The sequence below is a fragment of the Leptosomus discolor genome, unplaced genomic scaffold (genome assembly GCF_034619465.1).
Source record: "Leptosomus discolor isolate bLepDis1 unplaced genomic scaffold, bLepDis1.hap2 HAP2_SCAFFOLD_27, whole genome shotgun sequence".
NCBI lineage: Eukaryota > Metazoa > Chordata > Aves > Leptosomiformes > Leptosomidae > Leptosomus > Leptosomus discolor.
Window position 1 is genome coordinate 4,056,211 of NW_028237782.1, and position 72,089 is coordinate 4,128,299.

Consider the following 72,089-nt stretch of genomic DNA (forward strand, 5'->3'; position numbering starts at 1 on the left):
CTTTTCCTCTAGAAGTTGGTCATTACCTCTGGACGTTGGGCTTTACCTCTAGATGTTGGTCTTTAAGTCTAGATATTGGACTTTACCTCTAGATGTAGGGGTTTACATCTAGATGTTTTGCTTTACATTTAGATGTTGGGCTTCACCTCTAGATGTTGGGATATACCTCTATATGTTTTGCTTCACCTCTAGATGTTGGGCTCTAACCTCTAGATGTTGGGCTTTTTATCTAGACTTCGGAATTTATCTCTAGAATTTGGGCTATACTTCTATATGTTGGGCTTTACCTCTCGATTTTGGGTTTTATATCTAGATGTTTGCCTTTACCTCTAGAAGTTGGGCTTTCCCTATAGACATTTCGCTTTACGACTAGATGTTCAGCTTTACATCCGAAGTTGGGCTTTACCTCTAGATGTTGGGCTTTAAACATAGATGTTAGGCTTTACCTCCAGATTTTGGGATTTACAAATAGATGTTGGGCTTTATATCTAGACTTTGGGCTTTAAATCTAGACGTAGGGCTTTAACTCTAGATGTTGGGCTTTACATTGCTTCGGCTTTACCTCTACATGTTCTTCTTTACCTCTAGATGTTTGTCATAACCTCACGATGTTGGGCTTTATATCTAGGCTTTGGTCTTTAAATCTAGACGTTAGGGTTTAACTCTAGATTTTGGGCATTGCACTGCTTCTTCTTTACCTCTAGATGTCCTGCTTTACCTCTTGATGTTTTTCTTTACCTCAAGATTTTGGGTTATACATCTAGATTTTTGGCTTTACCTCTAGATGTTGGGCTTTACATCTAGATGTTTGGCTTTCCCTCAATACATTCTACTTTACCTCTAGATGTTGGGCTTTAAATCTAGATTTTCTGCTTTAGCTCTAGACTTTGGGCCTTACATCGCTTGTTTTTTACCTCTAGATGTTGGGCTTTACCTCTAGACATTGGGCTTTACCTCTAGATGTTGGGTTTTACTTCTAGATGTTGTTTTTTCCTCTAGATGTGGGATTCATATCTAGAGGTTGGGCTTCTCCTCTAGATGTGGGGCTTTATTTTTAGATGTTGGGCTTTACCTCTAGATGTTGAGCTTTACTTCTAGATTTTGGGTTTTCCATCTGGATTTTTGGCTTCTCTCTAGAAGCTGGGCTTTACCTCCAGACCTTGGGCTTTACCTCTAGATGTTGGGTTTTACCTCTAGACGTTGGGTTTTACCTCTGGATGGTGGGTTTTACCTCTAGATGGTGGGATTTACATGTAGATTGTGGGCTTTAAATCTAGATTTTGGGCTTTACCTTTTGATTTTGGGTTTTAAATCTAGATTTTTGGCTTTTCCTCTAGAAGTTGGTCATTACCTCTGGACGTTGGGCTTTACCTCTAGATGTTGGTCTTTAAGTCTAGATATTGGACTTTACCTCTAGATGTAGGGGTTTACATCTAGATGTTTTGCTTTACATTTAGATGTTGGGCTTCACCTCTAGATGTTGGGATATACCTCTATATGTTTTGCTTCACCTCTAGATGTTGGGCTCTAACCTCTAGATGTTGGGCTTTTTATCTAGACTTCGGAATTTATCTCTAGAATTTGGGCTATACTTCTATATGTTGGGCTTTACCTCTCGATTTTGGGTTTTATATCTAGATGTTTGCCTTTACCTCTAGAAGTTGGGCTTTCCCTATAGACATTTCGCTTTACGACTAGATGTTCAGCTTTACATCCGAAGTTGGGCTTTACCTCTAGATGTTGGGCTTTAAACATAGATGTTAGGCTTTACCTCCAGATTTTGGGATTTACAAATAGATGTTGGGCTTTATATCTAGACTTTGGGCTTTAAATCTAGACGTAGGGCTTTAACTCTAGATGTTGGGCTTTACATTGCTTCGGCTTTACCTCTACATGTTCTTCTTTACCTCTAGATGTTTGTCATAACCTCACGATGTTGGGCTTTATATCTAGGCTTTGGTCTTTAAATCTAGACGTTAGGGTTTACCTCTAGATTTTGGGCATTGCACTGCTTCTTCTTTACCTCTAGATGTCCTGCTTTACCTCTTGATGTTTTTCTTTACCTCAAGATTTTGGGTTATACATCTAGATTTTTGGCTTTACCTCTAGATGTTGGGCTTTACATCTAAATGTTTGGCTTTCCCTCAATACATTCTACTTTACCTCTAGATGTTGGGCTTTAAATCTAGATTTTCTGCTTTAGCTCTAGACTTTGGGCCTTACATCGCTTGTTTTTTACCTCTAGATGTTGGGCTTTACCTCTAGACATTGGGCTTTACCTCTAGATGTTGGGTTTTACTTCTAGATGTTGTTTTTTCCTCTAGATGTGGGATTCATATCTAGAGGTTGGGCTTCTCCTCTAGATGTGGGGCTTTATTTTTAGATGTTGGGCTTTACCTCTAGATGTTGGGCTTTACCTCTAGATTTTGGGATTTACCTCTAGATGTTGGGTTTTTCCTCTAGATATTGGGCCTTACCTCTAGATTTTGGGATTTACCTCTAGATGTCTGTCTTATCTTTAGGTGTTGGGTCTTAACATTGGATTTGGAATTCACCTCTAGATGTTAGGCTTTACATCTAGATTCTGGGCTTTACCTCTAGATGTTGAGCTTTACTTCTAGATTTTGGGTTTTCCATCTGGATTTTTGGCTTCTCTCTAGAAGCTGGGCTTTACCTCCAGACGTTGGGCTTTACCTCTAGATGTTGGGTTTTACCTCTAGACGTTGGGTTTTACCTCTGGATGGTGGGTTTTACCTCTAGATGGTGGGATTTACATGTAGATTGTGGGCTTTAAATCTAGATTTTGGGCTTTACCTTTTGATTTTGGGTTTTAAATCTAGATTTTTGGCTTTTCCTCTAGAAGTTGGTCATTACCTCTGGACGTTGGGCTTTACCTCTAGATGTTGGTCTTTAAGTCTAGATATTGGACTTTACCTCTAGATGTAGGGGTTTACATCTAGATGTTTTGCTTTACATTTAGATTTTGGGCTTCACCTCTAGATGTTGGGCTTTACATCTAGACGTTGTACTTTACCTCTAGAAGTTGATATTTATATGTAGACATTGGGCTTTACGACTAGATGTTGGGCTTTACCTCTAGAAGTTGGGCTTTACGTCTAGATTTTGGGCTTTACCTCTAGATGTTGGGCTTTACCTCTAGACATTGTCTTTAACTCTAGATGTAGCCTTTTACATCTAGATGTTTGGTTTTAACTGTAGATCTCAGGGTTTAATTCCAGATTTTGCTATTCACCTCTAGATGTTAAGATTTACCTCTAGATATTGGGCTTTACCTCTAGATGTTAAGCTTTTATTCTAGACGTTGGGCTTTACCTCTAGACTTTGGGCTTTACCTCTAGATGATGTGCTTTAACTCTAGATATTGGGGTTTACCTCTAGAAGTTGGGTTTTACATCTAGGTGTTTGGCTTTAACTGTAGGTGTCGGGCTTTAACACTAGATTTTGGAATTCGTCTCTAGATGTTAGGCTTTACGTCTAGATGTTGGGCTATACCTCTAGATATTGGCTTTAGATCTAGAATTTGGGATTTACATGTAGATTGTGGGCTTTAGCTCTAGATGTTGGGCTTTACCTCTAGATTTTGGTTTTTAAATCTATATATTTGGCTTTTCCTCTAGATGTTGCGCTTTAACTCTAGATATCTGTCTTTACCTCTAGATGTTGGGCTTTACCTCTGTATTTTGGGCTCTAACTCTAGGTGTTGGGCTTTAAATCTAGATTTTGGGCTTTACCTTTAGATTTTGGGTTTTAAATATAAATCTTTGGCTTTTCCTCTAGAAGTTGGTCCTTACCTCTAGACGTTGAGCTTTACATCTAGATGTTTGAGCTTTACCTCTAGACTTTGGGCTTTAACTCTAAATGATGTGCTTTAACTTTAGATATTGGGCTTTACCTCTAGAAGTTTGGGTTTTACATCTAGGTGTTTGGCTTTAACTGTAGGTGTCGAGCTTTAACACTAGATTTTGGAATTCACCTCTAGTTGTTAGGCTTTACCTCTAGATGCTGGTCTTTACCTCGAGATGTTGGGCTTTAGATCTAGAAATTGGGCTTTACATCTAGATTTTGGTCTTTACCTCTAGATATTGGGCTTTACCTCTAGATGTTTGGCTTTAGATCTAGAAATTGGGATTACATCTAGATTTTCGGCTTTATCTCTATATGTTGGGCTTTACATCTAGATGTTTGGCTTCCCCTCAATACATTCTGCTTTACCTGTAGATGTTGGGCTTTAAATCTAGATTTTCTGCTTTAGCTCTAGACTTTGGGCCTTACATCACTTGGTTGTTACCTCTAGATGTTGGGCTTCATCTCTAGATATTGGGCTTTATCTCTAGATATTGGGCTTTACCTCTAGATGTTGGGTTTTACTTCTAGATGTTGTTTTTTCCTCTAGATGTGGGATTCATATCTAGATGTTGGGCTTTACCTCTAGATGTTGGGTTTTACATCTAGATGTCTGTCTTTAACTTTAGATGTTGGGTCTTAACATTGAATTTGGAATTCACCTCTAGATGTTAGGCTTTACATCAAGATTCTGGGCTTTACCTCTAGATGTTGGGATTTACCTCTAGATTTTGGGCTTTGCATTGCTTCGTCTTTACCTCTAGATGTCCTGCTTTACCTCTAGATGTTTGTCTTTACATCAAGAATTTGGGTTTTACATCTAGGTGTTTGGCTTTAACTGTAGGTGTCGGGCTTTAACACTAGATTTTGGAATTCACCTCTAGTTGTTAGGCTTTACCTCTAGATGCTGGTCTTTACCTCGAGATGTTGGGCTTTAGATCTAGAAGTTGGGCTTTACATCTAGATTTTGGTCTTTACCTCTAGATATTGGGCTTTACCTCTAGATGTTTGGCTTTAGATCTAGAAATTGGGATTACATCTAGATTTTCGGCTTTATCTCTAGATGTTGAGATTTACCTCTAGATTTTGGGCTTTGCATTGCTTCGTCTTTACCTCTAGATGTCCTGCTTTACGTCTAGATGTTTGTCTTTACCTCAAGATGTTGGGATTTAGATCTAGATTTTTGGCTTTACCTCTAGATGTTGGGCTTTACATCTAGATGTTTGGCTTGCCCTCAATACATTCTGCTTTACCTGTAGATGTTGGGCTTTAAATCTAGATTTTCTGCTTTAGCTCTAGACTTTGGGCCTTACATCACTTGGTTGTTACCTCTAGATGTTGGGCTTCATCTCTAGATGTTGGGCTTTATCTCTAGATATTGGGCTTTACCTCTAGATGTTGGGTTTTCCTTCTAGATGTTGGGTTTTTTCCTCTAGATGTGGGATTCATATCTAGAGGTTGGGCTTCTCCTCTAGATGTGGGGCTTTATATTTAGATGTTGGGCTTTACCTCTAGATTTTGGGATTTACCTCTAGATGTTGGGTTTTTCCTCTAGATATTGGGCCTTACCTCTAGATTTTGGGATTTACCGCTAGATGTCTGTCTTATCTTTAGATGTTGGGCCTTAAAGTTAGATTTTGGAATTCACCTCTAGATGTAAGGCTTTACGTCTAGATGTTGGGCTTTACCTCTAGATGTTGGGTTTTAGATCTAGATGTCTGTCTTTAACTTTAGATGTTGGGTCTTAACATTGGATTTGGAATTCACCTCTAGATGTTAGGCTTTACGTCTAGATTCTGGGCTTTACCTCTAGATGTTGAGCTTTACTTCTAGATTTTGGGTTTTCCATCTGGATTTTTGGCTTCTCTCTAGAAGCTGGGCTTTACCTCCAGACGTTGGGCTTTACCTCTAGATGTTGGGTTTTACCTCTAGACGTTGGGTTTTACCTCTGGATGGTGGGTTTTACCTCTAGATGGTGGGATTTACATGTAGATTGTGGGCTTTAAATCTAGATTTTGGGCTTTACCTTTTGATTTTGGGTTTTAAATCTAGATTTTTGGCTTTTCCTCTAGAAGTTGGTCATTACCTCTGGACGTTGGGCTTTACCTCTAGATGTTGGTCTTTAAGTCTAGATATTGGACTTTACCTCTAGATGTAGGGGTTTACATCTAGATGTTTTGCTTTACATTTAGATTTTGGGCTTCACCTCTAGATGTTGGGATATACCTCTATATGTTTTGCTTCACCTCTAGATGTTGGGCTCTAACCTCTAGATGTTGGGCTTTTTATCTAGACTTCGGAATTTATCTCTAGAATTTGGGCTATACTTCTATATGTTGGGCTTTACCTCTCGATTTTGGGTTTTATATCTAGATGTTTGCCTTTACCTCTAGAAGTTGGGCTTTCCCTATAGACATTTCGCTTTACGACTAGATGTTCAGCTTTACATCCGAAGTTGGGCTTTACCTCTAGATGTTGGGCTTTAAACATAGATGTTAGGCTTTACCTCCAGATTTTGGGATTTACAAATAGATGTTGGGCTTTATATCTAGACTTTGGGCTTTAAATCTAGACGTAGGGCTTTAACTCTAGATGTTGGGCTTTACATTGCTTCGGCTTTACCTCTACATGTTCTTCTTTACCTCTAGATGTTTGTCATAACCTCACGATGTTGGGCTTTATATCTAGGCTTTGGTCTTTAAATCTAGATGTTAGGGTTTAACTCTAGATTTTGGGCATTGCACTGCTTCTTCTTTACCTCTAGATGTCCTGCTTTACCTCTTGATGTTTTTCTTTACCTCAAGATTTTGGGTTATACATCTAGATTTTTGGCTTTACCTCTAGATGTTGGGCTTTACATCTAGATGTTTGGCTTTCCCTCAATACATTCTGCTTTACCTCTAGATGTTGGGCTTTAAATCTAGATTTTCTGCTTTAGCTCTAGACTTTGGGCCTTACATCGCTTGTTTTTTACCTCTAGATGTTGGGCTTCATCTCTAGATATTGGGCTTTATCTCTAGATATTGGGCTTTACCTCTAGATGTTGGGTTTTACTTCTAGATATTGTTTTTTCCTCTAGATGTGGGATTCATATCTAGATTTTGGGCTTTGCATTGCTTCGTCTTTACCTCTAGATGTCCTGCTTTACCTCTAGATGTTTGTCTTTACATCAAGAATTTGGGTTTTACATCTAGGTGTTTGGCTTTAACTGTAGGTGTCGGGCTTTAACACTAGATTTTGGAATTCACCTCTAGTTGTTAGGCTTTACCTCTAGATGCTGGCCTTTACCTCGAGATGTTGGGCTTTAGATCTAGAAGTTGGGCTTTACCTCTAGATGTTGGGCTTCATCTCTAGATATTGGGCTTTACCTCTAGATTTTGGGCTTTACCCCTAGATGTTGGGCTTTACCTCTAGATTTTGGGATTTACCTCTAGATATTGGGCTTTACCTCTAGATTTTGAGTTTTAAATCTAAATTTTTGGTTTTAGCTCTAGATGTTGGGCTTTACCTCTAGATGTTAGGCTTTACCTCCAGATTTTGGAATTTACAAATAGATGTTGGGCTTTATATCTAGACTTTGGCCTTTAAATCTAGACGTAGGGCTTTAACTCTAGATGTTGGGCTTTACATTGCTTCGGCTTTAGCTCTACATGTTCTTCTTTACCTCTAGATGTTTGTCATAACCTCCAGATGTTGGGATTTATATCTAGGCTTTGGGCTTTAAATCTAGACGTTGGGGTTTACCTCTAGATTTTGGGCATTGCACTGCTTCGTCTTTACCTCTAGATGTCCTGCTTTACCTCTTGATGTTTTTCTTTACCTCAAGATTTTGGGTTATACATCTAGATTTTTGGGTTTACCTCTAGATGTTGGGCTTTACATCTAGAAGTTTGGCTTTCCCTCAATACATTCTACTTTACCTCTAGATGTTGGGCTTTAAATCTAGATTTTCTGCTTTAGCTCTAGACTTTGGGCCTTACATCGCTTGTTTTTTACCTCTAGATGTTGGGCTTTATCTCTAGACATTGGGCATTACCTCTAGATGTTGGGTTTTACTTCTAGATGTTGTTTTTTCCTCTAGATGTGGGATTCATATCTAGAGGTTGGGCTTCTCCTCTAGATGTGGGGCTTTATTTTTAGATGTTGGGCTTTACCTCTAGATGTTGAGCTTTACTTCTAGATTTTGGGTTTTCCATCTGGATTTTTGGCTTCTCTCTAGAAGCTGGGCTTTACCTCCAGACCTTGGGCTTTACCTCTAGATGTTGGGTTTTACCTCTAGACGTTGGGTTTTACCTCTGGATGGTGGGTTTTACCTCTAGATGGTGGGATTTACATGTAGATTGTGGGCTTTAAATCTAGATTTTGGGCTTTACCTTTTGATTTTGGGTTTTAAATCTAGATTTTTGGCTTTTCCTCTAGAAGTTGGTCATTACCTCTGGACGTTGGGCTTTACCTCTAGATGTTGGTCTTTAAGTCTAGATATTGGACTTTACCTCTAGATGTAGGGGTTTACATCTAGATGTTTTGCTTTACATTTAGATGTTGGGCTTCACCTCTAGATGTTGGGATATACCTCTATATGTTTTGCTTCACCTCTAGATGTTTGCCTTTACCTCTAGAAGTTGGGCTTTCCCTATAGACATTTCGCTTTACGACTAGATGTTCAGCTTTACATCCGAAGTTGGGCTTTACCTCTAGATGTTGGGCTTTAAACATAGATGTTAGGCTTTACCTCCAGATTTTGGGATTTACAAATAGATGTTGGGCTTTATATCTAGACTTTGGGCTTTAAATCTAGACGTAGGGCTTTAACTCTAGATGTTGGGCTTTACATTGCTTCGGCTTTACCTCTACATGTTCTTCTTTACCTCTAGATGTTTGTCATAACCTCACGATGTTGGGCTTTATATCTAGGCTTTGGTCTTTAAATCTAGACGTTAGGGTTTACCTCTAGATTTTGGGCATTGCACTGCTTCTTCTTTACCTCTAGATGTCCTGCTTTACCTCTTGATGTTTTTCTTTACCTCAAGATTTTGGGTTATACATCTAGATTTTTGGCTTTACCTCTAGATGTTGGGCTTTACATCTAGATGTTTGGCTTTCCCTCAATACATTCTACTTTACCTCTAGATGTTGGGCTTTAAATCTAGATTTTCTGCTTTAGCTCTAGACTTTGGGCCTTACATCGCTTGTTTTTTACCTCTAGATGTTGGGCTTTATCTCTAGACATTGGGCTTTACCTCTAGATGTTGGGTTTTACTTCTAGATGTTGTTTTTTCCTCTAGATGTGGGATTCATATCTAGAGGTTGGGCTTCTCCTCTAGATGTGGGGCTTTATTTTTAGATGTTGGGCTTTACCTCTAGATGTTGAGCTTTACTTCTAGATTTTGGGTTTTCCATCTGGATTTTTGGCTTCTCTCTAGAAGCTGGGCTTTACCTCCAGACCTTGGGCTTTACCTCTAGATGTTGGGTTTTACCTCTAGACGTTGGGTTTTACCTCTGGATGGTGGGTTTTACCTCTAGATGGTGGGATTTACATGTAGATTGTGGGCTTTAAATCTAGATTTTGGGCTTTACCTTTTGATTTTGGGTTTTAAATCTAGATTTTTGGCTTTTCCTCTAGAAGTTGGTCATTACCTCTGGACGTTGGGCTTTACCTCTAGATGTTGGTCTTTAAGTCTAGATATTGGACTTTACCTCTAGATGTAGGGGTTTACATCTAGATGTTTTGCTTTACATTTAGATGTTGGGCTTCACCTCTAGATGTTGGGATATACCTCTATATGTTTTGCTTCACCTCTAGATGTTGGGCTCTAACCTCTAGATGTTGGGCTTTTTATCTAGACTTCGGAATTTATCTCTAGAATTTGGGCTATACTTCTATATGTTGGGCTTTACCTCTCGATTTTGGGTTTTATATCTAGATGTTTGCCTTTACCTCTAGAAGTTGGGCTTTCCCTATAGACATTTCGCTTTACGACTAGATGTTCAGCTTTACATCCGAAGTTGGGCTTTACCTCTAGATGTTGGGCTTTAAACATAGATGTTAGGCTTTACCTCCAGATTTTGGGATTTACAAATAGATGTTGGGCTTTATATCTAGACTTTGGGCTTTAAATCTAGACGTAGGGCTTTAACTCTAGATGTTGGGCTTTACATTGCTTCGGCTTTACCTCTACATGTTCTTCTTTACCTCTAGATGTTTGTCATAACCTCACGATGTTGGGCTTTATATCTAGGCTTTGGTCTTTAAATCTAGATGTTAGGGTTTAACTCTAGATTTTGGGCATTGCACTGCTTCTTCTTTACCTCTAGATGTCCTGCTTTACCTCTTGATGTTTTTCTTTACCTCAAGATTTTGGGTTATACATCTAGATTTTTGGCTTTACCTCTAGATGTTGGGCTTTACATCTAGATGTTTGGCTTTCCCTCAATACATTCTACTTTACCTCTAGATGTTGGGCTTTAAATCTAGATTTTCTGCTTTAGCTCTAGACTTTGGGCCTTACATCGCTTGTTTTTTACCTCTAGATGTTGGGGTTTACCTCTAGATATTGGGCTTTACCTCTAGATGTTGGGTTTTACTTCTAGAGGTTGTTTTTTCCTCTAGATGTGGGATTCATATCTAGAGGTTGGGCTTCTCCTCTAGATGTGGGGCTTTATATTTAGATGTTGGGCTTTACCTCTAGATTTTGGGATTTACCTCTAGATGTTGGGTTTTTCCTCTAGATATTGGGCCTTACCTCTAGATTTTGGGATTTACCTCTAGATGTCTGTCTTATCTTTAGGTGTTGGGTCTTAACATTGGATTTGGAATTCACCTCTAGATGTTAGGCTTTACATCTAGATTCTGGGCTTTACCTCTAGATGTTGAGCTTTACTTCTAGATTTTGGGTTTTCCATCTGGATTTTTGGCTTCTCTCTAGAAGCTGGGCTTTACCTCCAGACGTTGGGCTTTACCTCTAGATGTTGGGTTTTACCTCTAGACGTTGGGTTTTACCTCTGGATGGTGGGTTTTACCTCTAGATGGTGGGATTTACATGTAGATTGTGGGCTTTAAATCTAGATTTTGGGCTTTACCTTTTGATTTTGGGTTTTAAATCTAGATTTTTGGCTTTTCCTCTAGAAGTTGGTCATTACCTCTGGACGTTGGGCTTTACCTCTAGATGTTGGTCTTTAAGTCTAGATATTGGACTTTACCTCTAGATGTAGGGGTTTACATCTAGATGTTTTGCTTTACATTTAGATTTTGGGCTTCACCTCTAGATGTTGGGCTTTACATCTAGACGTTGTACTTTACCTCTAGAAGTTGATATTTATATGTAGACATTGGGCTTTACGACTAGATGTTGGGCTTTACCTCTAGAAGTTGGGCTTTACGTCTAGATTTTGGGCTTTACCTCTAGATGTTGGGCTTTACCTCTAGACATTGTCTTTAACTCTAGATGTAGCCTTTTACATCTAGATGTTTGGTTTTAACTGTAGATCTCAGGGTTTAATTCCAGATTTTGCTATTCACCTCTAGATGTTAAGATTTACCTCTAGATATTGGGCTTTACCTCTAGATGTTAAGCTTTTATTCTAGACGTTGGGCTTTACCTCTAGACTTTGGGCTTTACCTCTAGATGATGTGCTTTAACTCTAGATATTGGGGTTTACCTCTAGAAGTTGGGTTTTACATCTAGGTGTTTGGCTTTAACTGTAGGTGTCGGGCTTTAACACTAGATTTTGGAATTCGTCTCTAGATGTTAGGCTTTACGTCTAGATGTTGGGCTATACCTCTAGATATTGGCTTTAGATCTAGAATTTGGGATTTACATGTAGATTGTGGGCTTTAGCTCTAGATGTTGGGCTTTACCTCTAGATTTTGGTTTTTAAATCTATATATTTGGCTTTTCCTCTAGATGTTGCGCTTTAACTCTAGATATCTGTCTTTACCTCTAGATGTTGGGCTTTACCTCTGTATTTTGGGCTCTAACTCTAGGTGTTGGGCTTTAAATCTAGATTTTGGGCTTTACCTTTAGATTTTGGGTTTTAAATATAAATCTTTGGCTTTTCCTCTAGAAGTTGGTCCTTACCTCTAGACGTTGAGCTTTACATCTAGATGTTTGAGCTTTACCTCTAGACTTTGGGCTTTAACTCTAAATGATGTGCTTTAACTTTAGATATTGGGCTTTACCTCTAGAAGTTTGGGTTTTACATCTAGGTGTTTGGCTTTAACTGTAGGTGTCGAGCTTTAACACTAGATTTTGGAATTCACCTCTAGTTGTTAGGCTTTACCTCTAGATGCTGGTCTTTACCTCGAGATGTTGGGCTTTAGATCTAGAAATTGGGCTTTACATCTAGATTTTGGTCTTTACCTCTAGATATTGGGCTTTACCTCTAGATGTTTGGCTTTAGATCTAGAAATTGGGATTACATCTAGATTTTCGGCTTTATCTCTATATGTTGGGCTTTACATCTAGATGTTTGGCTTCCCCTCAATACATTCTGCTTTACCTGTAGATGTTGGGCTTTAAATCTAGATTTTCTGCTTTAGCTCTAGACTTTGGGCCTTACATCACTTGGTTGTTACCTCTAGATGTTGGGCTTCATCTCTAGATATTGGGCTTTATCTCTAGATATTGGGCTTTACCTCTAGATGTTGGGTTTTACTTCTAGATGTTGTTTTTTCCTCTAGATGTGGGATTCATATCTAGATGTTGGGCTTTACCTCTAGATGTTGGGTTTTACATCTAGATGTCTGTCTTTAACTTTAGATGTTGGGTCTTAACATTGAATTTGGAATTCACCTCTAGATGTTAGGCTTTACATCAAGATTCTGGGCTTTACCTCTAGATGTTGGGATTTACCTCTAGATTTTGGGCTTTGCATTGCTTCGTCTTTACCTCTAGATGTCCTGCTTTACCTCTAGATGTTTGTCTTTACATCAAGAATTTGGGTTTTACATCTAGGTGTTTGGCTTTAACTGTAGGTGTCGGGCTTTAACACTAGATTTTGGAATTCACCTCTAGTTGTTAGGCTTTACCTCTAGATGCTGGTCTTTACCTCGAGATGTTGGGCTTTAGATCTAGAAGTTGGGCTTTACATCTAGATTTTGGTCTTTACCTCTAGATATTGGGCTTTACCTCTAGATGTTTGGCTTTAGATCTAGAAATTGGGATTACATCTAGATTTTCGGCTTTATCTCTAGATGTTGAGATTTACCTCTAGATTTTGGGCTTTGCATTGCTTCGTCTTTACCTCTAGATGTCCTGCTTTACCTCTAGATGTTTGTCTTTACCTCAAGATGTTGGGATTTAGATCTAGATTTTTGGCTTTACCTCTAGATGTTGGGCTTTACATCTAGATGTTTGGCTTGCCCTCAATACATTCTGCTTTACCTCTAGATGTTGGGCTTTAAATCTAGATTTTCTGCTTTAGCTCTAGACTTTGGGCCTTACATCACTTGGTTGTTACCTCTAGATGTTGGGCTTCATCTCTAGATGTTGGGCTTTATCTCTAGATATTGGGCTTTACCTCTAGATGTTGGGTTTTACTTCTAGATGTTGGGTTTTTTCCTCTAGATGTGGGATTCATATCTAGAGGTTGGGCTTCTCCTCTAGATGTGGGGCTTTATATTTAGATGTTGGGCTTTACCTCTAGATTTTGGGATTTACCTCTAGATGTTGGGTTTTTCCTCTAGATATTGGGCCTTACCTCTAGATTTTGGGATTTACCGCTAGATGTCTGTCTTATCTTTAGATGTTGGGCCTTAACGTTAGATTTTGGAATTCACCTCTAGATGTAAGGCTTTACGTCTAGATGTTGGGCTTTACCTCTAGATGTTGGGTTTTAGATCTAGATGTCTGTCTTTAACTTTAGATGTTGGGTCTTAACATTGGATTTGGAATTCACCTCTAGATGTTAGGCTTTACGTCTAGATTCTGGGCTTTACCTCTAGATGTTGAGCTTTACTTCTAGATTTTGGGTTTTCCATCTGGATTTTTGGCTTCTCTCTAGAAGCTGGGCTTTACCTCCAGACGTTGGGCTTTACCTCTAGATGTTGGGTTTTACCTCTAGACGTTGGGTTTTACCTCTGGATGGTGGGTTTTACCTCTAGATGGTGGGATTTACATGTAGATTGTGGGCTTTAAATCTAGATTTTGGGCTTTACCTTTTGATTTTGGGTTTTAAATCTAGATTTTTGGCTTTTCCTCTAGAAGTTGGTCATTACCTCTGGACGTTGGGCTTTACCTCTAGATGTTGGTCTTTAAGTCTAGATATTGGACTTTACCTCTAGATGTAGGGGTTTACATCTAGATGTTTTGCTTTACATTTAGATTTTGGGCTTCACCTCTAGATGTTGGGATATACCTCTATATGTTTTGCTTCACCTCTAGATGTTGGGCTCTAACCTCTAGATGTTGGGCTTTTTATCTAGACTTCGGAATTTATCTCTAGAATTTGGGCTATACTTCTATATGTTGGGCTTTACCTCTCGATTTTGGGTTTTATATCTAGATGTTTGCCTTTACCTCTAGAAGTTGGGCTTTCCCTATAGACATTTCGCTTTACGACTAGATGTTCAGCTTTACATCCGAAGTTGGGCTTTACCTCTAGATGTTGGGCTTTAACCCTAGATGTTAGGCTTTACCTCCAGATTTTGGGATTTACAAATAGATGTTGGGCTTTATATCTAGACTTTGGGCTTTAAATCTAGACGTAGGGCTTTAACTCTAGATGTTGGGCTTTACATTGCTTCGGCTTTACCTCTACATGTTCTTCTTTACCTCTAGATGTTTGTCATAACCTCACGATGTTGGGCTTTATATCTAGGCTTTGGTCTTTAAATCTAGACGTTAGGGTTTACCTCTAGATTTTGGGCATTGCACTGCTTCTTCTTTACCTCTAGATGTCCTGCTTTACCTCTTGATGTTTTTCTTTACCTCAAGATTTTGGGTTATACATCTAGATTTTTGGCTTTACCTCTAGATGTTGGTCTTTAAGTCTAGATATTGGACTTTACTTCTAGATGTAGGGGTTTACATCTAGATGTTTTGCTTTACATTTAGATTTTGGGCTTCACCTCTAGATGTTGGGCTTTACATCTAGACGTTGGACTTTACCTCTAGAAGTTGATATTTATATGTAGACATTGGGCTTTACGTCTAGATGTTGGGCTATACCTCTAGATATTGGCTTTAGATCTAGAATTTGGGATTTACATGTAGATTGTGGGCTTTAGCTCTAGATGTTGGGCTTTACCTCTAGATTTTGGTTTTTAAATCTATATATTTGGCTTTTACTCTAGATGTTGCGTTTTAACTCTAGATATCTGTCTTTACCTCTAGATGTTGGGCTTTACCTCTGTATTTTGGGCTCTAACTCTAGGTGTTGGGCTTTAAATCTAGATTTTGGGCTTTACCTTTAGATTTTGGGTTTTAAATATAAATCTTTGGCTTTTCCTCTAGAAGTTGGTCCTTACCTCTAGACGTTGAGCTTTACATCTAGATGTTTGGGCTTTACCTCTAGATTTTAAGCTTTACCTCTAGACTTTGGGCTTTAACTCTAAATGATGCGCTTTAACTTTAGATATTGGGCTTTACCTCTAAACCCTAGTTTGGGTTTTACATCTAGGTGTTTGGCTTTAACTGTAGGTGTCGGGCTTTAACACTAGATTTTGGAATTCACCTCTAGTTGTTAGGCTTTACCTCTAGATGCTGGCCTTTACCTCGAGATGTTGGGCTTTAGATCTAGAAGTTGGGCTTTACATCTAGATTTTGGTCTTTACCTCTAGATGTTTGGCTTTAGATCTAGAAATTGGGATTACATCTAGATTTTCGGCTTTATCTCTAGATGTTGAGATTTACCTCTAGATTTTGGGCTTTGCATTGCTTAGTCTTTACCTCTAGATGTCCTGCTTTACCTCTAGATGTTTGTCTTTACCACAAGATGTTGGGTTTTACATCTAGATTTTTGGCTTTACCTCTAGATGTTGGGCTTTACATCTAGATGTTTGGCTTCCCCTCAATACATTCTGCTTTACCTCTAGATGTTGGGCTTTAAATCTAGATTTTCTGCTTTAGCTCTAGACTTTGGGCCTTACATCACTTAGTTGTTACCTCTAGGTGTTGGGCTTTATCTCTAGATATTGGGCTTTACCTCTAGATGTTGGGTTTTACTTCTAGATGTTGGGTTTTTTCCTCTAGATGTGGGATTCATATCTAGAGGTTGGGCTTCTCCTCTAGATGTGGGGCTTTATATTTAGATGTTGGGCTTTACCTCTAGATTTTGGGATTTACCTCTAGATGTTGGGTTTTTCCTCTAGATATTGGGCCTTACCTCTAGATTTTGGGATTTACCGCTAGATGTCTGTCTTATCTTTAGATGTTGGGCCTTAAAGTTAGATTTTGGAATTCACCTCTAGATGTAAGGCTTTACGTCTAGATGTTGGGCTTTACCTCTAGATGTTGGGTTTTACATCTAGATGTCTGTCTTTAACTTTAGATGTTGGGTCTTAACATTGGATTTGGAATTCACCTCTAGATGTTAGGCTTTACGTCTAGATTCTGGGCTTTACCTCTAGATGTTGGGTTTTACCTCTAGACGTTGGGTTTTACCTCTGGATGGTGGGTTTTACCTCTAGATGGTGGGATTTACATGTAGATTGTGGGCTTTAAATCTAGATTTTGGGCTTTACCTTTTGATTTTGGGTTTTAAATCTAGATTTTTGGCTTTTCCTCTAGAAGTTGGTCATTACCTCTGGACGTTGGGCTTTACCTCTAGATGTTGGTCTTTAAGTCTAGATATTGGACTTTATCTCTAGATGTAGGGGTTTACATCTAGATGTTTTGATTTACATTTAGATGTTGGGCTTTATCTCTAGATGTTGGGATATACCTCTATATGTTTTGCTTCACCTCTAGATGTTGGGCTCTAACCTCTAGATGTTGGGCTTTTTATCTAGACTTCGGAATTTATCTCTAGAATTTGGGCTATACTTCTAATTGTTAGGCTTTACCTCTCGATTTTGGGTTTTATATCTAGATGTTTGCCTTTACCTCTAGAAGTTGGGCTTTACCTATAGACATTTGGCTTTACGACTAGATGTTCAGCTTTACATCCGAAGTTGGGCTTTACCTCTAGATTTTGGGATTTACCTCTAGATATTGGGCTTTACCTCTAGATTTTGAGTTTTAAATCTAAATTTTTGGTTTTAGCTCTAGATGTTGGGCTTTACCTCTAGATGTTAGGCTTTACCTCCAGATGTTGGGATTTACAAATAGATGTTGGGCTTTATATCTAGACTTTGGGCTTTAAATCTAGACGTAGGGCTTTAACTCTAGATGTTGGGCTTTACATTGCTTCGGCTTTAGCTCTACATGTTCTTCTTTACCTCTAGATGTTTGTCATAACCTCCAGATGTTGGGCTTTATATCTAGGCTTTGGGCTTTAAATCTAGACGTTGGGGTTTACCTCTAGATTTTGGGCATTGCACTGCTTCGTCTTTACCTCTAGATGTCCTGCTTTACCTCTTGATGTTTTTCTTTACCTCAAGTTTTTGGGTTATACATCTAGATTTTTGGCTTTACCTCTAGATGTTGGGCTTTACATCTAGATGTTTGGCTTTCCCTCAATACATTCTACTTTACCTCTAGATATTGGGCTTTAAATCTAGATTTTCTGCTTTAGCTCTAGACTTTGGGCCTTACATCGCTTGTTTTTTACCTCTAGATGTTGGGCTTCATCTCTAGATATTTGGCTTTACCTCTAGATGTTGGGTTTTTCTTCTAGATGTTGTTTTTTCCTCTAGATGTGGGATTCATATCTAGAGGTTGGGCTTCTCCTCTATATGTGGGGCTTTATATTTAGATGTTGGGCTTTACCTCTAGATTTTGGGATTTACCTCTAGATGTTGGGTTTTTCCTCTAGATATTGGGCCTTACCTCTAGATTTTGGGATTTACCTCTAGATGTCTGTCTTATCTTTAGGTGTTGGGTCTTAACATTGGATTTGGAATTCACCTCTAGATGTTAGGCTTTACGTCTAGATTCTGGGCTTTACCTCTAGATGTTGAGCTTTACTTCTAGATTTTGGGTTTTCCATCTGGATTTTTGGCTTCTCTCTAGAAGCTGGGCTTTACCTCCAGACGTTGGGCTTTACCTCTAGATGTTGGGTTTTACCTCTAGACGTTGGGTTTTACCTCTGGATGGTGGGTTTTACCTCTAGATGGTGGGATTTACATGTAGATTGTGGGCTTTAAATCTAGATTTTGGGCTTTACCTTTTGATTTTGGGTTTTAAATCCAGATTTTTGGCTTTTCCTCTAGAAGTTGGTCATTACCTCTGGACGTTGGGCTTTACCTCTAGATGTTGGTCTTTACGTCTAGATTTTAAGCTTTACCTCTAGACTTTGGGCTTTAACTCTAAATGATGCGCTTTAACTTTAGATATTGGGCTTTACCTCTAGAAGTTTGGGTTTTACATCTAGGTGTTTGGCTTTAACTGTAGGTGTCGGGCTTTAACACTAGATTTTGGAATTCACCTCTAGTTGTTAGGCTTTACCTCTAGATGCTGGTCTTTACCTCGAGATGTTGGGCTTTAGATCTAGAAGTTGGGCTTTACCTCTAGATATTGGGCTTTACCTGTAGATGTTTGGCTTTAGATCTAGAAATTGGGATTACATCAAGATTTTCGGCTTTATCTCTAGATGTTGAGATTTACCTCTAGATTTTGGGCTTTGCATTGCTTCGTCTTTACCTCTAGATGTCCTGCTTTACGTCTAGATGTTTGTCTTTACCTCAAGATGTTGGGATTTACATCTAGATTTTTGGCTTTACCTCTAGATGTTGGGCTTTACATCTAGATGTTTGGCTTGCCCTCAATACATTCTGCTTTACCTGTAGATGTTGGGCTTTAAATCTAGATTTTCTGCTTTAGCTCTAGACTTTGGGCCTTACATCACTTGGTTGTTACCTCTAGATGTTGGGCTTCATCTCTAGATATTGGGCTTTATCTCTAGATATTGGGCTTTACCTCTAGATGTTGGGTTTTACTTCTAGATGTTGGGTTTTTTCCTCTAGATGTGGGATTCATATCTAGAGGTTGGGCTTCTCCTCTAGATGTGGGGCTTTATATTTAGATGTTGGGCTTTACCTCTAGATTTTGGGATTTACCTCTAGATGTTGGGTTTTTCCTCTAGATATTGGGCCTTACCTCTAGATTTTGGGATTTACCGCTAGATGTCTGTCTTATCTTTAGATGTTGGGCCTTAAAGTTAGATTTTGGAATTCACCTCTAGATGTAAGGCTTTACGTCTAGATGTTGGGCTTTACCTCTAGATGTTGGGTTTTAGATCTAGATGTCTGTCTTTAAATTTAGATGTTGGGTCTTAACATTGGATTTGGAATTCACCTCTAGATGTTAGGCTTTACGTCTAGATTCTGGGCTTTACCTCTAGATGTTGAGCTTTACTTCTAGATTTTGGGTTTTCCATCTGGATTTTTGGCTTCTCTCTAGAAGCTGGGCTTTACCTCCAGATGTTGGGCTTTACCTCTAGATGTTGGGTTTTACCTCTAGACGTTGGGTTTTACCTCTGGATGGTGGGTTTTACCTCTAGATGGTGGGATTTACATGCAGATTGTGGGCTTTAAATCTAGATTTTGGGCTTTACCTTTTGATTTTGGGTTTTAAATCTAGATTTTTGGCTTTTCCTCTAGAAGTTGGTCATTACCTCTGGACGTTGGGCTTTACCTCTAGATGTTGGTCTTTAAGTCTAGATATTGGACTTTACCTCTAGATGTAGGGGTTTACATCTAGATGTTTTGCTTTACATTTAGATTTTGGGCTTTATCTCTAGATGTTGGGATATACCTCTATATGTTTTGCTTCACCTCTAGATGTTGGGCTCTAACCTCTAGATGTTGGGCTTTTTATCTAGACTTCGGAATTTATCTCTAGAATTTGGGCTATACTTCTAATTGTTAGACTTTACCTCTCGATTTTGGGTTTTATATCTAGATGTTTGCCTTTACCTCTAGAAGTTGGGCTTTCCCTATAGACATTTCGCTTTACGACTAGATGTTCAGCTTTACATCCGAAGTTGGGCTTTACCTCTAGATTTTGGGCTTTACCCCTAGATGTTGGGCTTTACCTCTAGATTTTGGGATTTACAAATAGATGTTGGGCTTTATATCTAGACTTTGGGCTTTAAATCTAGACGTAGGGCTTTAACTCTAGATGTTGGGCTTTACATTGCTTCGGCTTTAGCTCTACATGTTCTTCTTTACCTCTAGGTGTTTGTCATAACCTCCAGATGTTGGGCTTTATATCTAGGCTTTGGGCTTTAAATCTAGACGTTGGGGTTTACCTCTAGATTTTGGGCATTGCACTGCTTCGTCTTTACCTCTAGATGTCCTGCTTTACCTCTTGATGTTTTTCTTTACCTCAAGTTTTTGGGTTATACATCTAGATTTTTGGCATTACCTCTAGATGTTGGGCTTTACATCTAGATGTTTGGCTTTCCCTCAATACATTCTACTTTACCTCTAGATATTGGGCTTTAAATCTAGATTTTCTGCTTTAGCTCTAGACTTTGGGCCTTACATCGCTTGTTTTTTACCTCTAGATGTTGGGCTTCATCTCTAGATATTTGGCTTTACCTCTAGATGTTGGGTTTTTCTTCTAGATGTTGTTTTTTCCTCTAGATGTGGGATTCATATCTAGAGGTTGGGCTTCTCCTCTAGATGTGGGGCTTTATATCTAGATGTTGGGCTTTACCTCTAGATGTTGGGTTTTACATCTAGATGTCTGTCTTTAACTTTAGATGTTGGGTCTTAACATTGAATTTGGAATTCACCTCTAGATGTTAGGCTTTACATCAAGATTCTGGGCTTTACCTCTAGATGTTGGGATTTACCTCTAGATTTTGGGCTTTGCATTGCTTCGCCTTTACCTCTAGATGTCCTGCTTTACCTCTAGATGTTTGTCTTTACATCAAGAATTTGGGTTTTACATCTAGGTGTTTGGCTTTAACTGTAGGTGTCGGGCTTTAACACTAGATTTTGGAATTCACCTCTAGTTGTTAGGCTTTACCTCTAGATGCTGGTCTTTACCTCGAGATGTTGGGCTTTAGATCTAGAAGTTGGGCTTTACATCTAGATTTTGGTCTTTACCTCTAGATATTGGGCTTTACCTTTAGATGTTTGGCTTTAGATCTAGAAATTGGGATTACATCTAGATTTTCGGCTTTATCTCTAGATGTTGAGATTTACCTCTAGATTTTGGGCTTTGCATTGCTTCGTCTTTACCTCTAGATGTCCTGCTTTACGTCTAGATGTTTGTCTTTACCTCAAGATGTTGGGATTTAGATCTAGATTTTTGGCTTTACCTCTAGATGTTGGGCTTTACATCTAGATGTTTGGCTTGCCCTCAATACATTCTGCTTTACCTGTAGATGTTGGGCTTTAAATCTAGATTTTCTGCTTTAGCTCTAGACTTTGGGCCTTACATCACTTGGTTGTTACCTCTAGATGTTGGGCTTCATCTCTAGATATTGGGCTTTATCTCTAGATATTGGGCTTTACCTCTAGATGTTGGGTTTTACTTCTAGATGTTGGGTTTTTTCCTCTAGATGTGGGATTCATATCTAGAGGTTGGGCTTCTCCTCTAGATGTGGGGCTTTATATTTAGATGTTGGGCTTTACCTCTAGATTTTGGGATTTACCCCTAGATGTTGGGTTTTTCCTCTAGATATTGGGCCTTACCTCTAGATTTTGGGATTTACCGCTAGATGTCTGTCTTATCTTTAGATGTTGGGCCTTAAAGTTAGATTTTGGAATTCACCTCTAGATGTAAGGCTTTACGTCTAGATGTTGGGCTTTACCTCTAGATGTTGGGTTTTAGATCTAGATGTCTGTCTTTAACTTTAGATGTTGGGTCTTAACATTGGATTTGGAATTCACCTCTAGATGTTAGGCTTTACGTCTAGATTCTGGGCTTTACCTCTAGATGTTGAGCTTTACTTCTAGATTTTGGGTTTTCCATCTGGATTTTTGGCTTCTCTCTAGAAGCTGGGCTTTACCTCCAGACGTTGGGCTTTACCTCTAGATGTTGGGTTTTACCTCTAGACGTTGGGTTTTACCTCTGGATGGTGGGTTTTACCTCTAGATGGTGGGATTTACATGTAGATTGTGGGCTTTAAATCTAGATTTTGGGCTTTACCTTTTGATTTTGGGTTTTAAATCTAGATTTTTGGCTTTTCCTCTAGAAGTTGGTCATTACCTCTGGACGTTGGGCTTTACCTCTAGATGTTGGTCTTTAAGTCTAGATATTGGACTTTACCTCTAGATGTAGGGGTTTACATCTAGATGTTTTGCTTTACATTTAGATGTTGGGCTTCACCTCTAGATGTTGGGATATACCTCTATATGTTTTGCTTCACCTCTAGATGTTGGGCTCTAACCTCTAGATGTTGGGCTTTTTATCTAGACTTCGGAATTTATCTCTAGAATTTGGGCTATACTTCTATATGTTGGGCTTTACCTCTCGATTTTGGGTTTTATATCTAGATGTTTGCCTTTACCTCTAGAAGTTGGGCTTTCCCTATAGACATTTCGCTTTACGACTAGATGTTCAGCTTTACATCCGAAGTTGGGCTTTACCTCTAGATGTTGGGCTTTAAACATAGATGTTAGGCTTTACCTCCAGATTTTGGGATTTACAAATAGATGTTGGGCTTTATATCTAGACTTTGGGCTTTAAATCTAGACGTAGGGCTTTAACTCTAGATGTTGGGCTTTACATTGCTTCGGCTTTACCTCTACATGTTCTTCTTTACCTCTAGATGTTTGTCATAACCTCCAGATGTTGGGCTTTATATCTAGGCTTTGGGCTTTAAATCTAGATGTTAGGGTTTACCTCTAGATTTTGGGCATTGCACTGCTTCTTCTTTACCTCTAGATGTCCTGCTTTACCTCTTGATGTTTTTCTTTACCTCAAGATTTTGGGTTATACATCTAGATTTTTGGCTTTACCTCTAGATGTTGGGCTTTACATCTAGATGTTTGGCTTTCCCTCAATACATTCTACTTTACCTCTAGATGTTCGGCTTTAAATCTAGATTTTCTGCTTTAGCTCTAGACTTTGGGCCTTACATCGCTTGTTTTTTACCTCTAGATGTTGGGCTTTATCTCTAGATATTGGGCTTTACCTCTAGATGTTGGGTTTTACTTCTAGATGTTGTTTTTTCCTCTAGATGTGGGATTCATATCTAGAGGTTGGGCTTCTCCTCTAGATGTGGGGCTTTATTTTTAGATGTTGGGCTTTACCTCTAGATGTTGAGCTTTCTTCTAGATTTTGGGTTTTCCATCTGGATTTTTGGCTTCTCTCTAGAAGCTGGGCTTTACCTCCAGACGTTGGGCTTTACCTCTAGATGTTGGGTTTTACCTCTAGACGTTGGGTTTTACCTCTGGATGGTGGGTTTTACCTCTAGATGGTGGGATTTACATGTAGATTGTGGGCTTTAAATCTAGATTTTGGGCTTTACCTTTTGATTTTGGGTTTTAAATCTAGATTTTTGGCTTTTCCTCTAGAAGTTGGTCATTACCTCTGGACGTTGGGCTTTACCTCTAGATGTTGGTCTTTAAGTCTAGATATTGGACTTTACCTCTAGATGTAGGGGTTTACATCTAGATGTTTTGCTTTACATTTAGATGTTGGGCTTCACCTCTAGATGTTGGGATATACCTCTATATGTTTTGCTTCACCTCTAGATGTTGGGCTCTAACCTCTAGATGTTGGGCTTTTTATCTAGACTTCAGAATTTATCTCTAGAATTTGGGCTATACTTCTATATGTTGGGCTTTACCTCTCGATTTTGGGTTTTATATCTAGATGTTTGCCTTTACCTCTAGAAGTTGGGCTTTCCCTATAGACATTTCGCTTTACGACTAGATGTTCAGCTTTACATCCGAAGTTGGGCTTTACCTCTAGATGTTGGGCTTTAAACATAGATGTTAGGCTTTACCTCCAGATTTTGGGATTTACAAATAGATGTTGGGCTTTATATCTAGACTTTGGGCTTTAAATCTAGACGTAGGGCTTTAACTCTAGATGTTGGGCTTTACATTGCTTCGGCTTTACCTCTACATGTTCTTCTTTACCTCTAGATGTTTGTCATAACCTCACGATGTTGGGCTTTATATCTAGGCTTTGGTCTTTAAATCTAGACGTTGGGGTTTACCTCTAGATTTTGGGCATTGCACTGCTTCTTCTTTACCTCTAGATGTCCTGCTTTACCTCTTGATGTTTTTCTTTACCTCAAGATTTTGGGTTATACATCTAGATTTTTGGCTTTACCTCTAGATGTTGGTCTTTAAGTCTAGATATTGGACTTTACTTCTAGATGTAGGGGTTTACATCTAGATGTTTTGCTTTACATTTAGATTTTGGGCTTCACCTCTAGATGTTGGGCTTTACATCTAGACGTTGGACTTTACCTCTAGAAGTTGATATTTATATGTAGACATTGGGCTTTACGTCTAGATGTTGGGCTATACCTCTAGATATTGGCTTTAGATCTAGAATTTGGGATTTACATGTAGATTGTGGGCTTTAGCTCTAGATGTTGGGCTTTACCTCTAGATTTTGGTTTTTAAATCTATATATTTGGCTTTTCCTCTAGATGTTGCGCTTTAACTCTAGATATCTGTCTTTACCTCTAGATGTTGGGCTTTACCTCTGTATTTTGGGCTCTAACTCTAGGTGTTGGGCTTTAAATCTAGATTTTGGGCTTTACCTTTAGATTTTGGGTTTTAAATATAAATCTTTGGCTTTTCCTCTAGAAGTTGGTCCTTACCTCTAGACGTTGAGCTTTACATCTAGATGTTTGGGCTTTACCTCTAGATTTTAAGCTTTACCTCTAGACTTTGGGCTTTAACTCTAAATGATGCGCTTTAACTTTAGATATTGGGCTTTACCTCTAGAAGTTTGGGTTTTACATCTAGGTGTTTGGCTTTAACTGTAGGTGTCGGGCTTTAACACTAGATTTTGGAATTCACCTCTAGTTGTTAGGCTTTACCTCTAGATGCTGGCCTTTACCTCGAGATGTTGGGCTTTAGATCTAGAAGTTGGGCTTTACATCTAGATTTTGGTCTTTACCTCTAGATGTTTGGCTTTAGATCTAGAAATTGGGATTACATCTAGATTTTCGGCTTTATCTCTAGATGTTGAGATTTACCTCTAGATTTTGGGCTTTGCATTGCTTAGTCTTTACCTCTAGATGTCCTGCTTTACCTCTAGATGTTTGTCTTTACCACAAGATGTTGGGTTTTACATCTAGATTTTTGGCTTTACCTCTAGATGTTGGGCTTTACATCTAGATGTTTGGCTTCCCCTCAATACATTCTGCTTTACCTCTAGATGTTGGGCTTTAAATCTAGATTTTCTGCTTTAGCTCTAGACTTTGGGCCTTACATCACTTAGTTGTTACCTCTAGGTGTTGGGCTTTATCTCTAGATATTGGGCTTTACCTCTAGATGTTGGGTTTTACTTCTAGATGTTGGGTTTTTTCCTCTAGATGTGGGATTCATATCTAGAGGTTGGGCTTCTCCTCTAGATGTGGGGCTTTATATTTAGATGTTGGGCTTTACCTCTAGATTTTGGGATTTACCTCTAGATGTTGGGTTTTTCCTCTAGATATTGGGCCTTACCTCTAGATTTTGGGATTTACCGCTAGATGTCTGTCTTATCTTTAGATGTTGGGCCTTAAAGTTAGATTTTGGAATTCACCTCTAGATGTAAGGCTTTACGTCTAGATGTTGGGCTTTACCTCTAGATGTTGGGTTTTACATCTAGATGTCTGTCTTTAACTTTAGATGTTGGGTCTTAACATTGGATTTGGAATTCACCTCTAGATGTTAGGCTTTACGTCTAGATTCTGGGCTTTACCTCTAGATGTTGGGTTTTACCTCTAGACGTTGGGTTTTACCTCTGGATGGTGGGTTTTACCTCTAGATGGTGGGATTTACATGTAGATTGTGGGCTTTAAATCTAGATTTTGGGCTTTACCTTTTGATTTTGGGTTTTAAATCTAGATTTTTGGCTTTTCCTCTAGAAGTTGGTCATTACCTCTGGACGTTGGGCTTTACCTCTAGATGTTGGTCTTTAAGTCTAGATATTGGACTTTATCTCTAGATGTAGGGATTTACATCTAGATGTTTTATTTTACATTTAGATGTTGGGCTTTATCTCTAGATGTTGGGATATACCTCTATATGTTTTGCTTCACCTCTAGATGTTGGGCTCTAACCTCTAGATGTTGGGCTTTTTATCTAGACTTCGGAATTTATCTCTAGAATTTGGGCTATACTTCTAATTGTTAGGCTTTACCTCTCGATTTTGGGTTTTATATCTAGATGTTTGCCTTTACCTCTAGAAGTTGGGCTTTACCTATAGACATTTGGCTTTACGACTAGATGTTCAGCTTTACATCCGAAGTTGGGCTTTACCTCTAGATTTTGGGCTTTACCCCTAGATGTTGGGCTTTACCTCTAGATTTTGGGATTTACCTCTAGATATTGGGCTTTACCTCTAGATTTTGAGTTTTAAATCTAAATTTTTGGTTTTAGCTCTAGATGTTGGGCTTTACCTCTAGATGTTAGGCTTTACCTCCAGATTTTGGGATTTACAAATAGATGTTGGGCTTTATATCTAGACTTTGGGCTTTAAATCTAGACGTAGGGCTTTAACTCTAGATGTTGGGCTTTACATTGCTTCGGCTTTAGCTCTACATGTTCTTCTTTACCTCTAGATGTTTGTCATAACCTCCAGATGTTGGGCTTTATATCTAGGCTTTGGGCTTTAAATCTAGACGTTGGGGTTTACCTCTAGATTTTGGGCATTGCACTGCTTCGTCTTTACCTCTAGATGTCCTGCTTTACCTCTTGATGTTTTTCTTTACCTCAAGTTTTTGGGTTATACATCTAGATTTTTGGCTTTACCTCTAGATGTTGGGCTTTACATCTAGATGTTTGGCTTTCCCTCAATACATTCTACTTTACCTCTAGATATTGGGCTTTAAATCTAGATTTTCTGCTTTAGCTCTAGACTTTGGGCCTTACATCGCTTGTTTTTTACCTCTAGATGTTGGGCTTCATCTCTAGATATTTGGCTTTACCTCTAGATGTTGGGTTTTTCTTCTAGATGTTGTTTTTTCCTCTAGATGTGGGATTCATATCTAGAGGTTGGGCTTCTCCTCTAGATGTTGGGCTTTACCTCTAGATTTTGGGATTTACCTCTAGATGTTGGGATTTACCTCTAGATGTTGGGTTTTTCCTCTAGATATTGGGCCTTACCTCTAGATTTTGGGATTTACCTCTAGATGTCTGTCTTATCTTTAGGTGTTGGGTCTTAACATTGGATTTGGAATTCACCTCTAGATGTTAGGCTTTACGTCTAGATTCTGGGCTTTACCTCTAGATGTTGAGCTTTACTTCTAGATTTTGGGTTTTCCATCTGGATTTTTGGCTTCTCTCTAGAAGCTGGGCTTTACCTCCAGACGTTGGGCTTTACCTCTAGATGTTGGGTTTTACCTCTAGACGTTGGGTTTTACCTCTGGATGGTGGGTTTTACCTCTAGATGGTGGGATTTACATGTAGATTGTGGGCTTTAAATCTAGATTTTGGGCTTTACCTTTTGATTTTGGGTTTTAAATCCAGATTTTTGGCTTTTCCTCTAGAAGTTGGTCATTACCTCTGGACGTTGGGCTTTACCTCTAGATGTTGGTCTTTACGTCTAGATTTTAAGCTTTACCTCTAGACTTTGGGCTTTAACTCTAAATGATGCGCTTTAACTTTAGATATTGGGCTTTACCTCTAGAAGTTTGGGTTTTACATCTAGGTGTTTGGCTTTAACTGTAGGTGTCGGGCTTTAACACTAGATTTTGGAATTCACCTCTAGTTGTTAGGCTTTACCTCTAGATGCTGGTCTTTACCTCGAGATGTTGGGCTTTAGATCTAGAAGTTGGGCTTTACCTCTAGATATTGGGCTTTACCTGTAGATGTTTGGCTTTAGATCTAGAAATTGGGATTACATCAAGATTTTCGGCTTTATCTCTAGATGTTGAGATTTACCTCTAGATTTTGGGCTTTGCATTGCTTCGTCTTTACCTCTAGATGTCCTGCTTTACGTCTAGATGTTTGTCTTTACCTCAAGATGTTGGGATTTACATCTAGATTTTTGGCTTTACCTCTAGATGTTGGGCTTTACATCTAGATGTTTGGCTTGCCCTCAATACATTCTGCTTTACCTGTAGATGTTGGGCTTTAAATCTAGATTTTCTGCTTTAGCTCTAGACTTTGGGCCTTACATCACTTGGTTGTTACCTCTAGATGTTGGGCTTCATCTCTAGATATTGGGCTTTATCTCTAGATATTGGGCTTTACCTCTAGATGTTGGGTTTTACTTCTAGATGTTGGGTTTTTTCCTCTAGATGTGGGATTCATATCTAGAGGTTGGGCTTCTCCTCTAGATGTGGGGCTTTATATTTAGATGTTGGGCTTTACCTCTAGATTTTGGGATTTACCTCTAGATGTTGGGTTTTTCCTCTAGATATTGGGCCTTACCTCTAGATTTTGGGATTTACCGCTAGATGTCTGTCTTATCTTTAGATGTTGGGCCTTAAAGTTAGATTTTGGAATTCACCTCTAGATGTAAGGCTTTACGTCTAGATGTTGGGCTTTACCTCTAGATGTTGGGTTTTAGATCTAGATGTCTGTCTTTAAATTTAGATGTTGGGTCTTAACATTGGATTTGGAATTCACCTCTAGATGTTAGGCTTTACGTCTAGATTCTGGGCTTTACCTCTAGATGTTGAGCTTTACTTCTAGATTTTGGGTTTTCCATCTGGATTTTTGGCTTCTCTCTAGAAGCTGGGCTTTACCTCCAGATGTTGGGCTTTACCTCTAGATGTTGGGTTTTACCTCTAGACGTTGGGTTTTACCTCTGGATGGTGGGTTTTACCTCTAGATGGTGGGATTTACATGCAGATTGTGGGCTTTAAATCTAGATTTTGGGCTTTACCTTTTGATTTTGGGTTTTAAATCTAGATTTTTGGCTTTTCCTCTAGAAGTTGGTCATTACCTCTGGACGTTGGGCTTTACCTCTAGATGTTGGTCTTTAAGTCTAGATATTGGACTTTACCTCTAGATGTAGGGGTTTACATCTAGATGTTTTGCTTTACATTTAGATTTTGGGCTTTATCTCTAGATGTTGGGATATACCTCTATATGTTTTGCTTCACCTCTAGATGTTGGGCTCTAACCTCTAGATGTTGGGCTTTTTATCTAGACTTCGGAATTTATCTCTAGAATTTGGGCTATACTTCTAATTGTTAGACTTTACCTCTCGATTTTGGGTTTTATATCTAGATGTTTGCCTTTACCTCTAGAAGTTGGGCTTTCCCTATAGACATTTCGCTTTACGACTAGATGTTCAGCTTTACATCCGAAGTTGGGCTTTACCTCTAGATGTTGGGCTTTAAACATAGATGTTAGGCTTTACCTCCAGATTTTGGGATTTACAAATAGATGTTGGGCTTTATATCTAGACTTTGGGCTTTAAATCTAGACGTAGGGCTTTAACTCTAGATGTTGGGCTTTACATTGCTTCGGCTTTACCTCTACATGTTCTTCTTTACCTCTAGATGTTTGTCATAACCTCACGATGTTGGGCTTTATATCTAGGCTTTGGTCTTTAAATCTAGACGTTGGGGTTTACCTCTAGATTTTGGGCATTGCACTGCTTCTTCTTTACCTCTAGATGTCCTGCTTTACCTCTTGATGTTTTTCTTTACCTCAAGATTTTGGGTTATACATCTAGATTTTTGGCTTTACCTCTAGATGTTGGTCTTTAAGTCTAGATATTGGACTTTACTTCTAGATGTAGGGGTTTACATCTAGATGTTTTGCTTTACATTTAGATTTTGGGCTTCACCTCTAGATGTTGGGCTTTACATCTAGACGTTGGACTTTACCTCTAGAAGTTGATATTTATATGTAGACATTGGGCTTTACGTCTAGATGTTGGGCTATACCTCTAGATATTGGCTTTAGATCTAGAATTTGGGATTTACATGTAGATTGTGGGCTTTAGCTCTAGATGTTGGGCTTTACCTCTAGATTTTGGTTTTTAAATCTATATATTTGGCTTTTCCTCTAGATGTTGCGCTTTAACTCTAGATATCTGTCTTTACCTCTAGATGTTGGGCTTTACCTCTGTATTTTGGGCTCTAACTCTAGGTGTTGGGCTTTAAATCTAGATTTTGGGCTTTACCTTTAGATTTTGGGTTTTAAATATAAATCTTTGGCTTTTCCTCTAGAAGTTGGTCCTTACCTCTAGACGTTGAGCTTTACATCTAGATGTTTGGGCTTTACCTCTAGATTTTAAGCTTTACCTCTAGACTTTGGGCTTTAACTCTAAATGATGCGCTTTAACTTTAGATATTGGGCTTTACCTCTAGAAGTTTGGGTTTTACATCTAGGTGTTTGGCTTTAACTGTAGGTGTCGGGCTTTAACACTAGATTTTGGAATTCACCTCTAGTTGTTAGGCTTTACCTCTAGATGCTGGCCTTTACCTCGAGATGTTGGGCTTTAGATCTAGAAGTTGGGCTTTACATCTAGATTTTGGTCTTTACCTCTAGATGTTTGGCTTTAGATCTAGAAATTGGGATTACATCTAGATTTTCGGCTTTATCTCTAGATGTTGAGATTTACCTCTAGATTTTGGGCTTTGCATTGCTTAGTCTTTACCTCTAGATGTCCTGCTTTACCTCTAGATGTTTGTCTTTACCACAAGATGTTGGGTTTTACATCTAGATTTTTGGCTTTACCTCTAGATGTTGGGCTTTACATCTAGATGTTTGGCTTCCCCTCAATACATTCTGCTTTACCTCTAGATGTTGGGCTTTAAATCTAGATTTTCTGCTTTAGCTCTAGACTTTGGGCCTTACATCACTTAGTTGTTACCTCTAGGTGTTGGGCTTTATCTCTAGATATTGGGCTTTACCTCTAGATGTTGGGTTTTACTTCTAGATGTTGGGTTTTTTCCTCTAGATGTGGGATTCATATCTAGAGGTTGGGCTTCTCCTCTAGATGTGGGGCTTTATATTTAGATGTTGGGCTTTACCTCTAGATTTTGGGATTTACCTCTAGATGTTGGGTTTTTCCTCTAGATATTGGGCCTTACCTCTAGATTTTGGGATTTACCGCTAGATGTCTGTCTTATCTTTAGATGTTGGGCCTTAAAGTTAGATTTTGGAATTCACCTCTAGATGTAAGGCTTTACGTCTAGATGTTGGGCTTTACCTCTAGATGTTGGGTTTTACATCTAGATGTCTGTCTTTAACTTTAGATGTTGGGTCTTAACATTGGATTTGGAATTCACCTCTAGATGTTAGGCTTTACGTCTAGATTCTGGGCTTTACCTCTAGATGTTGGGTTTTACCTCTAGACGTTGGGTTTTACCTCTGGATGGTGGGTTTTACCTCTAGATGGTGGGATTTACATGTAGATTGTGGGCTTTAAATCTAGATTTTGGGCTTTACCTTTTGATTTTGGGTTTTAAATCTAGATTTTTGGCTTTTCCTCTAGAAGTTGGTCATTACCTCTGGACGTTGGGCTTTACCTCTAGATGTTGGTCTTTAAGTCTAGATATTGGACTTTATCTCTAGATGTAGGGATTTACATCTAGATGTTTTATTTTACATTTAGATGTTGGGCTTTATCTCTAGATGTTGGGATATACCTCTATATGTTTTGCTTCACCTCTAGATGTTGGGCTCTAACCTCTAGATGTTGGGCTTTTTATCTAGACTTCGGAATTTATCTCTAGAATTTGGGCTATACTTCTAATTGTTAGGCTTTACCTCTCGATTTTGGGTTTTATATCTAGATGTTTGCCTTTACCTCTAGAAGTTGGGCTTTACCTATAGACATTTGGCTTTACGACTAGATGTTCAGCTTTACATCCGAAGTTGGGCTTTACCTCTAGATTTTGGGCTTTACCCCTAGATGTTGGGCTTTACCTCTAGATTTTGGGATTTACCTCTAGATATTGGGCTTTACCTCTAGATTTTGAGTTTTAAATCTAAATTTTTGGTTTTAGCTCTAGATGTTGGGCTTTACCTCTAGATGTTAGGCTTTACCTCCAGATTTTGGGATTTACAAATAGATGTTGGGCTTTATATCTAGACTTTGGGCTTTAAATCTAGACGTAGGGCTTTAACTCTAGATGTTGGGCTTTACATTGCTTCGGCTTTAGCTCTACATGTTCTTCTTTACCTCTAGATGTTTGTCATAACCTCCAGATGTTGGGCTTTATATCTAGGCTTTGGGCTTTAAATCTAGACGTTGGGGTTTACCTCTAGATTTTGGGCATTGCACTGCTTCGTCTTTACCTCTAGATGTCCTGCTTTACCTCTTGATGTTTTTCTTTACCTCAAGTTTTTGGGTTATACATCTAGATTTTTGGCTTTACCTCTAGATGTTGGGCTTTACATCTAGATGTTTGGCTTTCCCTCAATACATTCTACTTTACCTCTAGATATTGGGCTTTAAATCTAGATTTTCTGCTTTAGCTCTAGACTTTGGGCCTTACATCGCTTGTTTTTTACCTCTAGATGTTGGGCTTCATCTCTAGATATTTGGCTTTACCTCTAGATGTTGGGTTTTTCTTCTAGATGTTGTTTTTTCCTCTAGATGTGGGATTCATATCTAGAGGTTGGGCTTCTCCTCTAGATGTTGGGCTTTACCTCTAGATTTTGGGATTTACCTCTAGATGTTGGGATTTACCTCTAGATGTTGGGTTTTTCCTCTAGATATTGGGCCTTACCTCTAGATTTTGGGATTTACCTCTAGATGTCTGTCTTATCTTTAGGTGTTGGGTCTTAACATTGGATTTGGAATTCACCTCTAGATGTTAGGCTTTACGTCTAGATTCTGGGCTTTACCTCTAGATGTTGAGCTTTACTTCTAGATTTTGGGTTTTCCATCTGGATTTTTGGCTTCTCTCTAGAAGCTGGGCTTTACCTCCAGACGTTGGGCTTTACCTCTAGATGTTGGGTTTTACCTCTAGACGTTGGGTTTTACCTCTGGATGGTGGGTTTTACCTCTAGATGGTGGGATTTACATGTAGATTGTGGGCTTTAAATCTAGATTTTGGGCTTTACCTTTTGATTTTGGGTTTTAAATCCAGATTTTTGGCTTTTCCTCTAGAAGTTGGTCATTACCTCTGGACGTTGGGCTTTACCTCTAGATGTTGGTCTTTACGTCTAGATTTTAAGCTTTACCTCTAGACTTTGGGCTTTAACTCTAAATGATGCGCTTTAACTTTAGATATTGGGCTTTACCTCTAGAAGTTTGGGTTTTACATCTAGGTGTTTGGCTTTAACTGTAGGTGTCGGGCTTTAACACTAGATTTTGGAATTCACCTCTAGTTGTTAGGCTTTACCTCTAGATGCTGGTCTTTACCTCGAGATGTTGGGCTTTAGATCTAGAAGTTGGGCTTTACCTCTAGATATTGGGCTTTACCTGTAGATGTTTGGCTTTAGATCTAGAAATTGGGATTACATCAAGATTTTCGGCTTTATCTCTAGATGTTGAGATTTACCTCTAGATTTTGGGCTTTGCATTGCTTCGTCTTTACCTCTAGATGTCCTGCTTTACGTCTAGATGTTTGTCTTTACCTCAAGATGTTGGGATTTACATCTAGATTTTTGGCTTTACCTCTAGATGTTGGGCTTTACATCTAGATGTTTGGCTTGCCCTCAATACATTCTGCTTTACCTGTAGATGTTGGGCTTTAAATCTAGATTTTCTGCTTTAGCTCTAGACTTTGGGCCTTACATCACTTGGTTGTTACCTCTAGATGTTGGGCTTCATCTCTAGATATTGGGCTTTATCTCTAGATATTGGGCTTTACCTCTAGATGTTGGGTTTTACTTCTAGATGTTGGGTTTTTTCCTCTAGATGTGGGATTCATATCTAGAGGTTGGGCTTCTCCTCTAGATGTGGGGCTTTATATTTAGATGTTGGGCTTTACCTCTAGATTTTGGGATTTACCTCTAGATGTTGGGTTTTTCCTCTAGATATTGGGCCTTACCTCTAGATTTTGGGATTTACCGCTAGATGTCTGTCTTATCTTTAGATGTTGGGCCTTAAAGTTAGATTTTGGAATTCACCTCTAGATGTAAGGCTTTACGTCTAGATGTTGGGCTTTACCTCTAGATGTTGGGTTTTAGATCTAGATGTCTGTCTTTAAATTTAGATGTTGGGTCTTAACATTGGATTTGGAATTCACCTCTAGATGTTAGGCTTTACGTCTAGATTCTGGGCTTTACCTCTAGATGTTGAGCTTTACTTCTAGATTTTGGGTTTTCCATCTGGATTTTTGGCTTCTCTCTAGAAGCTGGGCTTTACCTCCAGATGTTGGGCTTTACCTCTAGATGTTGGGTTTTACCTCTAGACGTTGGGTTTTACCTCTGGATGGTGGGTTTTACCTCTAGATGGTGGGATTTACATGCAGATTGTGGGCTTTAAATCTAGATTTTGGGCTTTACCTTTTGATTTTGGGTTTTAAATCTAGATTTTTGGCTTTTCCTCTAGAAGTTGGTCATTACCTCTGGACGTTGGGCTTTACCTCTAGATGTTGGTCTTTAAGTCTAGATATTGGACTTTACCTCTAGATGTAGGGGTTTACATCTAGATGTTTTGCTTTACATTTAGATTTTGGGCTTTATCTCTAGATGTTGGGATATACCTCTATATGTTTTGCTTCACCTCTAGATGTTGGGCTCTAACCTCTAGATGTTGGGCTTTTTATCTAGACTTCGGAATTTATCTCTAGAATTTGGGCTATACTTCTAATTGTTAGACTTTACCTCTCGATTTTGGGTTTTATATCTAGATGTTTGCCTTTACCTCTAGAAGTTGGGCTTTCCCTATAGACATTTCGCTTTACGACTAGATGTTCAGCTTTACATCCGAAGTTGGGCTTTACCTCTAGATTTTGGGCTTTACCCCTAGATGTTGGGCTTTACCTCTAGATTTTGGGATTTACAAATAGATGTTGGGCTTTATATCTAGACTTTGGGCTTTAAATCTAGACGTAGGGCTTTAACTCTAGATGTTGGGCTTTACATTGCTTCGGCTTTAGCTCTACATGTTCTTCTTTACCTCTAGGTGTTTGTCATAACCTCCAGATGTTGGGCTTTATATCTAGGCTTTGGGCTTTAAATCTAGACGTTGGGGTTTACCTCTAGATTTTGGGCATTGCACTGCTTCGTCTTTACCTCTAGATGTCCTGCTTTACCTCTTGATGTTTTTCTTTACCTCAAGTTTTTGGGTTATACATCTAGATTTTTGGCATTACCTCTAGATGTTGGGCTTTACATCTAGATGTTTGGCTTTCCCTCAATACATTCTACTTTACCTCTAGATATTGGGCTTTAAATCTAGATTTTCTGCTTTAGCTCTAGACTTTGGGCCTTACATCGCTTGTTTTTTACCTCTAGATGTTGGGCTTCATCTCTAGATATTTGGCTTTACCTCTAGATGTTGGGTTTTTCTTCTAGATGTTGTTTTTTCCTCTAGATGTGGGATTCATATCTAGAGGTTGGGCTTCTCCTCTAGATGTGGGGCTTTATATCTAGATGTTGGGCTTTACCTCTAGATGTTGGGTTTTACATCTAGATGTCTGTCTTTAACTTTAGATGTTGGGTCTTAACATTGAATTTGGAATTCACCTCTAGATGTTAGGCTTTACATCAAGATTCTGGGCTTTACCTCTAGATGTTGGGATTTACCTCTAGATTTTGGGCTTTGCATTGCTTCGCCTTTACCTCTAGATGTCCTGCTTTACCTCTAGATGTTTGTCTTTACATCAAGAATTTGGGTTTTACATCTAGGTGTTTGGCTTTAACTGTAGGTGTCGGGCTTTAACACTAGATTTTGGAATTCACCTCTAGTTGTTAGGCTTTACCTCTAGATGCTGGTCTTTACCTCGAGATGTTGGGCTTTAGATCTAGAAGTTGGGCTTTACATCTAGATTTTGGTCTTTACCTCTAGATATTGGGCTTTACCTTTAGATGTTTGGCTTTAGATCTAGAAATTGGGATTACATCTAGATTTTCGGCTTTATCTCTAGATGTTGAGATTTACCTCTAGATTTTGGGCTTTGCATTGCTTCGTCTTTACCTCTAGATGTCCTGCTTTACGTCTAGATGTTTGTCTTTACCTCAAGATGTTGGGATTTAGATCTAGATTTTTGGCTTTACCTCTAGATGTTGGGCTTTACATCTAGATGTTTGGCTTGCCCTCAATACATTCTGCTTTACCTGTAGATGTTGGGCTTTAAATCTAGATTTTCTGCTTTAGCTCTAGACTTTGGGCCTTACATCACTTGGTTGTTACCTCTAGATGTTGGGCTTCATCTCTAGATATTGGGCTTTATCTCTAGATATTGGGCTTTACCTCTAGATGTTGGGTTTTACTTCTAGATGTTGGGTTTTTTCCTCTAGATGTGGGATTCATATCTAGAGGTTGGGCTTCTCCTCTAGATGTGGGGCTTTATATTTAGATGTTGGGCTTTACCTCTAGATTTTGGGATTTACCCCTAGATGTTGGGTTTTTCCTCTAGATATTGGGCCTTACCTCTAGATTTTGGGATTTACCGCTAGATGTCTGTCTTATCTTTAGATGTTGGGCCTTAAAGTTAGATTTTGGAATTCACCTCTAGATGTAAGGCTTTACGTCTAGATGTTGGGCTTTACCTCTAGATGTTGGGTTTTAGATCTAGATGTCTGTCTTTAACTTTAGATGTTGGGTCTTAACATTGGATTTGGAATTCACCTCTAGATGTTAGGCTTTACGTCTAGATTCTGGGCTTTACCTCTAGATGTTGAGCTTTACTTCTAGATTTTGGGTTTTCCATCTGGATTTTTGGCTTCTCTCTAGAAGCTGGGCTTTACCTCCAGACGTTGGGCTTTACCTCTAGATGTTGGGTTTTACCTCTAGACGTTGGGTTTTACCTCTGGATGGTGGGTTTTACCTCTAGATGGTGGGATTTACATGTAGATTGTGGGCTTTAAATCTAGATTTTGGGCTTTACCTTTTGATTTTGGGTTTTAAATCTAGATTTTTGGCTTTTCCTCTAGAAGTTGGTCATTACCTCTGGACGTTGGGCTTTACCTCTAGATGTTGGTCTTTAAGTCTAGATATTGGACTTTACCTCTAGATGTAGGGGTTTACATCTAGATGTTTTGCTTTACATTTAGATGTTGGGCTTCACCTCTAGATGTTGGGATATACCTCTATATGTTTTGCTTCACCTCTAGATGTTGGGCTCTAACCTCTAGATGTTGGGCTTTTTATCTAGACTTCGGAATTTATCTCTAGAATTTGGGCTATACTTCTATATGTTGGGCTTTACCTCTCGATTTTGGGTTTTATATCTAGATGTTTGCCTTTACCTCTAGAAGTTGGGCTTTCCCTATAGACATTTCGCTTTACGACTAGATGTTCAGCTTTACATCCGAAGTTGGGCTTTACCTCTAGATGTTGGGCTTTAAACATAGATGTTAGGCTTTACCTCCAGATTTTGGGATTTACAAATAGATGTTGGGCTTTATATCTAGACTTTGGGCTTTAAATCTAGACGTAGGGCTTTAACTCTAGATGTTGGGCTTTACATTGCTTCGGCTTTACCTCTACATGTTCTTCTTTACCTCTAGATGTTTGTCATAACCTCACGATGTTGGGCTTTATATCTAGGCTTTGGGCTTTAAATCTAGATGTTAGGGTTTACCTCTAGATTTTGGGCATTGCACTGCTTCTTCTTTACCTCTAGATGTCCTGCTTTACCTCTTGATGTTTTTCTTTACCTCAAGATTTTGGGTTATACATCTAGATTTTTGGCTTTACCTCTAGATGTTGGGCTTTACATCTAGATGTTTGGCTTTCCCTCAATACATTCTACTTTACCTCTAGATGTTCGGCTTTAAATCTAGATTTTCTGCTTTAGCTCTAGACTTTGGGCCTTACATCGCTTGTTTTTTACCTCTAGATGTTGGGCTTTATCTCTAGATATTGGGCTTTACCTCTAGATGTTGGGTTTTACTTCTAGATGTTGTTTTTTCCTCTAGATGTGGGATTCATATCTAGAGGTTGGGCTTCTCCTCTAGATGTGGGGCTTTATTTTTAGATGTTGGGCTTTACCTCTAGATGTTGAGCTTTCTTCTAGATTTTGGGTTTTCCATCTGGATTTTTGGCTTCTCTCTAGAAGCTGGGCTTTACCTCCAGACGTTGGGCTTTACCTCTAGATGTTGGGTTTTACCTCTAGACGTTGGGTTTTACCTCTGGATGGTGGGTTTTACCTCTAGATGGTGGGATTTACATGTAGATTGTGGGCTTTAAATCTAGATTTTGGGCTTTACCTTTTGATTTTGGGTTTTAAATCTAGATTTTTGGCTTTTCCTCTAGAAGTTGGTCATTACCTCTGGACGTTGGGCTTTACCTCTAGATGTTGGTCTTTAAGTCTAGATATTGGACTTTACCTCTAGATGTAGGGGTTTACATCTAGATGTTTTGCTTTACATTTAGATGTTGGGCTTCACCTCTAGATGTTGGGATATACCTCTATATGTTTTGCTTCACCTCTAGATGTTGGGCTCTAACCTCTAGATGTTGGGCTTTTTATCTAGACTTCAGAATTTATCTCTAGAATTTGGGCTATACTTCTATATGTTGGGCTTTACCTCTCGATTTTGGGTTTTATATCTAGATGTTTGCCTTTACCTCTAGAAGTTGGGCTTTCCCTATAGACATTTCGCTTTACGACTAGATGTTCAGCTTTACATCCGAAGTTGGGCTTTACCTCTAGATGTTGGGCTTTAAACATAGATGTTAGGCTTTACCTCCAGATTTTGGGATTTACAAATAGATGTTGGGCTTTATATCTAGACTTTGGGCTTTAAATCTAGACGTAGGGCTTTAACTCTAGATGTTGGGCTTTACATTGCTTCGGCTTTACCTCTACATGTTCTTCTTTACCTCTAGATGTTTGTCATAACCTCACGATGTTGGGCTTTATATCTAGGCTTTGGTCTTTAAATCTAGACGTTGGGGTTTACCTCTAGATTTTGGGCATTGCACTGCTTCTTCTTTACCTCTAGATGTCCTGCTTTACCTCTTGATGTTTTTCTTTACCTCAAGATTTTGGGTTATACATCTAGATTTTTGGCTTTACCTCTAGATGTTGGTCTTTAAGTCTAGATATTGGACTTTACTTCTAGATGTAGGGGTTTACATCTAGATGTTTTGCTTTACATTTAGATTTTGGGCTTCACCTCTAGATGTTGGGCTTTACATCTAGACGTTGGACTTTACCTCTAGAAGTTGATATTTATATGTAGACATTGGGCTTTACGTCTAGATGTTGGGCTATACCTCTAGATATTGGCTTTAGATCTAGAATTTGGGATTTACATGTAGATTGTGGGCTTTAGCTCTAGATGTTGGGCTTTACCTCTAGATTTTGGTTTTTAAATCTATATATTTGGCTTTTCCTCTAGATGTTGCGCTTTAACTCTAGATATCTGTCTTTACCTCTAGATGTTGGGCTTTACCTCTGTATTTTGGGCTCTAACTCTAGGTGTTGGGCTTTAAATCTAGATTTTGGGCTTTACCTTTAGATTTTGGGTTTTAAATATAAATCTTTGGCTTTTCCTCTAGAAGTTGGTCCTTACCTCTAGACGTTGAGCTTTACATCTAGATGTTTGGGCTTTACCTCTAGATTTTAAGCTTTACCTCTAGACTTTGGGCTTTAACTCTAAATGATGCGCTTTAACTTTAGATATTGGGCTTTACCTCTAGAAGTTTGGGTTTTACATCTAGGTGTTTGGCTTTAACTGTAGGTGTCGGGCTTTAACACTAGATTTTGGAATTCACCTCTAGTTGTTAGGCTTTACCTCTAGATGCTGGCCTTTACCTCGAGATGTTGGGCTTTAGATCTAGAAGTTGGGCTTTACATCTAGATTTTGGTCTTTACCTCTAGATGTTTGGCTTTAGATCTAGAAATTGGGATTACATCTAGATTTTCGGCTTTATCTCTAGATGTTGAGATTTACCTCTAGATTTTGGGCTTTGCATTGCTTAGTCTTTACCTCTAGATGTCCTGCTTTACCTCTAGATGTTTGTCTTTACCACAAGATGTTGGGTTTTACATCTAGATTTTTGGCTTTACCTCTAGATGTTGGGCTTTACATCTAGATGTTTGGCTTCCCCTCAATACATTCTGCTTTACCTCTAGATGTTGGGCTTTAAATCTAGATTTTCTGCTTTAGCTCTAGACTTTGGGCCTTACATCACTTAGTTGTTACCTCTAGGTGTTGGGCTTTATCTCTAGATATTGGGCTTTACCTCTAGATGTTGGGTTTTACTTCTAGATGTTGGGTTTTTTCCTCTAGATGTGGGATTCATATCTAGAGGTTGGGCTTCTCCTCTAGATGTGGGGCTTTATATTTAGATGTTGGGCTTTACCTCTAGATTTTGGGATTTACCTCTAGATGTTGGGTTTTTCCTCTAGATATTGGGCCTTACCTCTAGATTTTGGGATTTACCGCTAGATGTCTGTCTTATCTTTAGATGTTGGGCCTTAAAGTTAGATTTTGGAATTCACCTCTAGATGTAAGGCTTTACGTCTAGATGTTGGGCTTTACCTCTAGATGTTGGGTTTTACATCTAGATGTCTGTCTTTAACTTTAGATGTTGGGTCTTAACATTGGATTTGGAATTCACCTCTAGATGTTAGGCTTTACGTCTAGATTCTGGGCTTTACCTCTAGATGTTGGGTTTTACCTCTAGACGTTGGGTTTTACCTCTGGATGGTGGGTTTTACCTCTAGATGGTGGGATTTACATGTAGATTGTGGGCTTTAAATCTAGATTTTGGGCTTTACCTTTTGATTTTGGGTTTTAAATCTAGATTTTTGGCTTTTCCTCTAGAAGTTGGTCATTACCTCTGGACGTTGGGCTTTACCTCTAGATGTTGGTCTTTAAGTCTAGATATTGGACTTTATCTCTAGATGTAGGGATTTACATCTAGATGTTTTATTTTACATTTAGATGTTGGGCTTTATCTCTAGATGTTGGGATATACCTCTATATGTTTTGCTTCACCTCTAGATGTTGGGCTCTAACCTCTAGATGTTGGGCTTTTTATCTAGACTTCGGAATTTATCTCTAGAATTTGGGCTATACTTCTAATTGTTAGGCTTTACCTCTCGATTTTGGGTTTTATATCTAGATGTTTGCCTTTACCTCTAGAAGTTGGGCTTTACCTATAGACATTTGGCTTTACGACTAGATGTTCAGCTTTACATCCGAAGTTGGGCTTTACCTCTAGATTTTGGGCTTTACCCCTAGATGTTGGGCTTTACCTCTAGATTTTGGGATTTACCTCTAGATATTGGGCTTTACCTCTAGATTTTGAGTTTTAAATCTAAATTTTTGGTTTTAGCTCTAGATGTTGGGCTTTACCTCTAGATGTTAGGCTTTACCTCCAGATTTTGGGATTTACAAATAGATGTTGGGCTTTATATCTAGACTTTGGGCTTTAAATCTAGACGTAGGGCTTTAACTCTAGATGTTGGGCTTTACATTGCTTCGGCTTTAGCTCTACATGTTCTTCTTTACCTCTAGATGTTTGTCATAACCTCCAGATGTTGGGCTTTATATCTAGGCTTTGGGCTTTAAATCTAGACGTTGGGGTTTACCTCTAGATTTTGGGCATTGCACTGCTTCGTCTTTACCTCTAGATGTCCTGCTTTACCTCTTGATGTTTTTCTTTACCTCAAGTTTTTGGGTTATACATCTAGATTTTTGGCTTTACCTCTAGATGTTGGGCTTTACATCTAGATGTTTGGCTTTCCCTCAATACATTCTACTTTACCTCTAGATATTGGGCTTTAAATCTAGATTTTCTGCTTTAGCTCTAGACTTTGGGCCTTACATCGCTTGTTTTTTACCTCTAGATGTTGGGCTTCATCTCTAGATATTTGGCTTTACCTCTAGATGTTGGGTTTTTCTTCTAGATGTTGTTTTTTCCTCTAGATGTGGGATTCATATCTAGAGGTTGGGCTTCTCCTCTAGATGTTGGGCTTTACCTCTAGATTTTGGGATTTACCTCTAGATGTTGGGATTTACCTCTAGATGTTGGGTTTTTCCTCTAGATATTGGGCCTTACCTCTAGATTTTGGGATTTACCTCTAGATGTCTGTCTTATCTTTAGGTGTTGGGTCTTAACATTGGATTTGGAATTCACCTCTAGATGTTAGGCTTTACGTCTAGATTCTGGGCTTTACCTCTAGATGTTGAGCTTTACTTCTAGATTTTGGGTTTTCCATCTGGATTTTTGGCTTCTCTCTAGAAGCTGGGCTTTACCTCCAGACGTTGGGCTTTACCTCTAGATGTTGGGTTTTACCTCTAGACGTTGGGTTTTACCTCTGGATGGTGGGTTTTACCTCTAGATGGTGGGATTTACATGTAGATTGTGGGCTTTAAATCTAGATTTTGGGCTTTACCTTTTGATTTTGGGTTTTAAATCCAGATTTTTGGCTTTTCCTCTAGAAGTTGGTCATTACCTCTGGACGTTGGGCTTTACCTCTAGATGTTGGTCTTTACGTCTAGATTTTAAGCTTTACCTCTAGACTTTGGGCTTTAACTCTAAATGATGCGCTTTAACTTTAGATATTGGGCTTTACCTCTAGAAGTTTGGGTTTTACATCTAGGTGTTTGGCTTTAACTGTAGGTGTCGGGCTTTAACACTAGATTTTGGAATTCACCTCTAGTTGTTAGGCTTTACCTCTAGATGCTGGTCTTTACCTCGAGATGTTGGGCTTTAGATCTAGAAGTTGGGCTTTACCTCTAGATATTGGGCTTTACCTGTAGATGTTTGGCTTTAGATCTAGAAATTGGGATTACATCAAGATTTTCGGCTTTATCTCTAGATGTTGAGATTTACCTCTAGATTTTGGGCTTTGCATTGCTTCGTCTTTACCTCTAGATGTCCTGCTTTACGTCTAGATGTTTGTCTTTACCTCAAGATGTTGGGATTTACATCTAGATTTTTGGCTTTACCTCTAGATGTTGGGCTTTACATCTAGATGTTTGGCTTGCCCTCAATACATTCTGCTTTACCTGTAGATGTTGGGCTTTAAATCTAGATTTTCTGCTTTAGCTCTAGACTTTGGGCCTTACATCACTTGGTTGTTACCTCTAGATGTTGGGCTTCATCTCTAGATATTGGGCTTTATCTCTAGATATTGGGCTTTACCTCTAGATGTTGGGTTTTACTTCTAGATGTTGGGTTTTTTCCTCTAGATGTGGGATTCATATCTAGAGGTTGGGCTTCTCCTCTAGATGTGGGGCTTTATATTTAGATGTTGGGCTTTACCTCTAGATTTTGGGATTTACCTCTAGATGTTGGGTTTTTCCTCTAGATATTGGGCCTTACCTCTAGATTTTGGGATTTACCGCTAGATGTCTGTCTTATCTTTAGATGTTGGGCCTTAAAGTTAGATTTTGGAATTCACCTCTAGATGTAAGGCTTTACGTCTAGATGTTGGGCTTTACCTCTAGATGTTGGGTTTTAGATCTAGATGTCTGTCTTTAAATTTAGATGTTGGGTCTTAACATTGGATTTGGAATTCACCTCTAGATGTTAGGCTTTACGTCTAGATTCTGGGCTTTACCTCTAGATGTTGAGCTTTACTTCTAGATTTTGGGTTTTCCATCTGGATTTTTGGCTTCTCTCTAGAAGCTGGGCTTTACCTCCAGATGTTGGGCTTTACCTCTAGATGTTGGGTTTTACCTCTAGACGTTGGGTTTTACCTCTGGATGGTGGGTTTTACCTCTAGATGGTGGGATTTACATGCAGATTGTGGGCTTTAAATCTAGATTTTGGGCTTTACCTTTTGATTTTGGGTTTTAAATCTAGATTTTTGGCTTTTCCTCTAGAAGTTGGTCATTACCTCTGGACGTTGGGCTTTACCTCTAGATGTTGGTCTTTAAGTCTAGATATTGGACTTTACCTCTAGATGTAGGGGTTTACATCTAGATGTTTTGCTTTACATTTAGATTTTGGGCTTTATCTCTAGATGTTGGGATATACCTCTATATGTTTTGCTTCACCTCTAGATGTTGGGCTCTAACCTCTAGATGTTGGGCTTTTTATCTAGACTTCGGAATTTATCTCTAGAATTTGGGCTATACTTCTAATTGTTAGACTTTACCTCTCGATTTTGGGTTTTATATCTAGATGTTTGCCTTTACCTCTAGAAGTTGGGCTTTCCCTATAGACATTTCGCTTTACGACTAGATGTTCAGCTTTACATCCGAAGTTGGGCTTTACCTCTAGATTTTGGGCTTTACCCCTAGATGTTGGGCTTTACCTCTAGATTTTGGGATTTACAAATAGATGTTGGGCTTTATATCTAGACTTTGGGCTTTAAATCTAGACGTAGGGCTTTAACTCTAGATGTTGGGCTTTACATTGCTTCGGCTTTAGCTCTACATGTTCTTCTTTACCTCTAGGTGTTTGTCATAACCTCCAGATGTTGGGCTTTATATCTAGGCTTTGGGCTTTAAATCTAGACGTTGGGGTTTACCTCTAGATTTTGGGCATTGCACTGCTTCGTCTTTACCTCTAGATGTCCTGCTTTACCTCTTGATGTTTTTCTTTACCTCAAGTTTTTGGGTTATACATCTAGATTTTTGGCATTACCTCTAGATGTTGGGCTTTACATCTAGATGTTTGGCTTTCCCTCAATACATTCTACTTTACCTCTAGATATTGGGCTTTAAATCTAGATTTTCTGCTTTAGCTCTAGACTTTGGGCCTTACATCGCTTGTTTTTTACCTCTAGATGTTGGGCTTCATCTCTAGATATTTGGCTTTACCTCTAGATGTTGGGTTTTTCTTCTAGATGTTGTTTTTTCCTCTAGATGTGGGATTCATATCTAGAGGTTGGGCTTCTCCTCTAGATGTGGGGCTTTATATCTAGATGTTGGGCTTTACCTCTAGATGTTGGGTTTTACATCTAGATGTCTGTCTTTAACTTTAGATGTTGGGTCTTAACATTGAATTTGGAATTCACCTCTAGATGTTAGGCTTTACATCAAGATTCTGGGCTTTACCTCTAGATGTTGGGATTTACCTCTAGATTTTGGGCTTTGCATTGCTTCGCCTTTACCTCTAGATGTCCTGCTTTACCTCTAGATGTTTGTCTTTACATCAAGAATTTGGGTTTTACATCTAGGTGTTTGGCTTTAACTGTAGGTGTCGGGCTTTAACACTAGATTTTGGAATTCACCTCTAGTTGTTAGGCTTTACCTCTAGATGCTGGTCTTTACCTCGAGATGTTGGGCTTTAGATCTAGAAGTTGGGCTTTACATCTAGATTTTGGTCTTTACCTCTAGATATTGGGCTTTACCTTTAGATGTTTGGCTTTAGATCTAGAAATTGGGATTACATCTAGATTTTCGGCTTTATCTCTAGATGTTGAGATTTACCTCTAGATTTTGGGCTTTGCATTGCTTCGTCTTTACCTCTAGATGTCCTGCTTTACGTCTAGATGTTTGTCTTTACCTCAAGATGTTGGGATTTAGATCTAGATTTTTGGCTTTACCTCTAGATGTTGGGCTTTACATCTAGATGTTTGGCTTGCCCTCAATACATTCTGCTTTACCTGTAGATGTTGGGCTTTAAATCTAGATTTTCTGCTTTAGCTCTAGACTTTGGGCCTTACATCACTTGGTTGTTACCTCTAGATGTTGGGCTTCATCTCTAGATATTGGGCTTTATCTCTAGATATTGGGCTTTACCTCTAGATGTTGGGTTTTACTTCTAGATGTTGGGTTTTTTCCTCTAGATGTGGGATTCATATCTAGAGGTTGGGCTTCTCCTCTAGATGTGGGGCTTTATATTTAGATGTTGGGCTTTACCTCTAGATTTTGGGATTTACCTCTAGATGTTGGGTTTTTCCTCTAGATATTGGGCCTTACCTCTAGATTTTGGGATTTACCGCTAGATGTCTGTCTTATCTTTAGATGTTGGGCCTTAAAGTTAGATTTTGGAATTCACCTCTAGATGTAAGGCTTTACGTCTAGATGTTGGGCTTTACCTCTAGATGTTGGGTTTTACATCTAGATGTCTGTCTTTAACTTTAGATGTTGGGTCTTAACATTGGATTTGGAATTCACCTCTAGATGTTAGGCTTTACGTCTAGATTCTGGGCTTTACCTCTAGATGTTGGGTTTTACCTCTAGACGTTGGGTTTTACCTCTGGATGGTGGGTTTTACCTCTAGATGGTGGGATTTACATGTAGATTGTGGGCTTTAAATCTAGATTTTGGGCTTTACCTTTTGATTTTGGGTTTTAAATCTAGATTTTTGGCTTTTCCTCTAGAAGTTGGTCATTACCTCTGGACGTTGGGCTTTACCTCTAGATGTTGGTCTTTAAGTCTAGATATTGGACTTTATCTCTAGATGTAGGGATTTACATCTAGATGTTTTATTTTACATTTAGATGTTGGGCTTTATCTCTAGATGTTGGGATATACCTCTATATGTTTTGCTTCACCTCTAGATGTTGGGCTCTAACCTCTAGATGTTGGGCTTTTTATCTAGACTTCGGAATTTATCTCTAGAATTTGGGCTATACTTCTAATTGTTAGGCTTTACCTCTCGATTTTGGGTTTTATATCTAGATGTTTGCCTTTACCTCTAGAAGTTGGGCTTTACCTATAGACATTTGGCTTTACGACTAGATGTTCAGCTTTACATCCGAAGTTGGGCTTTACCTCTAGATTTTGGGCTTTACCCCTAGATGTTGGGCTTTACCTCTAGATTTTGGGATTTACCTCTAGATATTGGGCTTTACCTCTAGATTTTGAGTTTTAAATCTAAATTTTTGGTTTTAGCTCTAGATGTTGGGCTTTACCTCTAGATGTTAGGCTTTACCTCCAGATTTTGGGATTTACAAATAGATGTTGGGCTTTATATCTAGACTTTGGGCTTTAAATCTAGACGTAGGGCTTTAACTCTAGATGTTGGGCTTTACATTGCTTCGGCTTTACCTCTACATGTTCTTCTTTACCTCTAGATGTTTGTCATAACCTCACGATGTTGGGCTTTATATCTAGGCTTTGGGCTTTAAATCTAGATGTTAGGGTTTACCTCTAGATTTTGGGCATTGCACTGCTTCTTCTTTACCTCTAGATGTCCTGCTTTACCTCTTGATGTTTTTCTTTACCTCAAGATTTTGGGTTATACATCTAGATTTTTGGCTTTACCTCTAGATGTTGGGCTTTACATCTAGATGTTTGGCTTTCCCTCAATACATTCTACTTTACCTCTAGATGTTCGGCTTTAAATCTAGATTTTCTGCTTTAGCTCTAGACTTTGGGCCTTACATCGCTTGTTTTTTACCTCTAGATGTTGGGCTTTATCTCTAGATATTGGGCTTTACCTCTAGATGTTGGGTTTTACTTCTAGATGTTGTTTTTTCCTCTAGATGTGGGATTCATATCTAGAGGTTGGGCTTCTCCTCTAGATGTGGGGCTTTATTTTTAGATGTTGGGCTTTACCTCTAGATGTTGAGCTTTCTTCTAGATTTTGGGTTTTCCATCTGGATTTTTGGCTTCTCTCTAGAAGCTGGGCTTTACCTCCAGACGTTGGGCTTTACCTCTAGATGTTGGGTTTTACCTCTAGACGTTGGGTTTTACCTCTGGATGGTGGGTTTTACCTCTAGAAGGTGGGATTTACATGTAGATTGTGGGCTTTAAATCTAGATTTTGGGCTTTACCTTTTGATTTTGGGTTTTAAATCTAGATTTTTGGCTTTTCCTCTAGAAGTTGGTCATTACCTCTGGACGTTGGGCTTTACCTCTAGATGTTGGTCTTTAAGTCTAGATATTGGACTTTACCTCTAGATGTAGGGGTTTACATCTAGATGTTTTGCTTTACATTTAGATGTTGGGCTTCACCTCTAGATGTTGGGATATACCTCTATATGTTTTGCTTCACCTCTAGATGTTGGGCTCTAACCTCTAGATGTTGGGCTTTTTATCTAGACTTCAGAATTTATCTCTAGAATTTGGGCTATACTTCTATATGTTGGGCTTTACCTCTCGATTTTGGGTTTTATATCTAGATGTTTGCCTTTACCTCTAGAAGTTGGGCTTTCCCTATAGACATTTCGCTTTACGACTAGATGTTCAGCTTTACATCCGAAGTTGGGCTTTACCTCTAGATGTTGGGCTTTAAACATAGATGTTAGGCTTTACCTCCAGATTTTGGGATTTACAAATAGATGTTGGGCTTTATATCTAGACTTTGGGCTTTAAATCTAGACGTAGGGCTTTAACTCTAGATGTTGGGCTTTACATTGCTTCGGCTTTACCTCTACATGTTCTTCTTTACCTCTAGATGTTTGTCATAACCTCACGATGTTGGGCTTTATATCTAGGCTTTGGTCTTTAAATCTAGACGTTGGGGTTTACCTCTAGATTTTGGGCATTGCACTGCTTCTTCTTTACCTCTAGATGTCCTGCTTTACCTCTTGATGTTTTTCTTTACCTCAAGATTTTGGGTTATACATCTAGATTTTTGGCTTTACCTCTAGATGTTGGTCTTTAAGTCTAGATATTGGACTTTACTTCTAGATGTAGGGGTTTACATCTAGATGTTTTGCTTTACATTTAGATTTTGGGCTTCACCTCTAGATGTTGGGCTTTACATCTAGACGTTGGACTTTACCTCTAGAAGTTGATATTTATATGTAGACATTGGGCTTTACGTCTAGATGTTGGGCTATACCTCTAGATATTGGCTTTAGATCTAGAATTTGGGATTTACATGTAGATTGTGGGCTTTAGCTCTAGATGTTGGGCTTTACCTCTAGATTTTGGTTTTTAAATCTATATATTTGGCTTTTCCTCTAGATGTTGCGCTTTAACTCTAGATATCTGTCTTTACCTCTAGATGTTGGGCTTTACCTCTGTATTTTGGGCTCTAACTCTAGGTGTTGGGCTTTAAATCTAGATTTTGGGCTTTACCTTTAGATTTTGGGTTTTAAATATAAATCTTTGGCTTTTCCTCTAGAAGTTGGTCCTTACCTCTAGACGTTGAGCTTTACATCTAGATGTTTGGGCTTTACCTCTAGATTTTAAGCTTTACCTCTAGACTTTGGGCTTTAACTCTAAATGATGCGCTTTAACTTTAGATATTGGGCTTTACCTCTAGAAGTTTGGGTTTTACATCTAGGTGTTTGGCTTTAACTGTAGGTGTCGGGCTTTAACACTAGATTTTGGAATTCACCTCTAGTTGTTAGGCTTTACCTCTAGATGCTGGCCTTTACCTCGAGATGTTGGGCTTTAGATCTAGAAGTTGGGCTTTACATCTAGATTTTGGTCTTTACCTCTAGATGTTTGGCTTTAGATCTAGAAATTGGGATTACATCTAGATTTTCGGCTTTATCTCTAGATGTTGAGATTTACCTCTAGATTTTGGGCTTTGCATTGCTTAGTCTTTACCTCTAGATGTCCTGCTTTACCTCTAGATGTTTGTCTTTACCACAAGATGTTGGGTTTTACATCTAGATTTTTGGCTTTACCTCTAGATGTTGGGCTTTACATCTAGATGTTTGGCTTCCCCTCAATACATTCTGCTTTACCTCTAGATGTTGGGCTTTAAATCTAGATTTTCTGCTTTAGCTCTAGACTTTGGGCCTTACATCACTTGGTTGTTACCTCTAGGTGTTGGGCTTTATCTCTAGATATTGGGCTTTACCTCTAGATGTTGGGTTTTACTTCTAGATGTTGGGTTTTTTCCTCTAGATGTGGGATTCATATCTAGAGGTTGGGCTTCTCCTCTAGATGTGGGGCTTTATATTTAGATGTTGGGCTTTACCTCTAGATTTTGGGATTTACCTCTAGATGTTGGGTTTTTCCTCTAGATATTGGGCCTTACCTCTAGATTTTGGGATTTACCGCTAGATGTCTGTCTTATCTTTAGATGTTGGGCCTTAAAGTTAGATTTTGGAATTCACCTCTAGATGTAAGGCTTTACGTCTAGATGTTGGGCTTTACCTCTAGATGTTGGGTTTTAGATCTAGATGTCTGTCTTTAACTTTAGATGTTGGGTCTTAACATTGGATTTGGAATTCACCTCTAGATGTTAGGCTTTACGTCTAGATTCTGGGCTTTACCTCTAGATGTTGGGTTTTACCTCTAGACGTTGGGTTTTACCTCTGGATGGTGGGTTTTACCTCTAGATGGTGGGATTTACATGTAGATTGTGGGCTTTAAATCTAGATTTTGGGCTTTACCTTTTGATTTTGGGTTTTAAATCTAGATTTTTGGCTTTTCCTCTAGAAGTTGGTCATTACCTCTGGACGTTGGGCTTTACCTCTAGATGTTGGTCTTTAAGTCTAGATATTGGACTTTATCTCTAGATGTAGGGGTTTACATCTAGATGTTTTGATTTACATTTAGATGTTGGGCTTTATCTCTAGATGTTGGGATATACCTCTATATGTTTTGCTTCACCTCTAGATGTTGGGCTCTAACCTCTAGATGTTGGGCTTTTTATCTAGACTTCGGAATTTATCTCTAGAATTTGGGCTATACTTCTAATTGTTAGGCTTTACCTCTCGATTTTGGGTTTTATATCTAGATGTTTGCCTTTACCTCTAGAAGTTGGGCTTTACCTATAGACATTTGGCTTTACGACTAGATGTTCAGCTTTACATCCGAAGTTGGGCTTTACCTCTAGATTTTGGGCTTTACCCCTAGATGTTGGGCTTTACCTCTAGATTTTGGGATTTACCTCTAGATATTGGGCTTTACCTCTAGATTTTGAGTTTTAAATCTAAATTTTTGGTTTTAGCTCTAGATGTTGGGCTTTACCTCTAGATGTTAGGCTTTACCTCCAGATTTTGGGATTTACAAATAGATGTTGGGCTTTATATCTAGACTTTGGGCTTTAAATCTAGACGTAGGGCTTTAACTCTAGATGTTGGGCTTTACATTGCTTCGGCTTTAGCTCTACATGTTCTTCTTTACCTCTAGATGTTTGTCATAACCTCCAGATGTTGGGCTTTATATCTAGGCTTTGGGCTTTAAATCTAGACGTTGGGGTTTACCTCTAGATTTTGGGCATTGCACTGCTTCGTCTTTACCTCTAGATGTCCTGCTTTACCTCTTGATGTTTTTCTTTACCTCAAGTTTTTGGGTTATACATCTAGATTTTTGACTTTACCTCTAGATGTTGGGCTTTACATCTAGATGTTTGGCTTTCCCTCAATACATTCTACTTTACCTCTAGATATTGGGCTTTAAATCTAGATTTTCTGCTTTAGCTCTAGACTTTGGGCCTTACATCGCTTGTTTTTTACCTCTAGATGTTGGGCTTCATCTCTAGATATTTGGCTTTACCTCTAGATGTTGGGTTTTTCTTCTAGATGTTGTTTTTTCCTCTAGATGTGGGATTCATATCTAGAGGTTGGGCTTCTCCTCTAGATGTGGGGCTTTACCTCTAGATTTTGGGATTTACCTCTAGATGTTGGGATTTACCTCTAGATGTTGGGTTTTTCCTCTAGATATTGGGCCTTACCTCTAGATTTTGGGATTTACCTCTAGATGTCTGTCTTATCTTTAGGTGTTGGGTCTTAACATTGGATTTGGAATTCACCTCTAGATGTTAGGCTTTACGTCTAGATTCTGGGCTTTACCTCTAGATGTTGAGCTTTACTTCTAGATTTTGGGTTTTCCATCTGGATTTTTGGCTTCTCTCTAGAAGCTGGGCTTTACCTCCAGACGTTGGGCTTTACCTCTAGATGTTGGGTTTTACCTCTAGACGTTGGGTTTTACCTCTGGATGGTGGGTTTTACCTCTAGATGGTGGGATTTACATGTAGATTGTGGGCTTTAAATCTAGATTTTGGGCTTTACCTTTTGATTTTGGGTTTTAAATCTAGATTTTTGGCTTTTCCTCTAGAAGTTGGTCATTACCTCTGGACGTTGGGCTTTACCTCTAGATGTTGGTCTTTAAGTCTAGATATTGGACTTTACCTCTAGATGTAGGGGTTTACATCTAGATGTTTTGCTTTACATTTAGATGTTGGGCTTCACCTCTAGATGTTGGGATATACCTCTATATGTTTTGCTTCACCTCTAGATGTTGGGCTCTAACCTCTAGATGTTGGGCTTTTTATCTAGACTTCAGAATTTATCTCTAGAATTTGGGCTATACTTCTATATGTTGGGCTTTACCTCTCGATTTTGGGTTTTATATCTAGATGTTTGCCTTTACCTCTAGAAGTTGGGCTTTCCCTATAGACATTTCGCTTTACGACTAGATGTTCAGCTTTACATCCGAAGTTGGGCTTTACCTCTAGATGTTGGGCTTTAACCCTAGATGTTAGGCTTTACCTCCAGATTTTGGGATTTACAAATAGATGTTGGGCTTTATATCTAGACTTTGGGCTTTAAATCTAGACGTAGGGCTTTAACTCTAGATATTGGGCTTTACATTGCTTCGGCTTTACCTCTACATGTTCTTCTTTACCTCTAGATGTTTGTCATAACCTCACGATGTTGGGCTTTATATCTAGGCTTTGGTCTTTAAATCTAGACGTTAGGGTTTACCTCTACATTTTGGGCATTGCACTGCTTCTTCTTTACCTCTAGATGTCCTGCTTTACCTCTTGATGTTTTTCTTTACCTCAAGATTTTGGGTTATACATCTAGATTTTTGGCTTTACCTCTAGATGTTGGTCTTTAAGTCTAGATATTGGACTTTACTTCTAGATGTAGGGGTTTACATCTAGATGTTTTGCTTTACATTTAGATTTTGGGCTTCACCTCTAGATGTTGGGCTTTACATCTAGACGTTGGACTTTACCTCCAGAAGTTGATATTTATATGTAGACATTGGGCTTTACGTCTAGATGTTGGGCTATACCTCTAGATATTGGCTTTAGATCTAGAATTTGGGATTTACATGTAGATTGTGGGCTTTAGCTCTAGATGTTGGGCTTTACCTCTAGATTTTGGTTTTTAAATCTATATATTTGGCTTTTCCTCTAGATGTTGCGCTTTAACTCTAGATATCTGTCTTTACCTCTAGATGTTGGGCTTTACCTCTGTATTTTGGGCTCTAACTCTAGGTGTTGGGCTTTAAATCTAGATTTTGGGCTTTACCTTTAGATTTTGGGTTTTAAATATAAATCTTTGGCTTTTCCTCTAGAAGTTGGTCCTTACCTCTAGACGTTGAGCTTTACATCTAGATGTTTGGGCTTTACCTCTAGATTTTAAGCTTTACCTCTAGACTTTGGGCTTTAACTCTAAATGATGCGCTTTAACTTTAGATATTGGGCTTTACCTCTAGAAGTTTGGGTTTTACATCTAGGTGTTTGGCTTTAACTGTAGGTGTCGGGCTTTAACACTAGATTTTGGAATTCACCTCTAGTTGTTAGGCTTTACCTCTAGATGCTGGCCTTTACCTCGAGATGTTGGGCTTTAGATCTAGAAGTTGGGCTTTACATCTAGATTTTGGTCTTTACCTCTAGATGTTTGGCTTTAGATCTAGAAATTGGGATTACATCTAGATTTTCGGCTTTATCTCTAGATGTTGAGATTTACCTCTAGATTTTGGGCTTTGCATTGCTTAGTCTTTACCTCTAGATGTCCTGCTTTACCTCTAGATGTTTGTCTTTACCACAAGATGTTGGGTTTTACATCTAGATTTTTGGCTTTACCTCTAGATGTTGGGCTTTACATCTAGATGTTTGGCTTCCCCTCAATACATTCTGCTTTACCTCTAGATGTTGGGCTTTAAATCTAGATTTTCTGCTTTAGCTCTAGACTTTGGGCCTTACATCACTTGGTTGTTACCTCTAGATGTTGGGCTTTATCTCTAGATATTGGGCTTTACCTCTAGATGTTGGGTTTTACTTCTAGATGTTGGGTTTTTTCCTCTAGATGTGGGATTCATATCTAGAGGTTGGGCTTCTCCTCTAGATGTGGGGCTTTATATTTAGATGTTGGGCTTTACCTCTAGATTTTGGGATTTACCTCTAGATGTTGGGTTTTTCCTCTAGATATTGGGCCTTACCTCTAGATTTTGGGATTTACCGCTAGATGTCTGTCTTATCTTTAGATGTTGGGCCTTAAAGTTAGATTTTGGAATTCACCTCTAGATGTAAGGCTTTACGTCTAGATGTTGGGCTTTACCTCTAGATGTTGGGTTTTACATCTAGATGTCTGTCTTTAACTTTAGATGTTGGGTCTTAACATTGGATTTGGAATTCACCTCTAGATGTTAGGCTTTACGTCTAGATTCTGGGCTTTACCTCTAGATGTTGGGTTTTACCTCTAGACGTTGGGTTTTACCTCTGGATGGTGGGTTTTACCTCTAGATGGTGGGATTTACATGTAGATTGTGGGCTTTAAATCTAGATTTTGGGCTTTACCTTTTGATTTTGGGTTTTAAATCTAGATTTTTGGCTTTTCCTCTAGAAGTTGGTCATTACCTCTGGACGTTGGGCTTTACCTCTAGATGTTGGTCTTTAAGTCTAGATATTGGACTTTATCTCTAGATGTAGGGGTTTACATCTAGATGTTTTGATTTACATTTAGATGTTGGGCTTTATCTCTAGATGTTGGGATATACCTCTATATGTTTTGCTTCACCTCTAGATGTTGGGCTCTAACCTCTAGATGTTGGGCTTTTTATCTAGACTTCGGAATTTATCTCTAGAATTTGGGCTATACTTCTAATTGTTAGGCTTTACCTCTCGATTTTGGGTTTTATATCTAGATGTTTGCCTTTACCTCTAGAAGTTGGGCTTTACCTATAGACATTTGGCTTTACGACTAGATGTTCAGCTTTACATCCGAAGTTGGGCTTTACCTCTAGATTTTGGGCTTTACCCCTAGATGTTGGGCTTTACCTCTAGATTTTGGGATTTACCTCTAGATATTGGGCTTTACCTCTAGATTTTGAGTTTTAAATCTAAATTTTTGGTTTTAGCTCTAGATGTTGGGCTTTACCTCTAGATGTTAGGCTTTACCTCCAGATTTTGGGATTTACAAATAGATGTTGGGCTTTATATCTAGACTTTGGGCTTTAAATCTAGACGTAGGGCTTTAACTCTAGATGTTGGGCTTTACATTGCTTCGGCTTTAGCTCTACATGTTCTTCTTTACCTCTAGATGTTTGTCATAACCTCCAGATGTTGGGCTTTATATCTAGGCTTTGGGCTTTAAATCTAGACGTTGGGGTTTACCTCTAGATTTTGGGCATTGCACTGCTTCGTCTTTACCTCTAGATGTCCTGCTTTACCTCTTGATGTTTTTCTTTACCTCAAGTTTTTGGGTTATACATCTAGATTTTTGACTTTACCTCTAGATGTTGGGCTTTACATCTAGATGTTTGGCTTTCCCTCAATACATTCTACTTTACCTCTAGATATTGGGCTTTAAATCTAGATTTTCTGCTTTAGCTCTAGACTTTGGGCCTTACATCGCTTGTTTTTTACCTCTAGATGTTGGGCTTCATCTCTAGATATTTGGCTTTACCTCTAGATGTTGGGTTTTTCTTCTAGATGTTGTTTTTTCCTCTAGATGTGGGATTCATATCTAGAGGTTGGGCTTCTCCTCTAGATGTGGGGCTTTACCTCTAGATTTTGGGATTTACCTCTAGATGTTGGGATTTACCTCTAGATGTTGGGTTTTTCCTCTAGATATTGGGCCTTACCTCTAGATTTTGGGATTTACCTCTAGATGTCTGTCTTATCTTTAGGTGTTGGGTCTTAACATTGGATTTGGAATTCACCTCTAGATGTTAGGCTTTACGTCTAGATTCTGGGCTTTACCTCTAGATGTTGAGCTTTACTTCTAGATTTTGGGTTTTCCATCTGGATTTTTGGCTTCTCTCTAGAAGCTGGGCTTTACCTCCAGACGTTGGGCTTTACCTCTAGATGTTGGGTTTTACCTCTAGACGTTCGGTTTTACCTCTGGATGGTGGGTTTTACCTCTAGATGGTGGGATTTACATGTAGATTGTGGGCTTTAAATCTAGATTTTGGGCTTTACCTTTTGATTTTGGGTTTTAAATCCAGATTTTTGGCTTTTCCTCTAGAAGTTGGTCATTACCTCTGGACGTTGGGCTTCACCTCTAGATGTTGGTCTTTAAGTCTAGATATTGGACTTTACCTCTAGATGTAGGGGTTTACATCTAGATGTTTTGATTTACATTTAGATTTTGGGCTTCACCTCTAGATGTTGGGCTTTACATCTAGACGTTGGACTTTACCTCTAGAAGTTGATATTTATATGTAGACATTGGGCTTTACGACTAGATGTTGGGCTTTACCTCTAGAAGTTGGGCTTTACGTCTAGATTTTGGGCTTTACCTCTAGATGTTGGGCTTTACCTCTAGACATTGTCTTTAACTCTAGATGTAGCCTTTTACATCTAGATGTTTGGTTTTAACTGTAGATCTCAGGGTTTAATTCTAGATTTTGCTATTCACCTCTAGATGTTAAGATTTACCTCTAGATATTGGGCTTTACCTCTAGATGTTAAGCTTTTATTCTAGACGTTGGGCTTTACCTCTAGACTTTGGGCATTACCTCTAGATGTTGGGTTTTACTTCTAGATGTTGTTTTTTCCTCTAGATGTGGGATTCATATCTAGAGGTTGGGCTTCTCCTCTAGATGTGGGGCTTTATTTTTAGATGTTGGGCTTTACCTCTAGATGTTGAGCTTTACTTCTAGATTTTGGGTTTTCCATCTGGATTTTTGGCTTCTCTCTAGAAGCTGGGCTTTACCTCCAGACCTTGGGCTTTACCTCTAGATGTTGGGTTTTACCTCTAGACGTTGGGTTTTACCTCTGGATGGTGGGTTTTACCTCTAGATGGTGGGATTTACATGTAGATTGTGGGCTTTAAGTCTAGATTTTGGGCTTTACCTTTTGATTTTGGGTTTTAAATCTAGATTTTTGGCTTTTCCTCTAGAAGTTGGTCATTACCTCTGGACGTTGGGCTTTACCTCTAGATGTTGGTCTTTAAGTCTAGATATTGGACTTTACCTCTAGATGTAGGGGTTTACATCTAGATGTTTTGCTTTACATTTAGATTTTGGGCTTCACCTCTAGATGTTGGGATATACCTCTATATGTTTTGCTTCACCTCTAGATGTTGGGCTCTAACCTCTAGATGTTGGGCTTTTTATCTAGACTTCGGAATTTATCTCTAGAATTTGGGCTATACTTCTATATGTTGGGCTTTACCTCTCGATTTTGGGTTTTATATCTAGATGTTTGCCTTTACCTCTAGAAGTTGGGCTTTCCCTATAGACATTTCGCTTTACGACTAGATGTTCAGCTTTACATCCGAAGTTGGGCTTTACCTCTAGATGTTGGGCTTTAAACATAGATGTTAGGCTTTACCTCCAGATTTTGGGATTTACAAATAGATGTTGGGCTTTATATCTAGACTTTGGGCTTTAAATCTAGACGTAGGGCTTTAACTCTAGATGTTGGGCTTTACATTGCTTCGGCTTTACCTCTACATGTTCTTCTTTACCTCTAGATGTTTGTCATAACCTCACGATGTTGGGCTTTATATCTAGGCTTTGGTCTTTAAATCTAGACGTTAGGGTTTACCTCTAGATTTTGGGCATTGCACTGCTTCTTCTTTACCTCTAGATGTCCTGCTTTACCTCTTGATGTTTTTCTTTACCTCAAGATTTTGGGTTATACATCTAGATTTTTGGCTTTACCTCTAGATGTTGGGCTTTACATCTAGATGTTTGGCTTTCCCTCAATACATTCTACTTTACCTCTAGATGTTGGGCTTTAAATCTAGATTTTCTGCTTTAGCTCTAGACTTTGGGCCTTACATCGCTTGTTTTTTACCTCTAGATGTTGGGCTTTATCTCTAGACATTGGGCTTTACCTCTAGATGTTGGGTTTTACTTCTAGATGTTGTTTTTTCCTCTAGATGTGGGATTCATATCTAGAGGTTGGGCTTCTCCTCTAGATGTGGGGCTTTATTTTTAGATGTTGGGCTTTACCTCTAGATGTTGAGCTTTACTTCTAGATTTTGGGTTTTCCATCTGGATTTTTGGCTTCTCTCTAGAAGCTGGGCTTTACCTCCAGACCTTGGGCTTTACCTCTAGATGTTGGGTTTTACCTCTAGACGTTGGGTTTTACCTCTGGATGGTGGGTTTTACCTCTAGATGGTGGGATTTACATGTAGATTGTGGGCTTTAAATCTAGATTTTGGGCTTTACCTTTTGATTTTGGGTTTTAAATCTAGATTTTTGGCTTTTCCTCTAGAAGTTGGTCATTACCTCTGGACGTTGGGCTTTACCTCTAGATGTTGGTCTTTAAGTCTAGATATTGGACTTTACCTCTAGATGTAGGGGTTTACATCTAGATGTTTTGCTTTACATTTAGATGTTGGGCTTCACCTCTAGATGTTGGGATATACCTCTATATGTTTTGCTTCACCTCTAGATGTTGGGCTCTAACCTCTAGATGTTGGGCTTTTTATCTAGACTTCGGAATTTATCTCTAGAATTTGGGCTATACTTCTATATGTTGGGCTTTACCTCTCGATTTTGGGTTTTATATCTAGATGTTTGCCTTTACCTCTAGAAGTTGGGCTTTCCCTATAGACATTTCGCTTTACGACTAGATGTTCAGCTTTACATCCGAAGTTGGGCTTTACCTCTAGATGTTGGGCTTTAAACATAGATGTTAGGCTTTACCTCCAGATTTTGGGATTTACAAATAGATGTTGGGCTTTATATCTAGACTTTGGGCTTTAAATCTAGACGTAGGGCTTTAACTCTAGATGTTGGGCTTTACATTGCTTCGGCTTTACCTCTACATGTTCTTCTTTACCTCTAGATGTTTGTCATAACCTCACGATGTTGGGCTTTATATCTAGGCTTTGGTCTTTAAATCTAGATGTTAGGGTTTAACTCTAGATTTTGGGCATTGCACTGCTTCTTCTTTACCTCTAGATGTCCTGCTTTACCTCTTGATGTTTTTCTTTACCTCAAGATTTTGGGTTATACATCTAGATTTTTGGCTTTACGTCTAGATATTGGGCTTTACATCTAGATGTTTGGCTTTCCCTCAATACATTCTACTTTACCTCTAGATGTTGGGCTTTAAATCTAGATTTTCTGCTTTAGCTCTAGACTTTGGGCCTTACATCGCTTGTTTTTTACCTCTAGATGTTGGGGTTTACCTCTAGATATTGGGCTTTACCTCTAGATGTTGGGTTTTACTTCTAGAGGTTGTTTTTTCCTCTAGATGTGGGATTCATATCTAGAGGTTGGGCTTCTCCTCTAGATGTGGGGCTTTATATTTAGATGTTGGGCTTTACCTCTAGATTTTGGGATTTACCTCTAGATGTTGGGTTTTTCCTCTAGATATTGGGCCTTACCTCTAGATTTTGGGATTTACCTCTAGATGTCTGTCTTATCTTTAGGTGTTGGGTCTTAACATTGGATTTGGAATTCACCTCTAGATGTTAGGCTTTACATCTAGATTCTGGGCTTTACCTCTAGATGTTGAGCTTTACTTCTAGATTTTGGGTTTTCCATCTGGATTTTTGGCTTCTCTCTAGAAGCTGGGCTTTACCTCCAGACGTTGGGCTTTACCTCTAGATGTTGGGTTTTACCTCTAGACGTTGGGTTTTACCTCTGGATGGTGGGTTTTACCTCTAGATGGTGGGATTTACATGTAGATTGTGGGCTTTAAATCTAGATTTTGGGCTTTTCCTCTAGAAGTTGGTCATTACCTCTGGACGTTGGGCTTCACCTCTAGATGTTGGTCTTTAAGTCTAGATATTGGACTTTACCTCTAGATGTAGGGGTTTACATCTAGATGTTTTGATTTACATTTAGATTTTGGGCTTCACCTCTAGATGTTGGGCTTTACATCTAGACGTTGGACTTTACCTCTAGAAGTTGATATTTATATGTAGACATTGGGCTTTACGACTAGATGTTGGGCTTTACCTCTAGAAGTTGGGCTTTACGTCTAGATTTTGGGCTTTACCTCTAGATGTTGGGCTTTACCTCTAGACATTGTCTTTAACTCTAGATGTAGCCTTTTACATCTAGATGTTTGGTTTTAACTGTAGATCTCAGGGTTTAATTCTAGATTTTGCTATTCACCTCTAGATGTTAAGATTTACCTCTAGATATTGGGCTTTACCTCTAGATGTTAAGCTTTTATTCTAGACGTTGGGCTTTACCTCTAGACTTTGGGCATTACCTCTAGATGTTGGGTTTTACTTCTAGATGTTGTTTTTTCCTCTAGATGTGGGATTCATATCTAGAGGTTGGGCTTCTCCTCTAGATGTGGGGCTTTATTTTTAGATGTTGGGCTTTACCTCTAGATGTTGAGCTTTACTTCTAGATTTTGGGTTTTCCATCTGGATTTTTGGCTTCTCTCTAGAAGCTGGGCTTTACCTCCAGACCTTGGGCTTTACCTCTAGATGTTGGGTTTTACCTCTAGACGTTGGGTTTTACCTCTGGATGGTGGGTTTTACCTCTAGATGGTGGGATTTACATGTAGATTGTGGGCTTTAAATCTAGATTTTGGGCTTTACCTTTTGATTTTGGGTTTTAAATCTAGATTTTTGGCTTTTCCTCTAGAAGTTGGTCATTACCTCTGGACGTTGGGCTTTACCTCTAGATGTTGGGCTTTACCTCTAGACATTGTCTTTAACTCTAGATGTAGCCTTTTACATCTAGATGTTTGGTTTTAACTGTAGATCTCAGGGTTTAATTCTAGATTTTGCTATTCACCTCTAGATGTTAAGATTTACCTCTAGATATTGGGCTTTACCTCTAGATGTTAAGCTTTTATTCTAGACGTTGGGCTTTACCTCTAGACTTTGGGCATTACCTCTAGATGTTGGGTTTTACTTCTAGATGTTGTTTTTTCCTCTAGATGTGGGATTCATATCTAGAGGTTGGGCTTCTCCTCTAGATGTGGGGCTTTATTTTTAGATGTTGGGCTTTACCTCTAGATGTTGAGCTTTACTTCTAGATTTTGGGTTTTCCATCTGGATTTTTGGCTTCTCTCTAGAAGCTGGGCTTTACCTCCAGACCTTGGGCTTTACCTCTAGATGTTGGGTTTTACCTCTAGACGTTGGGTTTTACCTCTGGATGGTGGGTTTTACCTCTAGATGGTGGGATTTACATGTAGATTGTGGGCTTTAAATCTAGATTTTGGGCTTTACCTTTTGATTTTGGGTTTTAAATCTAGATTTTTGGCTTTTCCTCTAGAAGTTGGTCATTACCTCTGGACGTTGGGCTTTACCTCTAGATGTTGGGCTTTACCTCTAGACATTGTCTTTAACTCTAGATGTAGCCTTTTACATCTAGATGTTTGGTTTTAACTGTAGATCTCAGGGTTTAATTCTAGATTTTGCTATTCACCTCTAGATGTTAAGATTTACCTCTAGATATTGGGCTTTACCTCTAGATGTTAAGCTTTTATTCTAGACGTTGGGCTTTACCTCTAGACTTTGGGCATTACCTCTAGATGTTGGGTTTTACTTCTAGATGTTGTTTTTTCCTCTAGATGTGGGATTCATATCTAGAGGTTGGGCTTCTCCTCTAGATGTGGGGCTTTATTTTTAGATGTTGGGCTTTACCTCTAGATGTTGAGCTTTACTTCTAGATTTTGGGTTTTCCATCTGGATTTTTGGCTTCTCTCTAGAAGCTGGGCTTTACCTCCAGACCTTGGGCTTTACCTCTAGATGTTGGGTTTTACCTCTAGACGTTGGGTTTTACCTCTGGATGGTGGGTTTTACCTCTAGATGGTGGGATTTACATGTAGATTGTGGGCTTTAAATCTAGATTTTGGGCTTTACCTTTTGATTTTGGGTTTTAAATCTAGATTTTTGGCTTTTCCTCTAGAAGTTGGTCATTACCTCTGGACGTTGGGCTTTACCTCTAGATGTTGGTCTTTAAGTCTAGATATTGGACTTTACCTCTAGATGTAGGGGTTTACATCTAGATGTTTTGCTTTACATTTAGATGTTGGGCTTCACCTCTAGATGTTGGGATATACCTCTATATGTTTTGCTTCACCTCTAGATGTTGGGCTCTAACCTCTAGATGTTGGGCTTTTTATCTAGACTTCGGAATTTATCTCTAGAATTTGGGCTATACTTCTATATGTTGGGCTTTACCTCTCGATTTTGGGTTTTATATCTAGATGTTTGCCTTTACCTCTAGAAGTTGGGCTTTCCCTATAGACATTTCGCTTTACGACTAGATGTTCAGCTTTACATCCGAAGTTGGGCTTTACCTCTAGATGTTGGGCTTTAAACATAGATGTTAGGCTTTACCTCCAGATTTTGGGATTTACAAATAGATGTTGGGCTTTATATCTAGACTTTGGGCTTTAAATCTAGACGTAGGGCTTTAACTCTAGATGTTGGGCTTTACATTGCTTCGGCTTTACCTCTACATGTTCTTCTTTACCTCTAGATGTTTGTCATAACCTCACGATGTTGGGCTTTATATCTAGGCTTTGGTCTTTAAATCTAGACGTTAGGGTTTACCTCTAGATTTTGGGCATTGCACTGCTTCTTCTTTACCTCTAGATGTCCTGCTTTACCTCTTGATGTTTTTCTTTACCTCAAGATTTTGGGTTATACATCTAGATTTTTGGCTTTACCTCTAGATGTTGGGCTTTACATCTAGATGTTTGGCTTTCCCTCAATACATTCTACTTTACCTCTAGATGTTGGGCTTTAAATCTAGATTTTCTGCTTTAGCTCTAGACTTTGGGCCTTACATCGCTTGTTTTTTACCTCTAGATGTTGGGCTTTATCTCTAGACATTGGGCTTTACCTCTAGATGTTGGGTTTTACTTCTAGATGTTGTTTTTTCCTCTAGATGTGGGATTCATATCTAGAGGTTGGGCTTCTCCTCTAGATGTGGGGCTTTATTTTTAGATGTTGGGCTTTACCTCTAGATGTTGAGCTTTACTTCTAGATTTTGGGTTTTCCATCTGGATTTTTGGCTTCTCTCTAGAAGCTGGGCTTTACCTCCAGACCTTGGGCTTTACCTCTAGATGTTGGGTTTTACCTCTAGACGTTGGGTTTTACCTCTGGATGGTGGGTTTTACCTCTAGATGGTGGGATTTACATGTAGATTGTGGGCTTTAAATCTAGATTTTGGGCTTTACCTTTTGATTTTGGGTTTTAAATCTAGATTTTTGGCTTTTCCTCTAGAAGTTGGTCATTACCTCTGGACGTTGGGCTTTACCTCTAGATGTTGGTCTTTAAGTCTAGATATTGGACTTTACCTCTAGATGTAGGGGTTTACATCTAGATGTTTTGCTTTACATTTAGATGTTGGGCTTCACCTCTAGATGTTGGGATATACCTCTATATGTTTTGCTTCACCTCTAGATGTTGGGCTCTAACCTCTAGATGTTGGGCTTTTTATCTAGACTTCGGAATTTATCTCTAGAATTTGGGCTATACTTCTATATGTTGGGCTTTACCTCTCGATTTTGGGTTTTATATCTAGATGTTTGCCTTTACCTCTAGAAGTTGGGCTTTCCCTATAGACATTTCGCTTTACGACTAGATGTTCAGCTTTACATCCGAAGTTGGGCTTTACCTCTAGATGTTGGGCTTTAAACATAGATGTTAGGCTTTACCTCCAGATTTTGGGATTTACAAATAGATGTTGGGCTTTATATCTAGACTTTGGGCTTTAAATCTAGACGTAGGGCTTTAACTCTAGATGTTGGGCTTTACATTGCTTCGGCTTTACCTCTACATGTTCTTCTTTACCTCTAGATGTTTGTCATAACCTCACGATGTTGGGCTTTATATCTAGGCTTTGGTCTTTAAATCTAGATGTTAGGGTTTAACTCTAGATTTTGGGCATTGCACTGCTTCTTCTTTACCTCTAGATGTCCTGCTTTACCTCTTGATGTTTTTCTTTACCTCAAGTTTTTGGGTTATACATCTAGATTTTTGGCTTTACCTCTAGATATTGGGCTTTACATCTAGATGTTTGGCTTTCCCTCAATACATTCTACTTTACCTCTAGATGTTGGGCTTTAAATCTAGATTTTCTGCTTTAGCTCTAGACTTTGGGCCTTACATCGCTTGTTTTTTACCTCTAGATGTTGGGGTTTACCTCTAGATATTGGGCTTTACCTCTAGATGTTGGGTTTTACTTCTAGAGGTTTTTTTTTCCTCTAGATGTGGGATTCATATCTAGAGGTTGGGCTTCTCCTCTAGATGTGGGGCTTTATATTTAGATGTTGGGCTTTACCTCTAGATTTTGGGATTTACCTCTAGATGTTGGGTTTTTCCTCTAGATATTGGGCCTTACCTCTAGATTTTGGGATTTACCTCTAGATGTCTGTCTTATCTTTAGGTGTTGGGTCTTAACATTGGATTTGGAATTCACCTCTAGATGTTAGGCTTTACATCTAGATTCTGGGCTTTACCTCTAGATGTTGAGCTTTACTTCTAGATTTTGGGTTTTCCATCTGGATTTTTGGCTTCTCTCTAGAAGCTGGGCTTTACCTCCAGACCTTGGGCTTTACCTCTAGATGTTGGGTTTTACCTCTAGACGTTGGGTTTTACCTCTGGATGGTGGGTTTTACCTCTAGATGGTGGGATTTACATGTAGATTGTGGGCTTTAAATCTAGATTTTGGGCTTTACCTTTTGATTTTGGGTTTTAAATCTAGATTTTTGGCTTTTCCTCTAGAAGTTGGTCATTACCTCTGGACGTTGGGCTTTACCTCTAGATGTTGGTCTTTAAGTCTAGATATTGGACTTTACCTCTAGATGTAGGGGTTTACATCTAGATGTTTTGCTTTACATTTAGATTTTGGGCTTCACCTCTAGATGTTGGGCTTTACATCTAGACGTTGGACTTTACCTCTAGAAGTTGATATTTATATGTAGACATTGGGCTTTACGACTAGATGTTGGGCTTTACCTCTAGAAGTTGGGCTTTACGTCTAGATTTTGGGCTTTACCTCTAGATGTTGGGCTTTACCTCTAGACATTGTCTTTAACTCTAGATGTAGCCTTTTACATCTAGATGTTTGGTTTTAACTGTAGATCTCAGGGTTTAATTCTAGATTTTGCTATTCACCTCTAGATGTTAAGATTTACCTCTAGATATTGGGCTTTACCTCTAGATGTTAAGCTTTTATTCTAGACGTTGGGCTTTACCTCTAGACTTTGGGCATTACCTCTAGATGTTGGGTTTTACTTCTAGATGTTGTTTTTTCCTCTAGATGTGGGATTCATATCTAGAGGTTGGGCTTCTCCTCTAGATGTGGGGCTTTATTTTTAGATGTTGGACTTTACCTCTAGATGTTGAGCTTTACTTCTAGATTTTGGGTTTTCCATCTGGATTTTTGGCTTCTCTCTAGAAGCTGGGCTTTACCTCCAGACCTTGGGCTTTACCTCTAGATGTTGGGTTTTACCTCTAGATGTTGGGTTTTACCTCTGGATGGTGGGTTTTACCTCTAGATGGTGGGATTTACATGTAGATTGTGGGCTTTAAATCTAGATTTTGGGCTTTACCTTTTGATTTTGGGTTTTAAATCTAGATTTTTGGCTTTTCCTCTAGAAGTTGGTCATTACCTCTGGACGTTGGGCTTTACCTCTAGATGTTGGTCTTTAAGTCTAGATATTGGACTTTACCTCTAGATGTAGGGGTTTACATCTAGATGTTTTGCTTTACATTTAGATGTTGGGCTTCACCTCTAGATGTTGGGATATACCTCTATATGTTTTGCTTCACCTCTAGATGTTGGGCTCTAACCTCTAGATGTTGGGCTTTTTATCTAGACTTCGGAATTTATCTCTAGAATTTGGGCTATACTTCTATATGTTGGGCTTTACCTCTCGATTTTGGGTTTTATATCTAGATGTTTGCCTTTACCTCTAGAAGTTGGGCTTTCCCTATAGACATTTCGCTTTACGACTAGATGTTCAGCTTTACATCCGAAGTTGGGCTTTACCTCTAGATGTTGGGCTTTAAACATAGATGTTAGGCTTTACCTCCAGATTTTGGGATTTACAAATAGATGTTGGGCTTTATATCTAGACTTTGGGCTTTAAATCTAGACGTAGGGCTTTAACTCTAGATGTTGGGCTTTACATTGCTTCGGCTTTACCTCTACATGTTCTTCTTTACCTCTAGATGTTTGTCATAACCTCACGATGTTGGGCTTTATATCTAGGCTTTGGTCTTTAAATCTAGACGTTAGGGTTTACCTCTAGATTTTGGGCATTGCACTGCTTCTTCTTTACCTCTAGATGTCCTGCTTTACCTCTTGATTTTTTTCTTTACCTCAAGATTTTGGGTTATACATCTAGATTTTTGGCTTTACCTCTAGATGTTGGGCTTTACATCTAGATGTTTGGCTTTCCCTCAATACATTCTACTTTACCTCTAGATGTTGGGCTTTAAATCTAGATTTTCTGCTTTAGCTCTAGACTTTGGGCCTTACATCGCTTGTTTTTTACCTCTAGATGTTGGGCTTTACCTCTAGACATTGGGCTTTACCTCTAGATGTTGGGTTTTACTTCTAGATGTTGTTTTTTCCTCTAGATGTGGGATTCATATCTAGAGGTTGGGCTTCTCCTCTAGATGTGGGGCTTTATTTTTAGATGTTGGGCTTTACCTCTAGATGTTGAGCTTTACTTCTAGATTTTGGGTTTTCCATCTGGATTTTTGGCTTCTCTCTAGAAGCTGGGCTTTACCTCCAGACCTTGGGCTTTACCTCTAGATGTTGGGTTTTACCTCTAGACGTTGGGTTTTACCTCTGGATGGTGGGTTTTACCTCTAGATGGTGGGATTTACATGTAGATTGTGGGCTTTAAATCTAGATTTTGGGCTTTACCTTTTGATTTTGGGTTTTAAATCTAGATTTTTGGCTTTTCCTCTAGAAGTTGGTCATTACCTCTGGACGTTGGGCTTCACCTCTAGATGTTGGGATATACCTCTATATGTTTTGCTTCACCTCTAGATGTTGGGCTCTAACCTCTAGATGTTGGGCTTTTTATCTAGACTTCGGAATTTATCTCTAGAATTTGGGCTATACTTCTATATGTTGGGCTTTACCTCTCGATTTTGGGTTTTATATCTAGATGTTTGCCTTTACCTCTAGAAGTTGGGCTTTCCCTATAGACATTTCGCTTTACGACTAGATGTTCAGCTTTACATCCGAAGTTGGGCTTTACCTCTAGATGTTGGGCTTTAAACATAGATGTTAGGCTTTACCTCCAGATTTTGGGATTTACAAATAGATGTTGGGCTTTATATCTAGACTTTGGGCTTTAAATCTAGACGTAGGGCTTTAACTCTAGATGTTGGGCTTTACATTGCTTCGGCTTTACCTCTACATGTTCTTCTTTACCTTTAGATGTTTGTCATAACCTCACGATGTTGGGCTTTATATCTAGGCTTTGGTCTTTAAATCTAGATGTTAGGGTTTAACTCTAGATTTTGGGCATTGCACTGCTTCTTCTTTACCTCTAGATGTCCTGCTTTACCTCTTGATGTTTTTCTTTACCTCAAGATTTTGGGTTATACATCTAGATTTTTGGCTTTACCTCTAGATATTGGGCTTTACATCTAGATGTTTGGCTTTCCCTCAATACATTCTACTTTACCTCTAGATGTTGGGCTTTAAATCTAGATTTTCTGCTTTAGCTCTAGACTTTGGGCCTTACATCGCTTGTTTTTTACCTCTAGATGTTGGGGTTTACCTCTAGATATTGGGCTTTACATCTAGATGTTGGGTTTTACTTCTAGAGGTTTTTTTTTCCTCTAGATGTGGGATTCATATCTAGAGGTTGGGCTTCTCCTCTAGATGTGGGGCTTTATATTTAGATGTTGGGCTTTACCTCTAGATTTTGGGATTTACCTCTAGATGTTGGGTTTTTCCTCTAGATATTGGGCCTTACCTCTAGATTTTGGGATTTACCTCTAGATGTCTGTCTTATCTTTAGGTGTTGGGTCTTAACATTGGATTTGGAATTCACCTCTAGATGTTAGGCTTTACATCTAGATTCTGGGCTTTACCTCTAGATGTTGAGCTTTACTTCTAGATTTTGGGTTTTCCATCTGGATTTTTGGCTTCTCTCTAGAAGCTGGGCTTTACCTCCAGACGTTGGGCTTTACCTCTAGATGTTGGGTTTTACCTCTAGACGTTGGGTTTTACCTCTGGATGGTGGGTTTTACCTCTAGATGGTGGGATTTACATGTAGATTGTGGGCTTTAAATCTAGATTTTGGGCTTTACCTTTTGATTTTGGGTTTTAAATCTAGATTTTTGGCTTTTCCTCTAGAAGTTGGTCATTACCTCTGGACGTTGGGCTTTACCTCTAGATGTTGGTCTTTAAGGCTAGATATTGGACTTTACCTCTAGATGTAGGGGTTTACATCTAGATGTTTTGCTTTACATTTAGATTTTGGGCTTCACCTCTAGATGTTGGGCTTTACATCTAGACGTTGGACTTTACCTCTAGAAGTTGATATTTATATGTAGACATTGGGCTTTACGACTAGATGTTGGGCTTTACCTCTAGAAGTTGGGCTTTACGTCTAGATTTTGGACTTTACCTCTAGATCTTGGGCTTTACCTCTAGACATTGTCTTTAACTCTAGATGTAGCCTTTTACATCTAGATGTTTGGTTTTACCTGTAGATCTCAGGGTTTAATTCCAGATTTTGCTATTCACCTCTAGATGTTAAGATTTACCTCTAGATATTGGGCTTTACCTCTAGATGTTAAGCTTTTATTCTAGACGTTGGGCTTTACCTCTAGACTTTGGGCTTTACCTCTAGATGATGTGCTTTAACTCTAGATATTGGGGTTTACCTCTAGAAGTTGGGATTTACATCTAGGTGTTTGGCTTTAACTGTAGGTGTCGGGCTTTAACACTAGATTTTGGAATTCGTCTCTAGATGTTAGGCTTTACGTCTAGATGTTGGGCTATACCTCTAGATATTGGCTTTAGATCTAGAATTTGGGATTTACATGTAGATTGTGGGCTTTAGCTCTAGATGTTGGGCTTTACCTCTAGATTTTGGTTTTTAAATCTATATATTTGGCTTTTCCTCTAGATGTTGCGCTTTAACTCTAGATATCTGTCTTTACCTCTAGATGTTGGGCTTTACCTCTGTATTTTGGGCTCTAACTCTAGGTGTTGGGCTTTAAATCTAGATTTTGGGCTTTACCTTTAGATTTTGGGTTTTAAATATAAATCTTTGGCTTTTCCTCTAGAAGTTGGTCCTTACCTCTAGACGTTGAGCTTTACATCTAGATGTTTGAGCTTTACCTCTAGACTTTGGGCTTTAACTCTAAATGATGTGCTTTAACTTTAGATATTGGGCTTTACCTCTAGAAGTTTGGGTTTTACATCTAGGTGTTTGGCTTTAACTGTAGGTGTCGAGCTTTAACACTAGATTTTGGAATTCACCTCTAGTTGTTAGGCTTTACCTCTAGATGCTGGTCTTTACCTCGAGATGTTGGGCTTTAGATCTAGAAGTTGGGCTTTACATCTAGATTTTGGTCTTTACCTCTAGATATTGGGCTTCACCTCTAGATGTTTGGCTTTAGATCTAGAAATTGGGATTACATCTAGATTTTCGGCTTTATCTCTATATGTTGGGCTTTACATCTAGATGTTTGGCTTCCCCTCAATACATTCTGCTTTACCTGTAGATGTTGGGCTTTAAATCTAGATTTTCTGCTTTAGCTCTAGACTTTGGGCCTTACATCACTTGGTTGTTACCTCTAGATGTTGGGCTTCATCTCTAGATACTGGGCTTTATCTCTAGATATTGGGCTTTACCTCTAGATGTTGGGTTTTACTTCTAGATGTTGTTTTTTCCTCTAGATGTGGGATTCATATCTAGATGTTGGGCTTTACCTCTAGATGTTGGGTTTTACATCTAGATGTCTGTCTTTAACTTTAGATGTTGGGTCTTAACATTGAATTTGGAATTCACCTCTAGATGTTAGGCTTTACATCAAGATTCTGGGCTTTACCTCTAGATGTTGGGATTTACCTCTAGATTTTGGGCTTTACATTGCTTCGTCTTTACCTCTAGATGTCCTGCTTTACCTCTAGATGTTTGTCTTTACATCAAGAATTTGGGTTTTACATCTAGGTGTTTGGCTTTAACTGTAGGTGTCGGGCTTTAACACTAGATTTTGGAATTCACCTCTAGTTGTTAGGCTTTACCTCTAGATGCTGGTCTTTACCTCGAGATGTTGGGCTTTAGATCTAGAAGTTGGGCTTTACATCTAGATTTTGGTCTTTACCTCTAGATATTGGGCTTTACCTCTAGATGTTTGGCTTTAGATCTAGAAATTGGGATTACATCTAGATTTTCGGCTTTATCTCTAGATGTTGAGATTTACCTCTAGATTTTGGGCTTTGCATTGCTTCGTCTTTACCTCTAGATGTCCTGCTTTACGTCTAGATGTTTGTCTTTACCTCAAGATGTTGGGATTTAGATCTAGATTTTTGGCTTTACCTCTAGATGTTGGGCTTTACATCTAGATGTTTGGCTTGCCCTCAATACATTCTGCTTTACCTGTAGATGTTGGGCTTTAAATCTAGATTTTCTGCTTTAGCTCTAGACTTTGGGCCTTACATCACTTGGTTGTTACCTCTAGATGTTGGGCTTCATCTCTAGATGTTGGGCTTTATCTCTAGATATTGGGCTTTACCTCTAGATGTTGGGTTTTACTTCTAGATGTTGGGTTTTTTCCTCTAGATGTGGGATTCATATCTAGAGGTTGGGCTTCTCCTCTAGATGTGGGGCTTTATATTTAGATGTTGGGCTTTACCTCTAGATTTTGGGATTTACCTCTAGATGTTGGGTTTTTCCTCTAGACATTGGGCCTTACCTCTAGATTTTGGGATTTACCGCTAGATGTCTGTCTTATCTTTAGATGTTGGGCCTTAAAGTTAGATTTTGGAATTCACCTCTAGATGTAAGGCTTTACGTCTAGATGTTGGGCTTTACTTGTAGATGTTGGGTTTTAGATCTAGATGTCTGTCTTTAACTTTAGATGTTGGGTCTTAACATTGGATTTGGAATTCACCTCTAGATGTTAGGCTTTACGTCTATATTCTGGGCTTTACCTCTAGATGTTGAGCTTTACTTCTAGATTTTGGGTTTTCCATCTGGATTTTTGGCTTCTCTCTAGAAGCTGGGCTTTACCTCCAGACCTTGGGCTTTACCTCTAGATGTTGGGTTTTACCTCTAGACGTTGGGTTTTACCTCTGGATGGTGGGTTTTACCTCTAGATGGTGGGATTTACATGTAGATTGTGGGCTTTAAATCTAGATTTTGGGCTTTACCTTTTGATTTTGGGTTTTAAATCTAGATTTTTGGCTTTTCCTCTAGAAGTTGGTCATTACCTCTGGACGTTGGGCTTTACCTCTAGATGTTGGTCTTTAAGTCTAGATATTGGACTTTACCTCTAGATGTAGGGGTTTACATCTAGATGTTTTGCTTTACATTTAGATGTTGGGCTTCACCTCTAGATGTTGGGATATACCTCTATATGTTTTGCTTCACCTCTAGATGTTGGGCTCTAACCTCTAGATGTTGGGCTTTTTATCTAGACTTCGGAATTTATCTCTAGAATTTGGGCTATACTTCTATATGTTGGGCTTTACCTCTCGATTTTGGGTTTTATATCTAGATGTTTGCCTTTACCTCTAGAAGTTGGGCTTTCCCTATAGACATTTCGCTTTACGACTAGATGTTCAGCTTTACATCCGAAGTTGGGCTTTACCTCTAGATGTTGGGCTTTAAACATAGATGTTAGGCTTTACCTCCAGATTTTGGGATTTACAAATAGATGTTGGGCTTTATATCTAGACTTTGGGCTTTAAATCTAGACGTAGGGCTTTAACTCTAGATGTTGGGCTTTACATTGCTTCGGCTTTAGCTCTACATGTTCTTCTTTACCTCTAGATGTTTGTCATAACCTCACGATGTTGGGCTTTATATCTAGGCTTTGGTCTTTAAATCTAGACGTTAGGGTTTACCTCTAGATTTTGGGCATTGCACT